The sequence below is a fragment of the Vicia villosa genome, linkage group LG1 (genome assembly GCF_029867415.1).
Source record: "Vicia villosa cultivar HV-30 ecotype Madison, WI linkage group LG1, Vvil1.0, whole genome shotgun sequence".
Lineage (NCBI taxonomy): Eukaryota > Viridiplantae > Streptophyta > Magnoliopsida > Fabales > Fabaceae > Vicia > Vicia villosa.
The window spans coordinates 48,677,875-48,749,963 of record NC_081180.1 but is presented as its reverse complement, the minus strand read 5'-3'; the positions used below and the strand labels follow the sequence as shown (position 1 = coordinate 48,749,963).

The window sequence follows — 72,089 nt, the reverse complement described above, 5'->3', positions numbered from 1 at the left end:
GATATTCATCACACTGCTGCCGCTAATTTATTAAGTGGTGTTAAATTAGTCCTCACCATTTTCTTGTTACATTTGGATTTGCCTAGATTTTCATAGAATCAAAGCACTTATTTCAACTTTTCACTCTTTGCCATATCAAGAAATCATGAAGAGGAAGATATCCCAAACGGAAGCAAATTCAAATTTGGTGGCTGTTTGGAATTCTATATCCTAACAAAATTTTGGATTTTGTCGGGAGAATATGGCAAAATAGAATTCCTAGTAGAAACAACCTAGTTAAGAAGGGCATCTTAGTCGAATCTCAAAATTTATGTCTGTTTGGCTGCGGTATTGAGGAAAATGTCTAGCACATTTTCTTCGAATGTCTTTCGGCTTTGGCTACATGGAGCGAGGTTTTAAGGTGGCTCGATTTGTCCTATGTCATACACAATTCTGCTTTGCAAAATTTTGTTCATTTCACAGGTTTATGCAGGTGCGGTAGAGTTGTCTAGGACATGTTCGTTGTCATTTGGTTTGCGACTTTGTGGACTATTTGGAAAAGAAGGAATGGGAAAATTTTCAGAAATTCGGAAGAGAACAATAGAGCATACATCTTCGACATTCAAGTTTATCGTGGAGATGGCTAAAATCGAAGATAAAAGGATTATGCTATGACCTTAATTTATGGATTTAGAATGCAAAAATGTGCATTGGTTGGAGGGTTTATCTGCCATTGGCCGGCGTCGCGGCTTCTGCATTGTATTCTAAGACAAATCTTTGTATGTGTGAGCAACAGGTCAGGCGCACAAGGATGATTGAAGTTGCGTGTTGCTGTCAGTTTCGAGTGCAGTTTCGTCGAATGCATACATCATAGAGGCAACATTTGTCTTCTGTACAGATGGGCTATGGTGAGCCTTCAACAAATTCCTGCGGATCTGGACTAAGAGTAAGAGTAAGAGTTTGAGAGTCGTCTTTTTGGGGCTATCGGGTACCAGTATTGTCGGTTCATTGGAAATTAGGCTGCGAGTGAATATAGTCAATTGCAGGGTGTGTGTAATATTTGTCCATTTCAGTTTGGTTGCAATTTGGATTAGAGAGCGGATGGCTGTGTTATGGCCGCAGGAAACTGTCAAAGATTTGTAGTGTAACATCCCAATTTTATTAGCTATTTTATTGATTAGCTTATTTGGTGTTTTTATTAATTATTTATTTTATTTAATTATGTGGTCTGATATTTATTTAGCTTGAATTTTGTGCTAATTTGATTAATTGGACTATTAGTAAATATTATGAGATAATATATTATTAAGCCTAAGTGGTAGAAATATAACATTAGGAGAATTGGTGGGTTAAGCCCAATTAACTTGAAAAAGAAAGTAAGGGAACTAGGTTAGTTTTATAACTTTCATTTTGGGGAAAAAGGAATAAAATATAAGAGAGAAAAGAAGAGAATTTGTGAGATTCTTGAAGATAGAACGAGATTAACTTGAGGTAAGGTTAGAATCCAAATCATTATAGGTTTATATAATTGGGTAATATTGTGTGTATGCTTTATGTATAATCTCTTAATCTTTCAATTTCATGGATTTGGGAAATGTTAGGGTTTATGTTAAATTCATGATATTTGTGTTATTAAGCATGTTTTGGTATAAATTGTTGGTAATATGTGCTAAATACTTGTTGTAAGTACTATTACTCATTGTATGAAAGTGGTTTAGAGGGGTAGAGCCACCCATTTGCGGAACTAATTGCTCTGCAATTTTCTGCAAAATTGCGAGTCCGCTAAGCGGGCTCAGGCTGCTAAGCAAAGTCTAGGAGCAAATATAAAAAATCGCGAGTCCGCTAAGCGAAATTGGCCCGCTAAGTGAGATTGCGAAAATGGAACCTTTCTGTTTTACGTCCGGGGAAGCACGCTGGGAGGCTGCTAAGCAAACCCTATTATGCAGAATTTTCTGAAACTTTTAAATGTCATGACCTTTGATCCATAACCCTGTTTTATGTGTCGTTCGAATCGTTAGGAAGCCAATGTAATTATCTATAAGATAGAATAGGATTGGTTGGCACTTATAGAATTATTATGATGTTGTTGTGTGAATAACATGTAACTATGTATATATATATGTTATGAATCGATGAATTATGGATGACAATTGTTGGTATGTATGAGATATGATATCCATGATATGTGTGATTGAATTGCTAAGTGCTAATTAATGCTTTGATGATTGGTTTGAAGTCATGTGGTGTAATGTGATGCAATGTTGGAAATATGTGATTATGTAGTTTAAGAGGTTGAGAATCATCTTATTTGCATAAGTCTTATTTGTTGCACACTTACACTAGCATGAGTCTTTGAAAGAGGCAATATCGGGTAATCTCGTGAATATTTTTTACTAGTCCCAAACCTAACGAGTATGGGGTTTGAAAGCTTAACGAGTATGGGTCTTTGAGGTGGTTTTCTCGTTCATGAGATGGACAATCGGCTTGTCGGAAATGATAACGGATGGATCCACATGCATACTGCATAGAGTTACACTTGAGTCACACGTGTCCTTGTGAATTGTTGTTGCGTGTGATCATATGATATGAATGTGTCGATACGAGTTTTGGTTGATATGTATATATGTGGATTTGGTGAATCATTTGACATGACTTGTTGAAAGCTTTGTGGATGTGATATATGTGATTGAAACATATGTGATTGTAGACGTGAATATTATGTATTAGTGATATATGTATATATGTGGATATTTGTGATTTGATATTGTATACTTGATGGTATTTCATTGTTGGATTACAATTGTTGGTTTTGGTAATTGGATATGATTACTCGAATTGTGGAACTTAGTCGAACGAGTTAAACATGTAAGCCTTTATATATGGTATATGAATGCATGTTTTGAGAAGAGTGATGAATTTGTGAAATGTATTCTTGTTGTGTTTTGCATTTCCCATCATTATGTTTATCTATAATAATTTAAATTCTCACTTTTCTGGTTGAATGATGTTCATCGTGACATCGTGCAGGTTCCGACGAGTAGTGACCTTATCCGAGGATTTAGCTGAGGAGCTTTAGTTTCTCCTTTGATTAGGTAGAGAGTCAAATTCTCTGGTCATTTAACACTTGGGAGGGTTTATTTGAACTCATGTTTTGGTTATTTGGATATTGTTATCTTTTTCGTAGAAGTATGATTATTGATATACCTGCTATGGGTTCTGTGTCTACTTCTTTTGTGTGTTTGAATTGTCCATTGTGTATCTTTGGTAGAGATTTCAGAATTAATATAGTTTGTCTTCTGTTAGAGCAGCTTGATGTGATTTGTTTTTGTCTGCTAAGCAAGTGGATGCATTTGTGCAAGATGGTGCAGAGTTGTTTATGTTGTTGGCAACCTTAGACATTCATGAGAAGAGAACAATTGAAGAATTGCCAATAGTTTGTGATTTTGTGGAGGTATTTCCTGAGGATGTAAGTGATTTACCACCGGAACGTGAAGTTGAGTTTTCGATTAATTTAGTTCTTGGAACTAGTTCTGTATCGATGGCTCCTTATCGTATGTCTACTTCTGAGTTGAAAGAGTTAAGGAGTCAAATTGAAGATTTGCTTGATAAGAAGTTTATTCGTCCGAGTGTGTCACTGTGGGGTGCACCTGTTTTGTTGGTTAAGAAGAAGGAAGGTTCTATGAGGCTTTGTGTTGATTATAGACAATTGAACAAAGTGACGATTAAAAACAAGTATCCTTTTCCGAGGATTGATGATTTAATGGATCAACTGGTGGGTGCTCGTGTGTTCAGTAAGATTGATTTAAGGTCTGGGTATCATCATATATGTGTGAAAGCGAAAGATATTCAGAAGACTACTTTTAGAATGAGGTATGGACATTATGAGTATTCAGTGATGTCGTTTGGTGTGACTAATGCACCTGGTGTATTCATGGAGTATATGAATAAGATTTTTCATGACTATCTGGATAAGTTTGTGGTTGTGTTCATCGATGATATATTGATCTATTCTAAGAGTGAAGATGGTCATGCTGGACATCTATGGATTGTGTTATCGATGTTGAAAGAAAAGTAGTTGTTTGCTAAGCTTTCTAAGTGTGAGTCCTGGTTGAAGGAAGTAAGTTTCTTTGGCCATGTGATTTCCAGTGGAGGTATTTCTATTGATCCTTCGAAGATTGAGGTTGTATCTCAATGGGAAGCTCCTAAGTCTGTTTCTGAGATTAGAAGTTTTCTTGGTTTGGCTGGTTATTACAGAAAGTTCATTGAGGGATTTTCTAAGTTATCTTTTCCGTTGACGCAGTTAACTAGGAATGGTCAAGCTTTTATTTGGACTTTTCAATATGAAGCAAATTTTTAAGAACTTAAGATAAGGTTGACTACTGCTCCTATTTTGATTTTTCCGGATCTGTTGGAACCGTTTGTTGTGTATTGTGATGATTCTTTGATGGGTTTGGGAGGTGTTTTGATGCAAAAAGGGCAAGTGGTAGCTTATGCTTCAAGGTAACTTAAAATTCATGAGAGGAATTATCCGACGCATGATTTAGAGTTGGCCGCCGTTGTATTTGTTTTGAAACTTTGGAGGTATTATTTGTTTGGGTCAAGATTAGATGTGTATAGTTAGAGCTGTCAAAATGGGCCGAAGCCCGTGGGCCGGCGCATTTGGCCCGAAAAATTTTAGGGCATGGGCCTCATTTCTCGAGCCCATTTACATCCGGGCCTTATTTAGCCCGGCCCTAAAAAGCCCTAAAAATATGGGCCGGCCTGTATGGGCCATGGTTAGCCCCGAAAAAATTAAATATTTTTAATATAATTAAAATTTATCCTTTCTTATAATTATTATAAAAATTTATAACATTTTCTTGTTATAATTATCATAAAATTATAATTGACATGAATATTTATAACTTCAAATTTGTTGGAACAAGTTATTTAATTATTTGTGCTACATTATATAATTTGTGATGTATTTTGGATAGTTTAAATTAAATTAATGTGTTGTTTTACATTTTAATTATTAACTTATATGGATTATTTAGAAATTATAATTTTGGATATAAAATTTAATATATATATATATATATATATATATATATATATATATTCTTGCATGCAATTATATGGTTACTTACAAAAATAAGGAGAAAATTTTATTTTTTTATAGAAATGGACCCGTTTAGGACCGAAGCCCATTTAGGGCCCCGGGTAGCCCGCAGCCCAGACAGGGCCGGGCCTGGGTAGTAAAATTAGAGCCTATTTAAAAATGGGTTTTTTGGGCCCGACCCTAAAAAGCCCGAAGCCCATATGGGTCGGGTAGCCCATATTGACAGCTCTATGTATAGTGGTCAAAAGAGTTTAAAGTATTTGTTTGATCAGAAAGAGTTGAATATGAGGCAAAGAAGATGGTTGGAATTCTTGAAGGATTATGATTTTGGCTTGAACTACCATCCTGGAAAAGCAAATGTTGTAGCCATTGCATTGAGTAGGAAATCATTGCATATGTCTATGTTGATGATGCGAGAGATGGAATTGTTGGAACAATTTCGAGATTTGAGTTTGGTTTGTTAAGAGACTACTTCGTATTTTAAGCTTGGTATATTGAGGCTTACTTGTGGTATTCTTGATGAGATCAGAGAAGGTCAAAAATTGGATTTGAAATTGGTTGATGTAATGACATTGATTAACCAAGGAAAAGGTGGTGATTTTCGTATCGATGAGAATGGTGTCATGAAATGTCGTGATAGAGTTTGTATTTCGGATGTTGTAGATTTGAGAAAGAGAATTTTTGATGAAGGGCATCGAAGTGGTTTGAGTATTCATCATGGGGCTACTAAGATGTATTTGAGGAAATTATTTTGGTGGCAAGGTATGAAGAAATATATAGCGGAATTTGTTTATTCGTGTTTGACTTGTCAGAAGTCAAAGATTAAAAATCAAAAACCGTCTGGTTTGATGCAACCGTTATCTATTCCCGAGTGGAAGTGGGATAGCATTTTTATGGATTTTGTTTCGAGTTTATCGAGAACGTCGAGTAATTATGAAGCGATTTGGATCATTGTGGATAGATTGCACATCTCCTTATTTTATTCTGATGAGGATGGATTATCCGATGGAGAGACTTGCGAAGCTATACAGCGAGAGGATTGTTTGTTTGCATAGTATTTCGTCGAGTATTGTTTCGGATAGAGATCCGAGGTTTACTTCAAGATTTTGGGAAGGTTTGCAAAGTGCTTTGGGTACTAAGTTGCGTTTGAGTTCGACGTATCATCAACAAACTTATGGTTAAACGGAAAGAACAATTCAGTCGCTTGAAGATCTTTTGAGGTCTTGTGTTTTGGAACAAGGAGGAGCTTGGGATAGTTTCTTGCATTTGATTGAGTTTGTAACAGCCCGATTTTATTAGATATTTTATTTATTAGCTTATTTGTGTATTTTATTAATTATTTGTTTATTTAATTATTATGTGGAATTACTAATTAATTGAAATATCTAATTATATGCATACTTGTGTTTTATGATATAATTAGGATATAATTAGGATATTAGTAGTATACTATGTATTGGGCCTAATTAATAATGGGATGGGTGGGTAATAATATAACTAAGCCCATTAAGAGAAATATAGTAAGAAGAGGAAAACTAGGGTTTTAGAGATAACACAATTTGGGGAAAAGAAGAGAAGAGAAGAGAGGAGAAAGAACAAGAGAAGAGGAATTGTAGATTTCTTGAAGATGGTGGATTTAAGAGTAGAGGTAAGGGTTTGAATACAAGTTCTTGTAGAATCTATAATTGGGTAATGTTGTGTTGTGTGAATCTCTTCATTCTTTGCTATTTCATGAGAAATGTATGAACCCTAATTTCTATGCTATTTCTATGGATTTACATGATTAAACATGATTTTGATGATATATATTGTTCAATAATGATGAATACTGGTTGTATTTGATGTTTATTGATGTTTGGCAGTGATTTGGAGTGGTGGGTGTGTGATTTCGCAGTTCTGTATGTTGCTGAGTTTTTCTGCATAATCGCACAGCCGCTAAGCGGGGACTCTGGCCGCTGAGCGGACCCTGCTGTAGGCAGAATTTTCCAAACTTTAAAATGTCATAACTTTTGATCCGTAACTCCTTTTTAGGTGCCGTTTGAAGCATATTGAAGCTTAAATAATTGTCCATATGATAGAATAGAATGGATTGAAGCTTGTTTGATTAATTATGATGATAATTGGGAATAATATGTAATTATATGTGTGTGTGTGTGTGTGTTGTGAATGTTGTGTACAATTGGTGGATAATTCATAGAGTTGAATTATTGGGATATGCTAAATATTAAGATGGTAGAGATGATCTTAATTGCATAGGTTTGATTAACATTGTACATACATTCATATCATGGATGCCTTGAAACAAAGGTGGTTTGCTTTGAAACAAAAGCGAGGCTTAGATTCTAAAGTGAATCGGAAGCGGTAAACTATATGTTTACGTTTGGTGGGCTTTGGTCTTGTCCGGATCGGAAGCGTGGCTTGGATTCTAGATATTGAATCGGAAAGCGGTGAAACCTTGGGTTCACAATTTGGTACCACATGCATAGCGTCACATATCTTGCATTGAGTCACACTTGAGTCGCACGTGTCGGTGTGAAATATTGTCGTTGGTGCGATTTATGTGATATGAATTGTGTGGAATGATGTTGGTGGATATGCATATATGTGTATTTGTGATTCATTTGATATGAATAATTGTTATGTTATGAATGTGATATATGTGATTGAAACCTATGTGATGTAGATGTGAATTTATATGTACTAATGATATATGTATATATGTGAGGATATGTGAATCATGTTTGATTAATGATGATACATGGGGTAAGAGAGGTGACTACATATATACTTGTGATATTAATGACATGATTCCAATGATGTAAATATATTCTATAATGTTTTGTAAAATGGGATAGAGATGAATATGTGCATTTGGTAATATACGTTCATACTTGTGATACATCGGTGAATCTTATACATGTCTATATATTTGGAAAAACATGTATATGTGATTATGTGATGATAACTTGTATATTTAGAATATGATTATGTTTGAATACAATTGTTACTTCGTGAATGTTGTCGAAAAGGGATATGTACTTAGAATCTACATGTTGGTGAAACATGATTATATACATTGTTTTAGAAATCATGTTTGATTATGTGTAATTGAATGAGCTAAGTTGTATGACATGAATATGTGAATCTTGATTAATTGCATATGATGCATGTTGATATGAAGAGTGATGAATTCTTAAAATGTATTCTTGTTGTGTTCTACATTTCCCATATTATGTTTTCTATTTAGAAGTTGAATTCTCACCCTTCTGTTTGAATGTTATCCTTTGTTTGTAATGTGCAGGTTTCGTGGATAGTGGTGCTTCGAAGGAGGCTTAGCTTAGAGATTTAGATCTCTAGTAGGGTGTCGTGACTAAGTAGTCTCTTGTGCTCTGGTCATATGTAACACGTGGGGTTGGGTTTATATTTTATAACTCGTTGTTATGAGATAATTGTTTACTCATATTATATTTCGTATTTGAATACGTTATTTTGTTGATGATTGGCCTTGAGCCGAGATGTTGAGACATGGTGGATGATGTATGGGAATCATCCGATTTTACCATTTATTCAACGAGATGATTATCCCGCTGTCGTTTTGCATGTTGTTTTAAATCCCGTGTTATTTGGAGATGACCATTGCATGTTTTAAAGATTAAATGTTGTTCTATTTTGAATGATGTCTAACGCCCTCGTGAGATGCATGCTTCTTTACTCTGATTTATGCAAATGTATACCTTATTTATTTAGTATAGAATTGGGGGTGTTACATAGTGTAGCAACCTGCCTAAAAATTTATAGCTTAGAGAGTCGCCACCTATTCTGAAGGGCGAATAGGAAACCCTACGCAGTATAGAGATCAGGGTAAGATACTATATTCAGGTCGAGGGAAGGTGTTAGGCACCCTCAACCCTTTCCTATGGCTTTGAATCTAAGGTCAACAGTGTTATGGCTAAGAGTATTAAGGTAAGGTTTATGCTTTCGAGGGTTAAATAATTAAGGGGAACGAATCAGGAAGAAATGAGATTTAGAGGGAAGGGGACTCGCCTTGTTGCCAAGTGCCTACGTATCTCCTTAGGGAGAATCAGAGTCAACGTAGTTCGGGGACAGGGTTGTACGCCTTTGAATTGATATAGAGGTGTTTGAAGGCTTTTTGAATGGCCTATCGTAGTTTTGAATTTGATTTGAAAGGCATTTTGAATTGCCTAATTGAAAAGGATGAAAATCCGTAGTTTGGTACTAGTAGTTTGAAAAGGTTTGGGAAGTGTTTTAGGATTTGGGCGTACAACCCTGGTTTTAATTTGTTACCATTAGTCGCGATAATCAATAGGTTTGATTACCATGGCTAACGGATTGAAGGGAGGATTGCTAACCACTATAATTGATAGATTCAATTACCGCGAATAGCAAATGTGCGTATTTTAATTATCGTTACTCCTCATAATCGATAGATTCGATTACAAATAATAACGAATTGATAAAAATTGCTAATCATCGTAACCAATAAGATGGTTAAAACCATTTAGCAAAATAGATGTTATTTTAATTTATATTTAAGGATTAAGTAATTATTTGATTATTACCCACCGCGATCAATTGATTTAATCGAAGCGAATAATAAATTAAATTGTTTGGCTAAAGACCTAAGTCAGTTGGAAAACTCTAATCTAATACTTCGGCCACTGGCCAATGGGATTGAGCGATCCCTAATATCTTAATATATTTTATAGGATTTTTATGATTTTATAATTAAAATAATTAAATAAATTAATCGAGAAAATAGTCGGGAATATAATCGGAAAAATAATAATTATAATCCTAACCCTAATTTAATTCCCTAATCCTAATTATATTCTAATATTAATTAAACAAGTTATTGAATTTAACCTAATTAAAATAACAATTTAATCTAATACTAATAATTAAGTAAATAAATAAATATATAGAAACCTGGACAGAAATCCTATGTGGTGTGCCTGTGAAACTCCACGGTGTGCATGCATCTTTCTGGGCGTTTGATCTTTCTGCCTTGAGATCTGATGGCTGTTGAGGGGCATGCAGGGTGAGCCTTCCGCTGGTGAGCCATACCAGATCTGTAAATAAATAATTTGGTAAAATTATTGTGGCCAAGGAGAATCGAACCTACGCCACTTTGCTTGCTAGCGAGTCTCCTTGCTATCGTTGCTGCGTTGAATTGATGTTAAAAATTTAATTTCAAATTATAATATAAAAACAAACGACTGAAATAAAGATCAGAAAGTGAGACGCGCGTAGTGGTACTGTTCCTGCTTCGTTTTCGCTGAGCTTGCTTCTTCAAATTCTGCAGAATTCAATACTTATATACCATGGCAAATAAACGAAAACAAATCATGTGGTTCGATTGCCAATTGTGTCGTGAACATGATAATGGCTTTAATTTGACCCAATTTTCCTTATTTTGAAGAATCCCAATTTAGAGCTTGGGTAACCTAACAATGGTGAGTTCTTTAATATGCAACCAAAATACAATTAACTTTGCAGAAAGCAGCGCAATATCGTTCTAATCATGAATATATAACCGAATCATATTAAAATTGCAAGCATGTACGAAAACAAAATCGAAACGTATGGTGTTTGAACGTGGCTATGTCGGTACGTCCCAGGCCGCGTGAATAGGCTGGAATTCATCAGCAAGCCATGATGAAGCTCTTGGAGTCCTTTGAGTCAGCTTGAATCGAACAAGACCAGGATCCCATACTTTTAAATGCCACGGTTTTTCTTTGCTGTTACTGGAATTAGGAGAATTAGTAATGAGAGGTGGTAATGGCGATGATGATCCAAGATGGCGAGGGACACCGAGTCTGTATCCTGAAACAAACAATCAACGACAAACCTCGTTTCTTTTACTCTGTATTGACGGCTATGTGCGTGAAAGGTTAGCAAAATTATGTCAAGAAAAGATGGAGAGCCTTGTACGTGTATGTTCAGTGTGGGATTGGCCTCCTCAAAATAGGGTTGTTAGTTGTGTATTTATGATAAAAATTAGGTTAAGAAACGGGCTTGGATCTATTATATTTTTCCTATTTAAAATTTAATAAAACTATAAATCCACAGATAAATAAAACTATAAACTAAAACTAATACTAATATAAGCTTAAAAAATATAAATATTAAGAACTATATTTTTTTGTGATTTTTCTGAATAAATAAATAAACAAAAAGAGGTTAGAAACATTATATAAAAATAAAAGAAGAAAATTTAGAAGTGGGGTTCGAACCCGGGACCTCTCGATCGCGCACTCTTATCCTTAAATTCTTACCGACTGCACCATATCAATTATTCGAAATAAAACGACATAGACAATTATAAGAGGGCAAATTTTAGGGTATGACAGCTGCCCCTGTTCAATCTTCTTAAACCTGAAGAGTCAGATAGGCACGTCTGCCTATCATGATCTAAAGGTAGAAGATGATTGAACACTGAGAATGCCCTGAAATTTGCATTTATTGGGAAGAAGTTCTGCGGGAGATGGGCTTAAAGATGCCATCCAAGGTAAATACCCCTCTTCTCCTTTAGAGTGTGAAGCATATGCTTTCGACAGGAACCACTGTGTTTTGATCATAGCACGGCCTAAAAAGGCAACCTGAATTTTATGCAATGTCATGATGCATGCGATGTATGATGCAGTAAGCTTCTCAAAATAAATGAGAGCGATGTATGTATATGCATTATGTATGAATGAAATATGCAATTGAATGATGAATGATTGTCAGTTATGTTAGTTGAACTATGTTAGTAAGTTGGGAAAAGAAAAATAAAACCTCGTTTGTTGGTGCAGTTTTGAAGAAGATCACTGCCGAGGGACTAACGTGATAAACCCAATTGAAGTATTGTTGAAGAAACAAGGCAAATAAATCCCTATTTACAAGGAGACGTAGCTTCAGAACTCGGTGCCATATCACTGCCAAACGGACTAACGTGATAAGACGTAACGCGATGGTTACGATTTAGGTTTGAAATTGAAGGTGCCATTATCACTGCCAAGGGACTAACGTGATAAGACGTAACGCAATAGGTTACGATTTGGATTGAATTTGAAGGTGCCATTATCACTACCAAGGGACTAACGTGATAAGACGTAACGCAGTAGGTCACGATTTGAAATTGAAATTGAAGGTGCCATTATCACTGTCAAGGGACTAACGTGATAAGACGTAACGCTATGGTTACGATTTGGTTTGAAATTGGAATTGAAATTGAAATGAGTTTTGGCTATTGCCAATGAGCTCGGTGCCATTATCACTGACGTGATAAGACGTAACGCGAGGGTTACGATTTGGTTTGAAATAGGAGGTGCCATTATCACTGCCGTGATAAGACGTAACACGAGGGTTACGATTTGGATTGAAATTGAAATGAGTTTTGGCTATTGCCAAAGAGCTCGGTGTCATATCACTGTCAGGGGGCTAACATGATAAGACGTAACGCGATGGTTACGATTTGGATTGAAATTGAAATTGAAATGGGGTTTGGAATAGGATCTGAAATAGGATTTGAAATAGGATTTGAAAGATGGGAGTTGGGAAACGGTTTGGAATAGGAGTTGGGAAGTGATGTAACAGTCAGACGGGAACTGACTACCAGACGGGAACTGGATTTTGAGGTAACAGTCAGACGGGAACTGGCTACCAAACGAGAATTGGATTTTGATGGTTTTGGATTGCTAATGAAAGTTGGAATTCTATGATATGTAGTATGTGAATGCGCTAGATGCTATGTATATGCGTATGTATATGTTTTATGAAATGTTCAACAGGGTTGCTATCATCGGTAAGGTTACCGGGAATCAGGTGGACAATGTAGCTTAGCACCAGAGTTTTGAATTGAATGTTTTGATGCATGGGATAATGCTTATGCTTATGCATGTGTTGATTGATGTAATGAGTGGAACGAAATAATGTCTTCTATAAGACTACCTAAAAAAGGTTTCTGGAATGGATATGAGAATTTGTCTTAAAGAAGACTACCTTAAAAGGCTCTTGGGATGATAATGAACGTTTGTCTTAAATAAGACTATCCGAAAAGATTTTTTTAGCAACGAATGAAGAATATCTTTAAAGACGACTACCTGAAAAGGCTGAAAGATGTCTTTAAGAAGGACTACCTAAAAAGGTTCTTAGAAAGGACGATTAATGTCTTAGAAAAGACCACCCAGAAAGATTCGTAGAATGTCTTAAAGAGGACCACCTGAAGAGGTTCCTAAAAAGGATGACAAATCACCTTACAGAAGGCTACCTAAAAAGGTACTTAGAAAAGGAATGTCCTGAAGAAGACTACCTAAAAAGGTTCTCGGAAATGACGACGATTTGTCTTAAAGAAGATTACCTAGAAAGGTTCTTAGAATGTCTTAAAGAAGACTACCTGAATAGGTTCTTAGAAAGAGAATGTCTTAAAGAAGACTACCTAAAAAGGTTCCTAGAAAGGATCGTAGGGTTTGTCTTAAAGAAGACTGCCTAAAAAGGTGTGGTGTACTGTATTAGCCAATGTATGTAATGCATGAGTTATATGTATTTGTATGATGCCCCAAGGATAGGTTGTTGATAACCAAGGCGTGTATAGTTTGCTAATATTGTAAGGTTGTGGGATGCTAGCGTGATTTCCCAATACCTGTTTTGTTTGAACTTTGAAGATCGTAGTTAGGAGGAAGATTGATTCGAGGTTGTAAAGTATGAAGACGCCTTTTCCTTTTGTTGTGCATCTTATGGATTTGATATCCATTGCCCCAGTATTTTCATGGAAAAAGATGCTTATGAGGGAAGTGCCCCAAGAAATAGCCTTGTCATATGCTTCGACGTTTAGATTGAAGGGTGTTCCCCTGACCTGCCAGATATGGAGGGTTATCCATGGTTTTCTATCCATTTTGAATTTGTCCCATGCTTGACATGCCCCTGATTGAGATTGCTTCGAGATGTAAATCAAGTCAATTGAACCTTAGGAAGAATGCCCCTAGTTAATAGGATGTTTGTTTGTATGCCCCTGTTTCGGAAAACCCTCTGGACGTGGTTTCCCCATTCAAGAGTCTTTATCAGAAATGATCGCCTTTGTGCTAAGTGTATATTTGTAGATGATGTTGTACCCTTTGAGAAGTAACTCCAATACAATGCGTATGCAAGTTTTGAAATCGAAGGAGTGGATGATTAGAAATGAATGCTTGAAGAAGCGCAGTGGTTAGAAATAGTTTTAACAAACCTAGGAGTCGGTATAACAGAATCCTGCTTAATATGCTTTCGTAGTTAACCTTGCCTCAATTAGGACTTTTGAATGTTGTAACTTGGTTTGGTTCACGGTTTTAAGAAACAACGGATATAAGGCTCGAAAATTTAGTTAACCTACCCATTTCTCCTTGATGTTCTCCAAGTCCTAAAAATTCTCCTAATCCAATGGATGTGCTTTGTTTGTAAGAGAATCGTTTCAGTTCCGATGTTCAGTAGAAGCCTTAGTAGAGATTCAAGCATTAATGAAAAACGTTGTAAAGATCCAAGCGTTTATGAGAAGCTTTGATGATTTGGCAGTCACAAGATTATCCTTTGTATTTCGCCTTTGTTTTTTTTCTATCCCTTATTTTTGCATGAACCAATCCCTTAGAATTTGGTCCATTGGGATGCCCTAAATTTTGCCTGAGTCATTTTTGTTTCCTTTTATGAAATTTTCCATTTTGACTTAGCGGGCGTTTTTCTTTTGAAAGCTCCTTTTGAGATTTGATCCTTGGATATTGAATGTTGTGACTGCCATGTCGATTTTGATTTGTAAGCTTCACCTTTGACACTTCCTCGATCTTGAATGATGTAATGAGGAAGAAGATGTTCTGAATGTTATCTCCATTGCTTCCTCAATCTTGGATGAATGCGAGGAAGAAGATGTGCTTGAACCTTTGCTTTGCTTAATCCTTATGTTTGAACTTTTGCTTGGATTGACTGATTCTCCTTGACAACCAAAATGCACCATTGAATTAATCGAAACCTACCATGCCCCTGGTTAAGATCAAGGTTTATTTGAAAAGTAGAAACAAGCTCCAACTCCTGGCTCGAGGGGGTAACGAGGGATTAACATCCTTATATCTCCACTGTTTGGGAATTGAAACAATGCCTGTACATCGTCGGTTCGGTCTTACCTTGAAAGCATATATTTAGCTGGACTTAGTTATTTGTATTCGTCATTCTCCCTCAAGTTTGTTAATAATTGGAAGTTGAAATTGAAATAGAATAGAAGGGTGCGAGTGGAAAGTCGTAGTAGTGAGCGAATGAAGCGAATGGATTGATTTCAAAACATGCATGATTATTTTATTGAATTACTATTCGAAAGATACAATGTTTTACATCAGATAATACTTTTGTGATCGTAGAGGTTACAACTTGAAATGATAAAACTATTGATCCTAGGGGCAATCTCCTTTGTGGGTTTGTTGACCTTGTTTCACTCCTTAGTTCGTGGACTCGTAGAAGTGAAGGGTAATATGGAATTCTCCTTGGGCACGTCAAACCTGTCGGGAATGAATTGTTAGCGGTGGGTTTTCGTCGTTTCGGAACTTCATGAGTTTCCTTAGACTGAACCTCTTTTGCTTTTCCATCGGATAGTATCACACCATTTGCAACCTTCAGCGCTTGTAAGAAAATCTATGACCCTTTTGCCCCTTGGCGTGGGGTTAACACATGTCGATTTCCCTCCATCGTAGCTATGCATCTTCGTTCAGGGTGCTGCCCCAGTTGGACTAATCCTTGCTCGACGATAGCCTTTGTTGTATTTATAATCTTGTTTAGGAAAAGGCATGAACACGTGATTGGCGTGGTGGAAGACATCCTCTTTTTGTAGTAAGGCCGAGATCGTTCTCAATAATTTATCTTCCTTTCTCCATAGGCGATGATCCTCTTATTTCTTTGTGGGATTCAGGAAACGGCTAGCATGGTAAGTATGGATGCGGGCGAGGATAGAAATGCAAATGTGAATGTAAATGTATGAATGCATGAAAATGCGAATGCACGCGCGTGCAAAGGACTCCTTTATTTTTTGTATATTATGACTCTTTATATGTAATGCAATGTGCGACGTATAATCCTAGGGGTAGCCTTAGAGGAGACATTAGACCCTAGTGAGATCCTTGCAAGAAAGATGTTATGACACGCCAATAGAAATCCCTTAGATCAGGGAGTATGCAGAAGGTAGCGGCTGGGGACCGTTCAAGACAGTCGCCAAATCTCATGGCCATCGAGAGGCCGTTCGACATGTACCAGTGAAGTTGTCCCTCGTGGGAAGGTTCTCTATGCGGAACACAACCTATATAAGGACGATATCGGATGAAGTGAAATCCCTACAGGCTAGGGGTGAAAGATGTATAGATGGGAATCCAAACCCTACAAGTTAGAGGATGCGCGGGAATAAGCACGGGGTGACCGTTCAAGACGGTCACTGAATCGCATGGCCATCGAGAGGCCAATCGACGTATGCTAACGAAGATGTCCTTCGAACGAAGGATGTGATTTTAGAAATGGGGTCCCTACAGGCTAGGGAGTGCCTAAATGCAGGCGCGAGGTGACTGCTCATGACAGTCACTAAGTCTTATGGCTATCGAGAAGCCAATCAACGTGCGTAAATGGAAATGTCCTTCGTGGGAAGGACACGTAGTTACAGAAATTCAAGGATATAAAAGTAAAATCCCTACAAGCTAGGGAATGCATAGGCGGTGATATCCTCCGTGGGAAAGACGTGGTCTTAGAAATTAGAGTCCCTACAGGCTAGGGAATACGTAGGGATACCTGCAAAATTGAAACGCATAGATATTCGAGGTGTATATATTGCAACCATATAATGAGCACAGAAGTACAAAAGTCCTAGGTTCATAGGTTCGACGTAGGGGGCTCTAGGGAGCCAACCTTTTTATGGGGGGTTCTAGAAGGTCTCATGGGGTCGTTCGTAGCCTCCGAGACTTTTTGTCTCTTCGGATTTTAGAACAACTCATTTTATCCATGAGGTTCGAATTTTTGGGGTAGGTTCTCGGAGAGATCAGCCAAGTATCCAGTCCAGCCCTCAACAAAGTCAAGCCTCGTTTTGGACATTTCCGAATACTCAACCCACTCCGAGTGGAGTTATCAATGAGACTCGTAGGCGATTCATACTCCCCTATTGATCTCAAAGTTAACTCCCACACTTAGGGTTTAACACAACATAGAAAATACCAGCAATGCATATAATATATAATCAAACATTTTAAGGCAGACAAATGAACATTTCAGGAAAACAAAAACAAATAAAAATAAACAAATGATTTAAAAAATAATTTAATATTTATTAAAAGATGAACCTCCCCAAACCCTAAAAATGGCAAGTTTGCCAAACCCTAAAAAAAACTTGCCAAACCTAAACCCTGCCAAAACCTATAGGAGCATAGTATTCACCATTATAGTGGTCCCCAGCAGAGTCGCCAGCTGTAGCAACCTGCCTAAAAATTTATAGCTTAGAGAGTCGCCACCTATTCTGAAGGGCGAATAGGAAACCCTACGCAGTATAGAGATCAGGGTAAGATACTATATTCAGGTCGAGGGAAGGTGTTAGGCACCCTCAACCCTTTCCTATGGCTTTGAATCTAAGGTCAACAGTGTTATGGCTAAGAGTATTAAGGTAAGGTTTATGCTTTCGAGGGTTAAATAATTAAGGGGAACGAATCAGGAAGAAATGAGATTTAGAGGGAAGGGGACTCGCCTTGTTGCCAAGTGCCTACGTATCTCCTTAGGGAGAATCAGAGTCAACGTAGTTCGGGGACAGGGTTGTACGCCTTTGAATTGATATAGAGGTGTTTGAAGGCTTTTTGAATGGCCTATCGTAGTTTTGAATTTGATTTGAAAGGCATTTTGAATTGCCTAATTGAAAAGGATGAAAATCCGTAGTTTGGTACTAGTAGTTTGAAAAGGTTTGGGAAGTGTTTTAGGATTTGAGCGTACAACCCTGGTTTTAATTTGTTACCATTAGTCGCGATAATCAATAGGTTTGATTACCATGCCTAACGGATTGAAGGGAGGATTGCTAACCACTATAATTGATAGATTCAATTACCGCGAATAGCAAATGCGTATTTTAATTATCGTTACTCCTCATAATCGATAGATTCGATTACAAATAATAACGAATTGATAAAAATTGCTAATCATCGTAACCAATAAGATGGTTAAAACCATTTAGCAAAATAGATGTTATTTTAATTTATATTTAAGGATTAAGTAATTATTTGATTATTACCCACCGCGATCAATTGATTTAATCGAAGTGAATAATAAATTAAACTGTTTGGCTAAAGACCTAAGTCGGTTGGAAAACTCTAATCTAATACTTCGGCCACTGGCCAATGGGATTGAGCGAACCCTAATATCTTAATATATTTTATAGGATTTTTATGATTTTATAATTAAAATAATTAAATAAATTAATCGAGAAAATAGTCGGGAATATAATCGGAAAAATAATAATTATAATCCTAACCCTAATTTAATTCCCTAATCCTAATTATATTCTAATATTAATTAAACAAGTTATTGAATTTAACCTAATTAAAATAACAATTTAATCTAATACTAATAATTAAGTAAATAAATAAATATATAGAAACCTGGACAGAAATCCTATGTGGTGTGCCTGTGAAACTCCACGGTGTGCATGCATCTTTCTGGGCGTTTGATCTTTCTGCCTTGAGATCTGATGGCTGTTAAGGGGCATGCAGGGTGAGCCTTCCGCTGGTGAGCCATACCAGATCTGTAAATAAATAATTTGGTAAAATTATTGTGGCCAAGGAGAATCGAACCTACGCCACTTTGCTTGCTAGCGAGTCTCCTTGCTATCGTTGCTGCATTGAATTGATGTTAAAAATTTAATTTCAAATTATAATATAAAAACAAACGACTGAAATAAAGATCAGAAAGTGAGACGCGCGTAGTGGTACTGTTCCTGCTTCGTTTTCGCTGAGCTTGCTTCTTCAAATTCTGCAGAATTCAATACTTATATACCATGGCAAATAAACGAAAATAAATCATGTGGTTCGATTGCCAATTGTGTCGTGAACATGATAATGGCTTTAATTTGACCCAATTTTCCTTATTTTGAAGAATCCCAATTTAGAGCATGGGTAACCTAACAATGGTGAGTTCTTTAATATGCAACCAAAATACAATTAACTTTGCAGAAAGCAGCGCAATATCGTTCTAATCATGAATATATAACCGAATCATATTAAAATTGCAAGCATGTACGAAAACAAAATCGAAACGTATGGTGTTTGAACGTGGCTATGTCGGTACGTCCCAGGCCGCGTGAATAGGCTGGAATTCATCAGCAAGCCATGATGAAGCTCTTGGAGTCCTTTGAGTCAGCTTGAATCGAACAAGACCAGGATCCCATACTTTTAAATGCCACGGTTTTTCTTTGCTGTTACTGGAATTAGGAGAATTAGTAATGAGAGGTGGTAATGGCGATGATGATCCAAGATGGCGAGGGACACCGAGTCTGTATCCTGAAACAAACAATCAACGACAAACCTCGTTTTTTTTTTTACTCTGTATTGACGGCTATGTGCGTGAAAGGTTAGCAAAATTATGTCAAGAAAAGATGGAGAGCCTTGTACGTGTATGTTCAGTGTGGGATTGGCCTCCTCAAAATAGGGTTGTTAGTTGTGTATTTATGATAAAAATTAGGTTAAGAAACGGGCTTGGATCTAGGGATGTCAATGGGGCGGGGCGGGGACGGGGGATACATTCCCATCACAATCCCCGCCCTCGAATTTATTCCCCATCCCCGCTTCGGGTCCCCGCTACGGGGGAATTTTCTCCCCCATCCCCGTCCTCGCGGATCCCCGCGGGTCCCCACGGATCCCCAAGGTTCATGGGGAGATCCATAAACATGATTTTTATTTATTATTTTAAATCAAATTAATAGTAAAAGCTTTAAAAACTAACCACAAAAAATTTAAAAATTATTCCTTTATGATAAATATATTGCTTTAACAATATTTAATCTATAATATTGAGTGTCATGACCACAAAAATTTCAAACTAAAAAAATATTGAAATAATAATTTAGATCCCACTCTTTTACTAACAATACATATATATATATATATATATATATATATATATATATATATATATATATATATATATATATATATATATATATATATATATATATATATATATATATATATATATATATATATATATTTTAAATTTGTGTATAAGATTAATTATATGAAATGAAAAATAAACTTACATAATAATTTAAAATTATACATAAATTAAGGACATTATGCTATTTTAGGCGGGGCGGGGACTCCACGGGGCGGGGGATATTTACGCCACCCCCGTCTCCGAAGTGCCTTCGGGGAGACTTTGTTCCCCATCCCCGTCCCCGTGGGGAGAAAATTCCCCGTCTTTGGGGCCCCAAACGGGGAATCCCTACGGGGATCCCCAATAACGGATGCAAGTTGACATCCCTACTTGGATCTATTATATTTTTCCTATTTAAAATTTAATAAAACTATAAATCCACAGATAAATAAAACTATAAACTAAAACTAATACTAATATAAGCTTAAAAAATATAAATATTAAGAACTATATTTTTTTTGTGATTTTTCTGAATAAATAAATAAACAAAAAGAGGTTAGAAACATTATATAAAAATAAAAGAAGAAAAGTTAGAAGTGGGGTTCGAACCCGGGACCTCTCGATCGCGCACTCTTATCCTTAAATTCTTACCGACTACACCATATCAATTATTCGAAATAAAACGACATAGATAATTATAAGAGGGCAAATTTTAGGGTATGACACATAGTGGTATCAGAGCACGGTTGGTCAGTTGGCCAGGTCATTTATGTCTTTTATCCTGTTGTATTTGATTCGTGTATCTGACACGACCGATACTGTTTTGTCTGATTGTTTGGTTGTTTAGGACGATGGTTAGAGGAAGGAATGTTGACATTAATGTTGAGGCAATGATGAGGTGGACTGGTGCGATTGGACAAGCGCCGCAAGAGAATTCCGGTTATGGAGGAAAGGATGAGTTCTGTGCTTTTGGAGACTTCCTAAGGTGCAATCCGCCGACTTTTGAAGGAAAGTATGGACCGGACAAAGCACATGCATGGATGAGAGAAATGGAAAAGATTTTTCAAATCATGATTTGTACGGATGTACAGAAGGTGCAGTTGGGTACTCATATGCTGACAAAAGAAGCTGACGTTTGGTGGAGTAATACTGTGCGGAGATTTGAAATAGAAGGTATTGAAGTTACTTGGACTCTTTTCAGTGATGCATTTTTGGGAAACTATTTTCCAGAAGATGTGCGTGGAAAGAAAGAAGTGAGGTTTCTACAATCTAGTCTTGGCAAGAAACCAAGTGGGGGAGGAGCTTCTACTCCGATTAAGGGCTATAGGTGTGGCGAGACGGGTCACAAAACTGTTGATCGTGGATTTGGTTCGAGTAGGATTTGCTACAGTTGTGGTGAGCAAGGACACAATTGTGCCATGTGCGATAAGCAAAAGAAGGATCAAGCGAAAGGAAAAGTGTTTGCGTTGTCTGGTACTGAGACTACTTCTAAGGATAATTAATCTGAGGTACGTGCTTTATTATTGATAATGGTGCAACGCATTATTTTATTCTTTGGATTGTGCTATAAGACTGGATCATGTTTTATCTGTTATGCATGGAAGTGTGGTTATTAATACAACTGCTGTGACTTTGTTTCTACTTCTTTTACGTGTTTGAATTATCCGCTGAGCATCTTTGGTAGATATTTTGAGAATTCATTTAGGTTGTTTTCTGTTAGACCAAGTTGATGAATGTTGGTATAAATTGTTTGGAGTTGAAGCAAGTAATAGTAGTCTTAAGAGGAATTTTGGATCTTGGCGTTTTGAGTAATTTTGAGTGCGAGTTCTGAAGGGACACTATTATGGTTTAGTAACGATGGTTTACGTTTCATTATGATTGTCGACTGTCTATTGACAAACTGAGGACTTGATCACCCTTAATCTATTGTTGATAGAAGACGAGATCGTATTGGACGAGATAAACTTCTCTTACTAACTTGGTACTGTGTAAAACGACTAAGGAGAAGTTGAAGATGTCGAATTGAGGAGTTGTTGAGAAGCGTTTCAATTATCTAAGTGTATGGTCATAGAGTTACACTTGTTTTGTCGAGTAAGAAGAAAGAATGTCCTATGAGGTAATGTTTTGAAGATGTTTTGATTCTAAGAGTGACGATGAACATACTGAACATTAAGGATTGTGTAATGGATGTTGAAAGAGAATAAGTTTGTGGGAAGCCTTCTGAATGTGAGTTTTGGTTGGAATATGTGAATTTTCTTGGATATGAGATTCGAGATGAGGTGAGTTGATGCAGATATCGACAAGTGGTAGTTTATACTTCAAGGTAATGTTAAGTTCATGAGAAGAATTATTCGATGTATGCATTGGAGTTGTTTGTCGATGTGTTTCTTTTGGAACATAAGAGGCATTATTGTTTGGATCGAGAATTGAGGTGCGTAGTGACTACAAGAGTTGAGAATGAGGTAAAGAAGATGGTTAGATTCTTGAGAGATTAGGATTTTGGTTTGAATTACCATCTTGTAAAAGCGAATGATGTAGCCGATGCATTGAGTAGGAAATCATTGCGTAGGTCTATGTTGATGATTCAAGAATTGGAATTGTTGGAACAATCTAGAGAGTTGAGTTTGATTATGAAACGACGTCTTCTTGCATTAAGCTTGGTATGATGAAGTCTATGTTTGGTGTTCTTAACGAGATTAGAGAGAGTCAGAAATTGGATTGCAATTGGTTGACGAGATGACATTGATTAACCAAGGAAAAGGTGGTGATTTTCGGATTGACGAGAATGGTGTTATGAGATGTCGTGATCGAGTTTGTATTCCGGATGTTATGGATTTGAGAAAGAGAATTCTTGAGGAAGGGCATAGAAGTGGTTTGAGTATTCATCCCGGAGCTACTAAGATGTAACAAGATTTGAGGAAAATGTTTAGTGGTAAAGTATGAAGAGGGATATAACGGAATTGTGTATTTGAGTTGGACTTGTCAGAAACAGTATAGTTTGTACAACAGTTATCTATTCCCAAGTGGAAGGGGGATCATATTTCTATGGATTTTGTTTCGGGTTTGCCGAGAACGTCGAGTAATTGTGAAACGATTTGGATTATTATGGATAGACGGACAAATGTGTTCATTTTATTCCGAGAAGGATGAAATATTTGATGGAAAGACTGGCTAAGTTGTACATCGAGAGGATTGTGAGTTGTATGGTATTATGTCGAGTATTATTTTGGGTCGAGATTCGAAGTTTTCTTCTAGGGTTTGAGGAGGTTTGCAGAGTGATTTGAGATTAGAAGAGAAGATACTTAAAGGTTGAATGAAAGATTTGTACTTGGGGTTAGTGCTTTAAGAGAATTTTCGAGGACGAAAATCTTTTAAGTGGGGGAGAGTTGTAACAGCCCGATTTTATTAGATATTTTATTTATTAGCTTATTTGTGTATTTTATTAATTATTTGTTTATTTAATTATTATGTGGAATTACTAATTAATTGAAATATCTAATTATATGCATACTTGTGTTTTATGATATAATTAGGATATAATTAGGATATTAGTAGTATACTATGTATTGGGCCTAATTAATAATGGGATGGGTGGGTAATAACATAACTAAGCCCATTAAGAGAAATATAGTAAGAAGAGGAAAACTAGGGTTTTAGAGATAACACAATTTGGGGAAAAGAAGAGAAGAGAAGAGAGGAGAAAGAACAAGAGAAGAGGAATTGTAGATTTCTTGAAGAGGGTGGATTTAAGAGTAGAGGTAAGGGTTTGAATACAAGTTCTTGTAGAATCTATAATTGGGTAATGTTGTGTTGTGTGAATCTCTTCATTCTTTGCTATTTCATGAGAAATGTATGAACCCTAATTTCTATGCTATTTCTATGGATTTACATGATTAAACATGATTTTGATGATATATGTTGTTCAATAATGATGAATACTGGTTGTATTTGATGTTTATTGATGTTTGGGAGTGATTTGGAATGGTGGGTGTGTGATTTCGCAGTTCTGTATGTTGCTGAGTTTTTCTGCATAATCGCACAGCCGCTAAGCGGGGACTCTGGCCGCTGAGCGGACCCTGCTGTAGGCAGAATTTTCCAAACTTTAAAATGTCATAACTTTTGATCCGTAACTCCTTTTTAGGTGTCGTTTGAAGCATATTGAAGCTTAAATAATTGTCCATATGATAGAATAGAATGGATTGAAGCTTGTTTGATTAATTATGATGATAATTGGGAATAATATGTAATTATGTGTGTGTGTGTGTGTGTGTGTGTGTGTTGTGAATGTTGTGTACAATTGGTGGATAATTCATAGAGTTGAATTATTGGGATATGCTAAATATTAAGATGGTAGAGATGATCTTAATTGCATAGGTTTGATTAACATTGTACATACATTCATATCATGGATGCCTTGAAACAAAGGTGGCTTGCTTTGAAACAAAAGCGAGGCTTAGATTCTAAAGTGAATCGGAAGCGGTAAACTATATGTTTACGTTTGGTGGGCTTTGGTCTTGTCTGGATCGGAAGCGTGGCTTGGATTCTAGATATTGAATCGGAAAGCGGTGAAACCTTGGGTTCACAATTTGGTACCACATGCATAGCGTCACATATCTTGCATTGAGTCACACTTGAGTCGCACGTGTCGGTGTGAAATATTGTCGTTGGTGCGATTTATGTGATATGAATTGTGTGGAATGGTGTTGGTGGATATGCATATATGTGTATTTGTGATTCATTTGATATGAATAATTGTTATGTTATGAATGTGATATATGTGATTGAAACCTATGTGATGTAGATGTGAATTTATATGTACTAATGATATATGTATATATGTGAGGATATGTGAATCATGTTTGATTAATGATGATACATGGGGTAAGAGAGGTGACTACATATATACTTGTGATATTAATGACATGATTCCAATGATGTAAATATATTCTATAATGTTTTGTAAAATGGGATAGAGATGAATATGTGCATTTGGTAATATACGTTCATACTTGTGATACATCGGTGAATCTTATACATGTCTATATATTTGGAAAAACATGTATATGTGATTATGTGATGATAACTTGTATATTTAGAATATGATTATGTTTGAATACAATTGTTACTTCGTGAATGTTGTCGAAAAGGGATATGTACTTAGAATCTACATGTTGGTGAAACATGATTATATACATTGTTTTAGAAATCATGTTTGATTATGTGGAATTGAATGAGCTAAGTTGTACGACATGAATATGTGAATCTTGATTAACTGCATATGATGCATGTTGATGTGAAGAGTGATGAATTCTTAAAATGTATTCTTGTTGTGTTCTACATTTCCCATATTATGTTTTCTATTTAGAAGTTGAATTCTCACCCTTCTGTTTGAATGTTATCCTTTGTTGGTAACGTGCAGGTTTCGTGGATAGTGGTGCTTCGAAGGAGGCTTAGCTTAGAGATTTAGATCTCTAGTAGGGTGTCGTGACTAAGTAGTCTCTTGTGCTCTGGTCATATGTAACACGTGGGGTTGGGTTTATATTTTATAACTCGTTGTTATGAGATAATTGTTTACTCATATTGTATTTCGTATTTGAATACGTTATTTTGTTGATGATTGGCCTTGAGCCGAGATGTTGAGACATGGTGGATGATGTATGGGAATCATCCGATTTTACCATTTATTCAATGAGATGATTATTCCGCTGTCGTTTTGCATGTTGTTTTAAATCCCGTGTTATTTGGAGATGACCATTGCATGTTTTAAAGATTAAATGTTGTTCTATTTTGAATTATGTGTAACGCCCTCGTGAGATGCATGCTTCTTTACTTTGATTTATGCAAATGTATACCTTATTTATTTAGTATAGAATTGGGGGTGTTATAGAGTTTACTTATAACAACAGTTTCCATTCGAGTATTGGAATGACACCTTTTGAAACTTTGTATGGTAGAAGGTGTAGAACTCCTTTGTGTTGGTATGAATATGGAGAAAGTGTTGTGGTTGGACCCGGGTTAATTCAACAGACTACATATAAGATTAAGATGATTTGAGAGAAGACGAAGGCTTCTTAAAGTCGTCAAAATAGTTACCATGATAAAGGAGGAAATCACTTGAGTTTGAGAACGATGAACATGTATTTCTTCGAGTTACGCCGGTAACGGGTGTTGGTAGGGCTTTGAAATCGCGTAAGTTGACGCCGCATTTTATTGGTTCTTATCAATTTTCCGAGAGAGTAGGTGAAGTGGCTTATCGGATTGCATGGGCCACCGTCGTTTTATAATCTTCATGATGTGTTCCATGTGTCTCAATTGAGGAGGTACATTGTGGATCCATTGCATGTTGTTCAATCAGATGATGTTAAAGTAAGGGATAACTTGACGGTTGATACATCACCTACGCGAATTGAAAATCGAGAGGTGAAAAAGTTTTGTGGCAAGGAAATTGCTTTGGTGAGAGTAATTTGGGGGTGAGTGGCCGATGGAAACATTACTTGGGAACCCGAGGATAAGATGAAGAAATCATATCCTGAGTTGTTTGTTTGAGGTGATTTTTTAGGACAATTTTTTTTAAGTGGGGAGAGTTGTAACATCCCAATTTTATTAGCTATTTTATTAATTAGCATACTTGGTGTTTTTATTAATTGTTTATTTAATTTAATTATGTGGTATGATATTTATTTGACTTGAGTTTTGTGCTAATTTGATTAATTGGACTATTAGTAAATATCATGAGATAATATGTTATTGGGCCTAAGTGGTACAAATATAACATTAGGAGAATTGGTGGGTTAAGCCCAATAAACTTGAGAAAGATAGTAAGGGAACTAGGCTAGTTTCATAACTTTTATTTTGGGGAAAGAGGAAGAAAATATAAGAGAGAAGAGAAAAGGATTTGTGAGATTATTGAATATAGAAGGAGATTAACTTGAGGCAAGGGTTAGAATCCAAATCATTATAGGTTTATATAATTGGGTAATATTGTGTGTATGCTTTGTGTATAATCTCTTAATATTTCAATTTCATGGATTTGGAAAATGTTAGGGTTTATGTTAAATTCATGAGATTTGTGCTATTAAACATATTTTGGTATAAATTATTGGTGGTTGTGCTAAATAATGGTTGTAAGTACTATTACTCATTGTATGAAAGTGATTTAGAGGGGTAGAGGTACCCATTTGCGGAACTGATTGCTCTGCAGTTTTCTGCAAAATCGCGAGTCCGCTAAGCGAGTTCAGGCCGCTAAGCAAAGTCTGAGAGCAAATTTAATAAATCGCGAGACCGCTAAGAAAACTTAGCCCGCTAAGCGATATTGGGAAAATGGAATCTTTCTGTTTTACGTTTGGGGAAGCGCGCTGGAGGCCGCTATGCGAACCCTGTTATGCAAAATTTTCTAAAAGTTCTAAATGTCATAACTTTTGATCTGTAACTCCATTTTATGCGTCGTTCGAAGCGTTAGGAAACCAATGTAATTATCTATATGATAAGATAGTATTGTTTGGAACTTATAAAATTAATTATGATGTTGTTATGTGAATAACATGTAATTATGTATATGTGAGTTATGAATCGATAAATTGTGGATGACATTTGTTGGTATGTATGAGATATGATATCCATGATATGTGTGATTGAATTGCTAAGTGCTAATTAATGCTTTGATGATTGGTTTTAAGTCATGTGGTGTAATGTGATGCAATGTTGGAAAGATGTGATTATGTAGTTTAAGAGGTTGAGAATCATCTTATTTGCATAAGTCTTATTTGTTGCACACTTACACTAGCATGAGTCTTTGAAAGAGGCAATATCGGGTAATCTCATGAAGATTATTTACTTATCCCAAACCTAACAAGTATGGGGTTTGAAAGCTTAACGAGTATGGGGCTTTGAGGTGGTTTTCTCGTTCGTGAGATGGATAATCGGCTTGCGGAAATGATAACGAAGGGATCCACATGCATATTGCATAGAGTCACACTTGAGTCACACGTGTCCTTGTGAATTGTTGTTGTGTGTGATCATATGATATGAATGTGTGGATACGAGTTTTGGTTGATATGTATATATATGTATTTGGTGAATCATTTGACATGACTTGTTGAAAGCTTTGTGGATGTGATATATGTGATTGAAACATATGTGATTGTAGACGTGTGTATATATATATATATATATATATATATATATATATATATATATATATATATATATATATATATATATATATATATATATATATATATATATATATGTATTAGTGATATATGTATATATGTGGATTTTGTGATTTGATATTCTATACTTGATAGTATTTCATTGTCGGATTACAATTGTTGGTTTTAGTAATTGGATATGATTACTCGAATTATGGAACTTAGTCGAATGAGCTAAACATGTTAACCTTAATATACAGTATATGAATGCATGTTTTGAGGCGAGTGATGAATTTGTGAAATGTATTCTTGTTGTATTTTGCATTTCCCATTATTATGTTTATCTATAATAATTTGAATTCTCACCCATCTGTTTGAATAATGTTCATCGTGACATTGTGCAGGTTCTGACGAGTAGTGAGCTTATCTGAGGATTTAGCCGGGGAGCTTTGATTTATCCTTTGATTAGGTAGAGAGTCAAATGCTCTGGTCATGTAACACGGGAGAGTTTATTTGAACTCATGTTTTGGTTATTTGGATATTGTTATCTTTTTCGTATTTGACATGATATTTGGATATGTTGTTAAAGGCTATGTTGCCTAGATCTTGAATATGTTCTAAGTCTAATATTATTTGTTTAATTTTTTTTAATATTTTAATATTATTTTACCTATTTTTAATTATATAAGTTGTTTTATTGAGTTAGATGAATCATCAAGATCAGAGAATTGTTATTAACAAATGGTTTAATTTGCGTCGAAGAGCTATAGTTCAACTAATGTGTGCGGTTATTTAGTGTTATGTTTGAATGTCTTGTAAGAGAAAATTATGTTATAGTATGAGCTCTGAGAGAGAAAGGGTTCGTGAAGAAATAATGTATCAAATTAGTAACAATGAAACTAGTAGAAATATATTAAGAGTGAGTCCTCAAACTTTTATGACCTTATGTCGTATGTTAGAAAGAGAGGGGGCATTACAAGCTACCTGATGGCCAAGGATGGAAAAGCAAGTTGCAAAATAAATTTACATATTAACACATAATGCTAAAAATCGTGAAGTCAACTTTTGGTTTTGTCGTTCCGACGAGACTATTAGTCGTTATCTTCATCAAGTTTTGAGAGCTATTCTTGAATTGGAAGAAAAATTTCCTGTCCAACCCGATGGCTCAACGGTCCCTCATGAAACTTCTAATAGTTATAGATTCTACCCGTATTTTAAGGTAAAGTTTGTTATAATAAATTATATTCTATACACAAAATACTAAAATTTATAGTATTCATAGATTTTATTGATACAAAAATATTATATTGTATTAGGATTGTGTTGGTGCAATAAATGGAACACATATACGTGTCAAAGTATCTGCAAAAGATGCTCCTAGATATCAATGGTAGGAAAGACTACCTGAATCAAAATATTTTAGCAGCATGTAATTTTGATTTAAAGTTTTTTTATGTGCTCGTGAGATGTGAAGGGTCTGCCTCTGACTCGAGATTAATAAAGAATGCATTAACATGTGAAGATAGACTTAAAATTCCTCAAGGTAATACAAGAATAACCTAGACTTATAGTTATGTATATTATATTTAAACTATCATTTATTATTTACCTTTAATATAGGAAAATGTTATCTTGTTGATGTTAAATTCATGTTGACAAGTGGATTAATTACACCTTATAGAGGCGTTCGGTATCACCTGAAAGAATATTCAACTAGAAATTCACCCCAAAATTCTAAGGAGTTGTTTAATCTTTGACATTCGTTTTTACGCAATGCAATTGAAAGAGCCTTTGGTGTATTGAAAAAAAGATTTGAGATTTTATCTAATTAAGCATTGTCAAATTATGGAGTAAAAGCTAAAAAATTAATGATTTTTGCATGTTGCATTCTTTACAATTATCTAATGAGTGTAGATCCGGATGAAGATCTTATAGCAGAAGTAGATGCTGAACTTGCAAATCAAAATGTATCTCATGACAATCATCAAGGTTCAAGAAGTGACAAAGATGAACTTGCTATGGACATGGTTATAAAAGATAGTGTATTACATCAAATGTGGTTAAATTATCAAAATAATAATTTAGATTAAAGAGACTGACTTGTATATTATATTGTTACTTTTTATGTCTATTGTTCTTTGATGAAGTATACCAAATTTATTTTGATATTTATTATGATATTGCGACTTTTTGTTAATTATATTTATTAACTTTGTTGTGTTGCAATTGCCCATTCTCATAGTTTATGACATCGAATAAGCAAATACCAATTAACAATGGTAATTATAGAACTTTGACTTGAAATAGAGTCGTAGATGATACTCTTGTTGATGCTTTTATGCATGAATATGAAAAGGGGAACAAGGTCAACGGTACATTCACTACATCGACATATGAAAATATTGCAGTTGAACTCCATCCATTGTTTGGAAACAAAGTTGACAAGGTGAAGATTAAAAATCGTTGGAAAACTTTAAAAAAAAAATCATTGAATAATATGACACTTTTAAAGGTTTTATGAGCGGCTTTTCTTGAAATTCAACTACACGGTTATGAGATGCCGAGTCAGAAGTATGAGATGCTCTAATTGAGGTAAATTTTAATGAACTGTTTGTATTTTAAAATATTTTATTAATAAATAATTGTATAAATTTTATTATTCTTATATCTTTTATTTATCATACTTTTCAGTCAAAATCCAAAGCGTCAAATTTGAGAAATGTACCACCTCCAAATTATGAGAAGATGTTGATACTTTATGGACCTAACCAATCGGATGGGGAGGAATATGGAACTTTAAAAGAGAAAATAAAACAAAAGTCATCGGTCACCAATGAAGACTTTGCTGAAACTATTTAAGATATTGATGACCATGTTGCTCAAAATGAGGTGAATTTAGGAAAACTTTGATGATACTTACGATTTTCCTGTACCTGAAACACCATCACCTGATCCTTAAAGTGGTAGTAAAAGGAAGAAAATAAAAGTGGTTAAAAACAAAGAAACAAACAACGATATTACTGAACTCCAAGAATCAACTATCTTGGTTGCAAATGCACTAACAGAAGGAAATGCGGCATTACGAGAATGAAATGAAATAATGAGAGAGTGTCAGACATATGAGTTGCCTTCAATTTCAGGGGAAGAAACATGGAATTTAATAAAAGAGTGTGAATGTGATACAAAGTCATTATCTCAGATATATTGCACTGTCATGAAAGATTCTAACAAACTTAGGATGATTATCCAGTGTTCACTTGAAGCACGCAAAGCAGTAATAATACAAATGGTCTTTGACTCATTTGATTGATAATCTTATAATAGCCTTACGACTTTTAGGAATTTTTATTCATGATTTAATATGTTTCTGAATAATTTCGTTACAATCTAATATGTTTTTAGATATTTTGTTTAATTTTGCGTGGTTTATGAATGAACAAGTTTTTATTTGGTGAAATTTACTCAAAACTATTTTTATTTAGAATTATTTTTACTAAGTACAAATGACAATATTTATAAGGATAAAAATATAATTTAATTTTAAAATCCTTTCCCTCCCCCTTTGAACCAAACATATATGTTGTTAAAAATCTCTCTCCTCCTCTTATTTGAACCAAACATATATTTAGTTGAATTTTATTTCCTTCCTTCCCCTCCCCATTAAATTCTCCCCCATATCGTCTCCTCGTTGAACCATACAGATTCTAAAACAAAACAAAAAAGTATTAAAAGCAACACAAGCTTCACAGTTCCCATCAAGTAGGGGTGAAAATAGACTGGCCCGCGCTAGGGTGTGCCAAGCCTAAATGTGGCCTGTCAAAAAAACCGAAGGCTGAGCCTGACATGTAGCCTATCATAGACTTATTTTTAGGATTGAGTCTGACCTTTTTGAAGGTCTGGTTAGTCTGTTAGCATACATAAAAGTCTATTTATTTTAGACATATGTAAATAAGTAATTAAATAATGTTTAAATAGACTAACTAACTAACTAGAAGACCAAGAGACTAAAAATTTATTTGCATTGACTTATTTTAACTTACCTATTAACATAAGTTCTGCGAGACTATTTGTTTAAAAAAACTTATTAAAACAATATTCATTAGGTGTTTTTATCTTATTTTAATAAGTTCTTCAAGATAACTAAGTTTTATTTATGTATTTTAAATAGGTTTAAAAAGTTATTTTTGGGGTCAGAGGTCTAGTCTTTTTAACTAAATAGACTTATAAAAAAGCATAAGTCTTTTCTATTTAAAAAAATTGTGATCTGACCCGAATCTGTGTAAATTAGCCTATAAGCCTATGTTACAGAACAAACCTATTTCCACCCCTACCATCAAACAACAACATTTTTTTTCTTCAAATTAATATCACCTCTGATCCTTAATATAATTTTTTTTTTACTTTTTAAATTCATTGAAGACTTAATGAATCTACATTACATATAATTCAAATAAATTAATTCTTCAATGAATTAAAAAATAAATTTCTTCTTTTATTAAATTACTTAAACTATTGTTGATTTCTTACCCTGTGTTTGGTACCGGTGAAAATGAGAGGAAAGATCAATGAAGGCAAGACAGTTTTTGGGAAATTGGACCTTCCCCTGTTTGGATTTTCTGTAAAAGGCAAGGAAAGATTGTTTTTTGTGTGGTCCATACTTAAAATGCCTTCCGCCCAATTTTGGAAAGAAAATGGTCTACTGCTAGTGCTTATGATTAAAATTCCATAAACACCCCCTTAATAATATATATATATATATATATATATATATATATATATATATATATATATATATATATATATATATATATATATATATATATATATATATATATATATTTGCATGATCCCCTTAATAATATTCTAACATCAATAATTTAATGATTTTTTATTTACTATAATAAATGATGTTATATAGTGTATTAAAAGTTTTAAGGAAATATACAAAATAAATTAATTTTATCATACACAATTATTAAATAAATAAAATTAATTTTCCCTAATTTATATTAAGTAATAAAATAAATTTTGTTTAATAATAATAAAAATAAATTTACACTAAGATTATTTAGATATTTTAATTCAATTTTAGAAAAAGGTTATTTTAGTCATTTTAGAGTAGTATATCATTCTTTCCTTTCACTTTCTCTTATAACAAACAACTAAAAAATCATTCCACTTTCCTCCGACTTTCTCATCACTTTCATTCCTTCAATATCCTTTCCTCTTACTTTCTTTCCTTTTATTTTGTTTTCTCATCCAAACAAAGCATTAATATTATTAACTTGTTAACATAAATAAATTGAACTCCCTCTCAAGTTTCCCGCGCGTTATCTAAATACCCTCACATTCCCGCTTCCTCTCTCTCTCACATTTAATCTGACAATTTGGTCTAGAAGCACCGACGCATCTTTGTTTACCGTTGAATTCACCTTCCACAAATCCACCATACAAGTTCAGCTCTTTTGCCCCAAATTTCAAACTCCATGAACTCTCGAGAACTTTCTCTAGTGGCCACAGCATCTCTAGTTGGCGCTTTCGCCTCCGCAATCGCTCTCCGATTCTTCCCCGGCTCCCAAACCCACCAATCCAAAACCAATCCCTCGCAAAACGGCACCGTCTCTTCTTCTACAGACCCTTTCGACCCCTCCAAACGCAAAGGGTAATTAAGTTCTAACTTTTTTTTTAAAATCAGTTTCAGCTCCAACGGGTATTTATTGTCTTCATTTGATTTCAACTGATTTGAATTTATGCAGATACTTGTCGTGGGATGATTATTTTATGGCAATTGCGTTTTTGTCTGCTGAAAGATCTAAAGACCCTAACAGGCAGGTCATATTTCACACCACACCAAAATGCTCTTAATTATTTTTAGAAATTAATTTCTATGTATTAACCTAACATGCAACTTTTTATGCTTGAATTTTATCAAATCACATTGTTTTAATGTTGCTTTAATATGTTAGTTCATGAAGAATTTTTACAATTTCTAATTGGAGGGATATGATTCAATGCATCCTTTGAAAAAATAACCATAATGTTGAGTATTTAAATATTGTTCCTAATTTTAAATGTTGGTTTTAAAGGTTATGCTTATTGGTGTGTTGTTGATATTTGATAATGTAGGTTGGTGCTTGCTTAGTGAGTCAAGATGGTATAATTCTAGGTATGTTGATTCTCTTCTCTTACTTGCACATTCTATTTCTTTCAAGAAACACGTGTGTTTGATGGAAGTAGTGAGTGAATGAATCTCCATATTCATGAGGTTGGAGTATTTATTGAGGATTCATCGGGCCGGATTAGAAGGAGAGAAACTGTTTTCCCTAGCTTCTTGACGAAGACACGAGAATATAGGAAGACCAATTCTTCCTCAAATTATTGAGGGGCCATTTTCCCTTTGACTCCCATTTCCCAAATCGTCATTTCTTGGACACCTCATAGGCCACATGTGAATAAGGGGAGGAGCATGAATTTTGGTTCAGGTTGCCGACCTATCAGACGACCTGAGCGCGCCCGCCCAATATTGTTGTACTTGGTTTGTCATGAGCTGTCCCTTTCCAGGCCCAATAAAACTATCCCAGTCTATCATGTTTCATACCTTGTTTATTTTTCTTCTTTCTATGGCAGGGATTGGTTATAATGGATTTCCAAGAGGTTGTTCTGATGACAAGTTACCATGGGCCAAGGTTGGTGAATAAGGGAGGATTTGAGTTTATTTTGGGCTATCGTTTAAATATTCTGATTGATATTTTTATTTATATTTCAGAAATCAAAGACTGGGAATCCTTTGGATACTAAGTACCCGTGAGTGTTTTTTTAGATCATCTTTTACTCTTGTTGTAACATTAATATGTTCTTGCTAGAATCTTACTTTTCATTAACCATCATTTCTTTGATAATGTTATTTATTTATTTTCTGTGTCCATTTTTAGTTATGTTTGTCATGCTGAAGTAAATGCTATTCTTAACACAAACCACGCCTCTGCTGCCGGACAAGTGAGTTCTTCTGCACTCTCTAATGAACTTATGTTTAACTGTTTTATTTCATTGAAAACATTGCAGTTTGCTTCTGGCTAGTTTTATCACTTATACGTTATTTATCACGTTGTTTTTGCAACTTTCAACTGGACTATGCCATTAGCACACATATAGTATGTACTGCTTATGCTTATACCAGTTAGCACCTAAAAGAAATTTCTTATTTTCTGTTTTTTGATCAATGCAGCGGCTATATGTGACTATGTTTCCTTGCAATGAGTGTGCCAAGATCATAATCCAGGTTGGTGGTCTAGTTCAATTTGATGCATAATATGTTTGAAGGAACAATTGTGCAGATCAGTTCTGAACCTCTTATTTAATTTTTTCCCCCTAAGCATAAGTTGTTTACGAGAATGTAGAGACAGTGCTATGCCTGAAATACAAAAAATCACTTCAGCTGGTTTCATTTACAACTGCTACATTTTATCATATCTTAATACTACTGCTCTTACATGGAAGGGAAGCATAATAAAGTTAGATAGTGTGATTAATTTTTCAAGTGGTTTTGGCGATGAGTTAATAGAAATTGCAATAACTTATGAGTGTGATAATCATGTTTTGATTGATATGAAGTTGGAAAGTCTTTGGCAGTTGGCACCACCGCTACAATGAAGCACAAATATACTAAAATCTTTGTTGAATTGCACCTGATATGCTGTAATACACTGCTGATACTAATTGAAGGAGTGTCTGATTTTATTTAATTAAAAAAACATTCTGATACATCGTGATAGGGCGGGAACACGCTGCGATAGGCCGTTGTCACATCTCTAACATGCTATGGATACAAGCAATTTATCTCATGATTGTTATTTTTCAATGATTGACATTTTGCTGTATCGGATTCAGATACATATCTTATACGATACCCCGTATCTTGTTGGTGCTTCATTGTACTACGATTTGCACATGCATGTGATGCATCTTTAACTTCATATTATTATTCATTCTTTTGATTAGAAGAGGTGCATCATATATTTAACTTCCTTCTTGCAGTCAGGAGTTTCTGAAGTCATTTATTTCGTGGAGAAAAGATTAGAAAATTCAGATGTTATATACACTGCCTCTCACAAGCTTCTTTCATTGGCTGGTGTGAAGGTAACATTCCTTCCATAGTTTTCTGTATATGTATTTTCACTTGATTCAGTTGGCTTAGGTATACCAAATACTTACTGATACCAATTCAATACTCTAAACTTCTCAATTTGTTTGTTCCTTATATTATACTTGCGTTGCATGTCTCTAGCCAATCTGTAGATCTTTAACATAACTTATATAAATTTGTTCCTTGGTTATGCAGGTCAGGAAACACCAACCAGTGAGGAGTGAAATTCATCTGAAGTATGATGAGCTCTAGCTTTTGAAGCTTGGCATGACATGAATTCTGTGTTTGTAGTAACTATCTTCTGAAATCAGAATTACCGTAGACGATGGCTGTGATGTGACGTGATGATTCTAATTACTTCAAATATATTTCAATTTCCCCTCAAACCAGATAATCTACAAAGATAGTCATGACACATTTTGACCCTTCATTATGTGCTTTGTGCAATCAAACCACAAATATGTATTAAACCCCATCCAGTCTTCTGACTTCAAACGTGATAGCAGGAGAATATAATACCTAGTTTTCCTAAGTTTAACAGTAAAGAAAACTTTCAAAACTATATAAATCTTAGAATTTACAACTCTCATGTGAAAAGGAACTTTGATTTATAATGGCAGAGTAGAAACAATCCTCCCATTTTCAATCTATCTATTTAATTATGTCATTTCTTTAGAGTCCAGGCACAAATTTTATGTTATTTCAACACTCTTGTTTGCCTGTGACTTGACAATAGATCGATTATGCTAAGCAGTAATAAACCTTGCAAGAATTGTCCATGTTATGCAAAGTTTATTTTGGATTTTATGGTTACGCTATTTTTAATCTCATCTAGAGACTATATTCGTATTAAAATAAATTATAATGATATATAATTTCTATCAGTATCATTTTTTTGTTATCATTTGTCTTTCTTGTTTTGTGACATAGTAATTCTGTATTCTAGTGTTCAAATCTTCTCACTCACCGTGTGTTTGATAGCCCGTTTGAGGAGAGAAAAAGTTGTTTTTGCAAGATGTTTGTGATGCTGGAATGAAAATCAACTTTACCTCCCATGCTTAAATTTTAAAGTTTAATGACGTGTGACATGTATATCTTCTTTTATCTTCCTATATTACCCTTAACTCAGTAGTAACTTATATTCTATTTTTTCAATGTCGCTGCTTAGAGTTACACGGCCAAGATAGTGCAAGATTAAAGAAAGACAATTTCTTTATCCACCCCTGGGGTGAGAATCTTGCTAAAAACTCCATAATATCCTTGATTTTAGAGGTGTATTTCGGAAGTCACTTTTACTTCTTATTTTTTCAGAATTCGGAGATGCATATTTGAAAACACCAATTTTTTGGAGTTTTCGAAAATGCATCTCCAAAAGCACTTATTTTTCAATTTAAACGTTGAATTTAAATTGTCAGGTATTTTTTTTTGAGATGCATCTCCGAAAACACCCTTCATATGTTTTTTCCCTTCACTATTTCATTCATTTTCCTCCAAACAAAAACTTAAACCCTCTCCAAAACCTCAATCATTTTCAATCCATTTTTCTTCTCCAAATTAAGTTTCAAGTGGTTGATCATACCAAAGAGAGCATACAAAGTTACAATTTGAGGTAAATATTCTTCATTTCATCTCTTATTCCACTACATTGTTGCTGATTGTTGGTGAAGAAAATTGCGTCAGTTCCGAAATGCACTTCTGAAATACACCACCTAATAATTTTCGGAAGTGCACTTCCGAAATAAACTCTGATGCAGAATTTTAAAAAACTGTTTTAACAACATTGATGTATTTTGCATATGTTAGGTATGGTGCATCCGGAAAACATTGTCATCGATGAGTTAGTATTTCTGGATGAAGTCAACGTAGATGCTAAGCCTGATGAGCCGGTTAACCATTACCGTTGCGGTGGATGTTCGACCACAATTTACAAATGATACTTTCGCTTGTCGTGAACATTTGCTAGATTGGGTCCGAAATGAAGCTAGTAAACTTGCATTTGGCATTGTGATATTAAGGTCCGACAATGGAAGTAGTAGAAGGAAAGCTTTTGTTGTGTTGAATTGCGAGAGGGGCGGGAAGTATGTACGAACAAACCGAGTGTTAAAACACGATGACACGAGATCGATAAAGTGTGCGTGTCCGTTTAAGTTGCGCGTAACTCGTAGGATTGATGGATTGCGGCGTTTTAGCGTCATATGTAGAGTTCATAATCATGCACTGGAAACTAATCTACACGGGCATCCAAGTGCGTGTCGGTTGTCTCACGAAGAGAAGGATGTTATTTCAGAATTATCGACAATCAAAGTTACGTCGAGAAACATACTTGCGGATTTGAAGCGATAAAAACCAAATAGTGTTTCAAATATCAACCAAGTATACAATGAACGGTACAATCTTAAAGTCATGAAAATGGGCCCGAGGTCGGAAATGCAACACCTTTTGAAACTTTTGGGTGATAACCAATACGTTTCAAGCTTCAGAACTTGTGAGGACAAAGTTACAGTGCGTGACATATTTTGGACTCATCCCGAAAGTATCAAGTTGTTCAACACATTTCCAACTGTTATTATAATTGATTCGACGTACAAGATCAACAAGTATAGACTTCCACTTATAGAAATTGTTGGTGTGACCTCCACGGACAAGACATATTCTGTTGGATTTGCTTTTTGGGAATGTGAGAAAGAAGATAACTTTACATGGGCTTTGGGAATATGTAATACTTTGTTGGTTGATCAAAAGAATATGCCTAGTGTCATCGTTACCGACCGAGATAATGCTCTGATGAATGCGGTCTTCCCGATATCAACTGCATTACTTTGTCGGTATCACATAACATGTAATGAGAGAACTAAGCTCAAACTCGCGGTTGACACAAAAGAAAGAAAGGATGACAACGGAAACATCATCAAAGCCGGTGTTGTGGTGGACAAGAAAATGGCCGCATGGAGGGAGATTTTAGATGCACGTTCCGAAGAAATGTATACCATGAAAGTGGTACAATTCCGGACATTGTGTGTTTCTTTGAATACTTTTTTTCATTACGTCGAAAGTACTATCCTTGAAAAATTAAAAGAAAAAGTTGTTTGTGCTTGGACGGACCGAGTTAGATATCTTGGTTGCACTACAACTAACCGAGTTGAATCCGCACACGCGGCGTTGAAGAAATGGTTGGGTGATAGCAAGGGGGATTTGTGTAGGGGATGAGACACAGTGAACCAAATGCTCCAAAATCAACATAATGAAATTCAAACAACGTTTGGTCGGAGCAAGACAATTGTGGAACACCGGTTTAAGGGAAAAAATCAATACTCGCAATTGATTTACAACATATCCCGAGTGGGATTGAATTTTATTTTTCATGAAGCAAAGCGGGCGGAGACAACCAGTCCGAATAGTTCAAAATGTGGGTGCACAATTAGAAAAACCTACGGGCTTCCATGTACTTGTATACTTTTTAAAAAGATGAAGTTGAATTCCCCGATACGCATGGATGAAGTGATCGATCATTGGAAAAAGCTCTGTTTTGATGATTTCGAACTGACAAAAAAGGGTGAATCCAAAATTACCATCTCCGACGAGTTGGAAGAGATAATGGATAAGTTTTCTAAAGCATATGACACCATGAAATTGCACATAAAGGAACAATTGCGAAAAATTGGGTTTCCAAAAACCACCGATTTTAAACGTCCATCTCAACTACTTGTATACTTTTTAAAAAGATGAAGTTGAATTCCCCGATACACATGGATGAAGTGATCGATCATTGGAAAAAGCTCTGTTTTGATGATTTCGAACTGACAAAAAAGGGTGAATCCAAAATTACCATCTCTGACGAGTTGGAAGAGATAATGGGTAAGTTTTCTAAAGCAGATGACACCATGAAATTGTACATAAAAGAACAATTGCGAAAAATTGCGTTTCCAGAAACCACCGATTTGAAACCTCCATCTCAACTGGTTAAAACCAAAGGTGCGCCTAAAAAACCGAAAAGCACCCAACATGACATATCAACTAAACGAGATCCTTCTTATTGTGAATATGCTGATGCATTGATTCCGAATTCACCCACACCAAAGTACAGGTGTAGTGATAACAAAGGAGCACGTATTTTGAAGCTGCCTCGCACACCTTCGATTAAAAAACCTCTGATGATCTACATTGAAGAGATGCTGCTATTTACGCACAAATATATTGATAATATAGTTGATGTGGGTACCGATGGTAATTGTGGATATCGGGCCGTTGCCGGTTTACTCGAAAAAGGAGAAGAAAATCTCACTCTTATTCGACGGACACTTATTTCGGAGTTGACTTTGCATAGGGACATCTATGGCTGAGTTTATGAGAAACAAGAAAACTTTGATAAAATTCATGATTCCCTTGTCCCATCACTAACTGATCACGCACCGGTTTTAAAATGGATGTCATTCCCCGTTATGGGCCATCTTATAGCAAGTGCGTACGACCGGGTGTGTGTCGATTTGACGAGATTTGGATTTTCGGAGACATTTTTTCCGCTTCATAGTCGCCCAAATTTGGACGCGTCCGGACACATCATTTCTATCGGGTATCTAAGATCGCGCCACTTTGTGCAAGTTTTTTTTGAAATCGGGGTGTCCTATTCCGGCCACTTCTTATCAGTGGACGACACATCATATAAAAGAGGCAGACGCTTGGCCGAATCCTTTTTTTGAAAGAATGGCGGAGTTCGAAAAAATGATGAAGCAAGAGCGGGAGGAAAATAGAGAGAGGTCGAAGAACTTACCGATTTTAGATTTAAGCGCCAACGGATCATTTGGAGCATTTTAGATTAGACCAGATCTTTTTTGTTTGTAATGACCGGGTGTGTGTCATTTTTTGTATGTATTATCGTCTAGAATGTAAAATCAAACCGATTCAATACATATATAATATACCTATATTTAATGTTGTCAATGTTTATGTCATTCTCATTTACTTGTTGTCATTTGGTTCAATTTGTGGAATTTGACAAAACAGGTTGCACATAACAAAATGCTTTTTTCTGTTCTGTCTCTACTTAATTCGGAAGTGCACTTCTGAAAATTTAATGCTTCAGGGCTTATTTCAAAAATGCATTTCCGAAACATCCACTGATTGCAAGATAAGGTTTGTCGGGTCATTATTACTCCAAGAAGTCTATAAATAATGCACCTATACATTTTCATAAACATCAAGCCACAAACAACAATGACACAAACCTACCCCCATCTTGCTTTTGTATACTTCAGCAGTGGTTACCCGATGTCGTTCCAATTTAAGTTCTCGCGCGACACGCCATTCGCAGAATTGATATCGTCGCTTAACTCTCTCTTGTAATACCCGAAAAATCGGAAGGTTGTCAAGCTTGAGTACCACTCGCCTTCACTTGACGAGAGGGAGATGTCCAGTTCATCCCATTTGAAGTCAAGAACGACGAAGATTTAACGGTTATGTGGACAACTTTCGACCGATTTTCTTCGAAGGGTCTGATCGAGTTGGATGCGAAACTTCAAAGATCGGGAGCCGACGTTATCAAAATGTTGACCCATCCTTAACTACTTGTGTTTAACAATATGTAACTTTAATTTCATGTTGATCTATCTTTGTAATTTCTATTATTTATGATAAATCGGAGCTTTGTTCATTTGTTTTTTGTTTTCTGCATCAGACAATATTTCAGAAATGCATCTCCGAAATAGGTGTCTTTGGAGATGCATTTTTTAAAACACCTTCTTTTTTTTTTTTCTGAAAAAAAGGTGATTTCGGAGATGCATTTCTGAAAGCACTTTTTTTTTCCTGAAAAAAGGTGATTTCGGAGGTGCATTTTCGAAAACACCTTTTTTTAGGTATTTTCAAAAGTGCACATCCGAAATCACCTCTTTTTCAGAAAAAGGTGCATTCAGAGATACTATTCCGAAATATAGGGGCATTTTTTGAAATCGCCGCGGATTCCTAAGAAGGTAGGGGTGGATAAAGAAATTATCTTAAAGAAAACAGTCATCCGGACTCTTTATTGGGCTTAACTCTTGGCCTATTTTTAGGGAATTGCTTCTCCCACACTAAATCATGGGAAACAACCTATGAAAATTCTAAAATACCTTTGAGAATTAGAAAGTGCATTTTTAGACATACAATTTTCACATCAAAAGACATTTGACAAATTGCCACCTTTGTATGTTAGTGACAATTCTGGAAGTGTATTCCATAATTGTCAAATAGGAAATTTAATAAAACGAGATCTTGCATGTTCTTCTTCTTCATGATCATATACCATTTTTCTTCCAAAACCCTTCAAAAACATTTCATTGTCAATCAACTTTTGCACTCCAAAACATTATTCTTGTGTTTTATTACATCAAAAAGAATAAGAACAAAAGTATAGTTTAAGGTAAAGTTCATTTATTTCCTTCCACATTGCTTACATTAATCTGAGTCTAAAACTTGTATATATATAAGTCTCTCATCACATATTTTTAACAAAATCACATCAAACCAGAATGAACATATATTGACATGTTGCATTTTTCTAATTCAACGACGCGAATGCCTCACTTGAATTTAGGATCACATAGTACACCTCTCTTGTAGATTTGAAATCCATATTGGAGAATCTCTTACAATACTCAGACAATCGAAGAGTTGTGAAACTCGAGTACCATTCACCCTCGATTGACAACTAAGGAAAGATTCAGTTTAACAAGTTTGAGCCGAAGACAAATGAATATTTGATGGTTATGTGGAGTATATTTCACTGTTACAAAACAAAAGGTTCGATTGAACTGGAAGCAAAGATTGCGAGATTTACCAAAGATATTCTGAAGATGTTGAAACATCCTATTTGATGATGAAATTTATTGTTCGATTTATGTTAACGATTATCTATGTAATTTTTTTGTTTTTTATGTATGTAATAATAATTATCAAGGTTCATTTATCTCTATTTCTGCACCTGTTTTGTTTCTTCATTTCTTCTTGGTTCAATGGATTCTAGAAATATACCTTTGTAAGGTATATAGAGATGCATTTCTTGATTATATTTTGTCATAGAATTAGGGTCCGTGTTTATTCAAGACATGTTTCGTAGTAGGCATGGTTCATAGTATAAGTTATTATGTATGTCCAAAACACATAAAGACGAGACATGTAAATATGAAATGTTTAGCAATATTAAGTGGTCCACAAGTCTCCAAAGCACGAGGCATGTAAGAGTGGGGTGTTTGAGACCAGCTTCTTGTGTGGTGAGGATTCAACACACTACTTCTTTGAGCTTAAAAGTGACAAGCTTAAACCTTGCTGAACACAACATCTTTTTTGGAGTTATAGGGTAATTCAATTAATTTTTATCTTGTTTCGTTTTGTTTTCCTATTAGTCAAGGGAATTAACATGGAAAACTCCATTTAAAAAAATACTCCCACCATTCTCTTTTATAAGCAAATTTTGACACTTTAAATTCATTGAATAAATGATGTATTTGGACTTTATATAGACTAGATACATCAATTATTCAATAAATCTACAAAGTTAAAATTTGCTTATAAAAGAAAATGGAGGGAGTATTAGTTATGAATCCACATTTTGAGCGGCATTAAGGCACACTAACAATGCTTGGTATTCTCATGCCTCTGTGAGACATGTGTTACCTAGGTTATGTTATTTAGATCATAGATCTTCATGTATGAAGAGGTATCTTCTTGCGATTATTAGGTTTCCTAATGGATTAGCGACGACACCATTTAAAAACCATTCATATTTGAACTCCGTAATTGATTATTTGATTTGCATAATCAATTATGAGCATTAAAAATTCCATGGATGCTTTCCACTTTTGAGCCACATTTTGTCATATAAATAGAAAGTTCTTTTCTCATTTCATTCACACTAGAAGACATATTTTTAATACTTCTTCTTCTTCTCTCTCTCTCTCTCTCTCTCTCTCTCTCTCTCTCTCTCATTTCTTCACTATTTCCTTAGTGCTTTGGGAGTAAATTTTTTACTAGTGAGGTGTTTTGGTTCTGCCGTGGGGTATTGTTGCAACATCTCTCTTGTGAGAAGGTTGTTTTGGTTCTGATTTAAGCCAATCAAAAAGCTCTTGTTTGGTTGGTGAAGTAATCCTGGTAAAACCTCTGTTTGTTTTTTGATACCAACCTATTAAAATCCCGTGAGTGGTTTGTAAGCTTAGTCATGTGTTAAAACTCTTTTTTTGTTAGAGATTGTCTTGGTGTTAGAATCTCATGTTTTATTGGGAGGTATTTGTAGTTAAAAATCCTATTTTTTGGAGAATATCTATTGTAAATCTTCGGTCTCTTTGTAAGTAGGTTTGTGGGCTAAATCTGGAAAAATCTCACATTATAGTGGAAACTCTCAAGAAAAAATCTTGGGGAGAGAAGTGGCCAAATGATTAGACCGAACCTCTATAAATCTTCGATGTATCCTTATCTTCCCTTATCTCTTTACATTCCAGCCATTTATTTACTCCCGCTGTATTTATTTCTTTCTACTATGTTTTTCCTTATTACACCGTTGATTTCTTGTTTGTTTTACAAACTTATTTTAAACTCTCATTTTATCAAAGATCTTTTATTTGAACAACATTTTTCAAATCCAAATGATTCACCTCCTTCTTAGGTTTGGGGTCACTTGTCCAACAATATGAAGGGTGACATATCATAAGACTTGTACACGCTCACTAGAGAATCAAACTAGTGATCCCTTAAAAGGCTGAAGGATAGTGTCGCTCATCTTCAATCCTTCAAAAGCATCATAGCAGAGCTCATCGATCAAACTTCAGAGATCATCGATACTCTTTTGACGTTCCATTCACGAATCTAGAGGTTAATTACCACAAGACCATCCTCATGGGGGACGACCCCCTTTGCATCCCTGCTAGAGAAATTGATTTTTGGTGTCAGAGTGGCTCTTTTCAGTGGTGGCACATTACTATTTTGCATCACTTGTCTGTCACACTTCTTTCAGGATGAGCTGGACTCTCCCCCCTACAAAACCTCCAACAATTGTGTTTAACGTGCGGGCTCATGCCCGTCCTAGACACTTCGACTCCTTCCGGGATAGGGAGTTCTTCTCCAGGTTTCTCTTTATGGCGAGACCCTCCTTTCTACTTTTTGAGAATTTCCTTGAACATATCTTTGTAGTTTACCTTCTTGAATTAACTTTTCGATTTTTCATTTGAAATTGTGATAGTCATCAGTGTGATAAGCCCGTATACTACGGTACTTACACCTCGGATAACTTCCCATGGAATCTCCCCGGGAAGCGTGAGGCTCTGGAATGATTTTAGCATTGTAAACATCTTTCAAAATTCATTCCCTCCCTATATTGAGTGTCGTGAAGCGCTCAAGGGGCTTTAGAGCGGGTTTGAAAATAAATTTTCACGAATCTATATTGTATTCTTATTTTTCCTGTGCCTAAATGTTTCCGGTTTACCACCTCGCTCATTCGCTTCTCTGGTCATTTTTTTGCTATTACTCTCTTCTCTATTGACGTAGCATTCAAACATAGCCATGATTTCTTCCATCGAAGATATCGACTTCTGTGTTAGAGACTCATTAATGTGTCCCACCTTCAATCCATTTTGGAACGCCCTTACAAATATCTCTTGGTTTGGATGAACAACCTGGATAGTTTACTCGTTGAAGCACGCCAAGTATTCTTCTAGAGTCTCAGAATAACCTTGGAGAATGTTGGAAAGGCTCATGGTTGAGACTTTCATGTGTTTTCTAGCCGATAAGTGTTGATAAAGAACCTCGGGAGACTCATGTACTTCCGGAGGCTCACTTTCTTCAGTTTTCCCGCTATCAGTTTACATTTTAGGAAATAATATGCTCCGTTGATGGCCATTTGCGTGTTGATTTCAATAATGTGCCATCGAGGGTCACTTTTATTGTCGAGCATCATTAGAGAAGGTGATTTGAAGTTGTTTCGGGACCTGTGCGTCCCAAATCTCCGCTGATTAAGAGATCCCTTGGGTTTTCTTGATTGTCAATTATATGTTACATTTGTTGTGGTTATAGATCACACACATTTTCTTGAAATGTTATGTTTTGGCGATGCAATTCTTCCTTAAAGGTAAGCATAATCGCTATGGAAGCTCCATCATTATTGTTGTTATGGTTACTATTGGTTGCAACCCTTGTCATCATGAAATAAGGTCAAACTGTTGTTGGAATGAGGGAGAGTTACCCATGTCAGTTTTACCAAGTCACATAGTGGGCGCCAAATATACGTAAAGTACATTAGTTTGTTAAATTTACCGGTGCTAAGCCAATAAATGTCATAATGTTTCTCTGAGTTAGAAGAGTATGAAAAATGTGTGTCTTGTGCTTAATGATTGGTGGTTTTTCTAAAACCTTCTATGCCATGAGTTTTATGTAGATTTAACTGTCATTAAGGCATATGTCTCCTGACCTAGCTGAAAGCAATAAATAGAGTTAAGTCTCATGTTTCCCGAGGTAGGATTTTAAAGATTTTAAGCGCTCTATCTATACATATAATCGATAATCATCAAGAGCGAGTTGTATTCAGTCTCAGACCGACCTTCTCAACTGATCCATTAAGAGTGATTCAGGCTAACCCTTTCCCGTGAATAAGTTAAGTCAAGACAAGTTACTCTCTATTTTGGTATAAACCTAACCCATAGAAACCAAAATGTATATTATCTCTCAAGCATTATACCAAAGAGACTAAATGCTTTAAAGAAAGAGAGAATCTAAAATGTACGCTGTCCCTTAGACATAAGACCGTTTAGGGAAAAGACCAGAATATACATCAACATATTTGTGTATTTTATTTTATTTTATTTTCTATTTAATTTAATTTATATTTATAATTATATATAAGAGACATTAGAAGAATGTTGTCAAAATTAAAAAGAAAAAGAAACTGGAAATTTCAAAGACAAAAAAAAAACCAAATCCTCCTCTCCCAAATACATCCACACATTCGATTGCCATTATCTTATCCGTCAGATAAGAGGTGATCGTGCTCCTCTCACCTCAATCCTATCAGTATCTCACCCTTCTTCTCCACCAATCACAACACAAACAAAACACCCTCATTTCATTTCACTAACCACAGTCACACTACTTTCTTCTTCTTCTTCTTCTTTCCTTCTTTCCACTCCAACAATGGCGTCTCTACAACACACCACCGCTTCACTCCGCTCCAAACACATCCCCAAAACCACAAACACCCTCACCCGAAAACCCATCCTCAACCTCTCCCTTCCCACCTTCATCTCCCCCAAACTCAAACTCTCCCTCACCAAAACCCGCCGCTCCACCGGCGGAGTCCTCGGAGTCAGAATGTCCTCCCCCGTCGCCGCCAGCTACGCAGCCGCCTTAGCCGACTTAGCAAAATCCAACAACAGCCTCGACGCCACAACCGCAGACATCGAGAAAATCGAAGAACTTTTCTCTGACCCCAAGGTGCTCGACTATTTCTCCAGCCCAATAGTCGAAGACTCCACCAAAACCAAACTCTTAACAGAGTTCGCCACCACATCAGGCCTCTCACCACACACACAAAACTTCCTTAACATCCTGATCGAATCCAAGAGGATCGACATCGTCCTCGACATTGCTAAGGAATTTGAACTTGTGTTCAATACTCTAACTGATACCGTGCCTGTGGTTGTGACTTCCGTTGTGAAGCTGGAGTCGGAGCATTTGGCTCAGATTGCAAAACAGATTCAGAAGCTTACTGGGGCTAAGAAAGTGAGGACTAAAACCGTTCTTGATCCAAGTTTGGTGGCTGGTTTTACTGTCAGTTATGGGAATTCTGGCTCTAAGTTTATTGATATGAGTGTTAAGAAGAAACTTGAGGAAATTGCTGCTCAACTTGATTTGGGTGATATCAAACTTGCTGCATGAGCATTCTTTGTGCTTCCTGTCAATTTGGTTTACTCAAATTGTAATTTTTTTTGGGTTATAACTATATTTATGTATCTATGTATGAATCCTCAAGTGTGTACAACTTTCTTACAAAAATAATATTAATCTGCCTTCATTTTTCTTATATAAAGGGTAGCTGTAGCTTTGAAACTCAGACATAAATACTCAGAAGTGGAGAGTTACGGATTCAAATCCTAGCTCAAAGATGTCAACTTTCTCAAAATTCTTTTAGCTAGAGTTCTAAACAGAAAATTATCATTCTAGTTAGGGGTGATCGTATCCGAACCAATCCAAAAGGAAAACCGCAAACCGAACCAATCCAAACCGAAAACCGCAAAAACCGCGTTTGGTTTGGATGATTTTTGGGCCTAACCGCACGGTTCGGTTCGGTTTGCGGTTTTCATTTCACAAAACCGAACCAAACCGAACCGAACCGCATATTTAACTAAACTTTTTAATTTCTATAATTAATTTATTATATTTCTAATCCAATTGCAATACTGTACACTCACGTCACGTGACTCACTATTCCTTCATTCTTCCTTCTTATTCAACATTTCAACTTCATTCTCTGATTTCTCTCTCACTCATTCTAGAGAAGCATTTGGTGTATATGTAGTACTGATAATATTTAGTCATGAAGTTGTAATGTTGTATTAATATTTAGAACTGAAGTTATCTGATACTTGTATATGTAATATGTAGTTTATTAGTTAGTATGTAGTTTATTAGTATGAAAAACTGTATATAGTATGTAGTATGTAGTATGAATAACTGAAGTTATATTAGTAATTTAGTATGTAGTATATGTAAAATACATAGTATGATACTGTAAAATGCATGATACACTTATATGGTAGTAATTTTGGTGTAAAATACATGTATGGAGGAATGAATTGTTTTGGTGTAATTAGTATGAAAAATTTCTTTTTAATGGTACTCTAATATATGTATGTAAGAATGAATTATTTTTTTTTATTTCATTAAATTTTTATTTTATGGTGTAAACCGCAGCCCACCGAACCGATCCTAACCGCATTGGTTTGGTTTAGATGACTTTTTAAAAATTAACCGAACCAAACCGAACCGCATGCATTTTTATCTCGCGGTTAGGATGACTTTTATGCTCAAAACCGAACAAAACCGCACCGCGAACACCCCTAATTCTAGTCTCTAAATGAACAATTTTTATTTGTGATCGTAAGGGGAGCCATCCTCAAATTTAAGCAATATTTTAGGATTCTAGTCACTTAAGTTATAGAAACGGGTTAATTTAGTCAGTTTTCGAAATTTAACACTTGGGGTATGTTTGGATTGATGGAATATGATGGAATGGAATGGAGTGAAGTGGTATTTAATCAGATTCCATTGTTTGGATATATAAATAATGGATGGAGTGGAATGGAATATGATGGAATCCATTCCATCCTATTCCATCATATTCTTCAATTTTCATTCCACCCAATTTGGGGTGTAAGCAATGGAAAGAACTAAACTATTCTATTCCGCTCCGTCAAACTATAAAATATAGACAAACAATGAAATGGAATCTCAATACCATTCCGCTCCGCTCCACTCCATTCCATTATATTCCATTCCGCTCCGTTCTAGTCCATCAATCCAAACATAGCCTTGGGTTTTAGAAAGTTTTAACATCTTTTTTTGTCATTGCGATTGGATTTTATTTTGATTTTTTAACTTTAAAAAAATTTCTTGAGTCCCTTAACTATATTAAATTGAAAACGGAAAGATTAATCTTTTACGTTCATTGTGATAGTTAAATTCAATCAATAAGATTATGCAGCATTGGCGTGGAATGTCACATTATTTAAACCAATTTTGTGATTGATTTAACGACAAAAATTGACTTTGTTGCTCACATTTAAATGAAAATGATTAATGTGATGCATTTTGAAAAATTAAAGGGATCAAATGATTTTTATTTAAAGTTATAACACTAAAATTAATCCAGAATACAAGATAAGATACGAGATGAAAATGAATATTGAACTTTTAAAAATACTAATAGTATGAGCAATTTATTTAAATTGTTTATATATGTATTTGTTAAAAAGTACATATGTGTGTGGTATTTTTATGTGGGCAGTGGATATACTTAGATGCCTTAGTAAATGATGGTGATTAGAGCTTTCCCGCGACAACGAGACGTTCAGTTTGGTGATGTTTAAGCGTTATGTTTAGGGTGTAATGATATGTCTCTTTTCCGTTTAGGGAAGAAATACTTATAGAAGTTCTTGAGCGTATGATTTCTTTGAGAATAATAACCACCCACTTAATTAATGGGGGGCTATTGAATCCCTACTTCTTAGGAGAACGTGAATTAGTTATTGACTCTGACTTCTCCCTAATCAAAAAATATCTTTTCCCACATTTTTCATACCTGAGCTAGTGAGAGGCACTTAGGGCTAGGCGATTCCTAACAAAGGACGATGTCATCGCCCCTCTTGGGACTACAATCCTTCTGCCTTTACTAGATCCTTTACAAATAAATACATATATATACAAATAAATACATCACTATGATGTACAAAAAATGAACTTGATTGATCAAGTTGAGGATCTGCAGAATTAGAAGTTCCCGCAATGATGGAATTTCGTGGAACCATGAATGCAAAAATGAATTACTCTCAAATCGAGAGACTCATGATACCATATTGAAAAATTGAAAATAAGAGAAAATTTGAAATAATTAGCTCAACATTTATTAAGGAAGAAGTTACAAATTAGAATATAGTTTTATACTAGTTCTAAGCGTAGTACATCATAAGCTTTCTAAGCCTAATTACATACAATCATAACTAAGTGCTATAAGTATGAAGCTCTGACCCGACAATTAGAATACGCATTCCTGCACCAGACACTTATCAGACTCCGACACGCATATGACACGTATTAGACACATTTTTGAAGTGTCTAACGAAAAAAATAAATTGAAACGCAACGGACACAGATATGACACATTATTTCATATAACGCACACACCAACCCCTCAAATTCTCAGAATTAAAAAAAAAGTTTTTTTTACCTTTCATATTTCACTTTTCCACTATAAAAACAACTCGTATTCCTTGTTTTTTCTCATCTTCTCTTTTTGTTTGTTTTCATATTCGCCGCATGCCAGTATTCCATCGTCACCACCACCGCTATTCCATTCTTTTCCGATACTCATTCATTTTCTTTCTTTATTATTTGTCTCTGTTTCTGTCTCCTGTTGTTAATTACATATGCCAGCGACAGAGCTTCACTCATGTTATTATTTGTAAACTGTCTCTTTTCTTTGTTTATGTTTCATGTTAATTACAGAAATATTATATGTTAATTAGATTTGTTATATATTATTTGTCTATATTTCACTCATGTTATATGTTAATTACATAATAACATATAACATATAACTTATCTTTGGATGAGGCAGACTTAGAAGTCGATTTTTTTAATGTGGAGTGACTATGATATGATTTGTATCATTTTATTTTAGATAATTTTTCTTAATTGAAAGTACTCAATTTAAGTTTTTTTATTGAAAGTACTAAGTTTAAAATAAACACAACTTTTGGTTCTCATTTTAGACTCTTCATAAATTATGCTCATAAATTACATTATTTTATTAATATATAAAATATATATAACTGTGTCTGTGTCCTATGTCTTTTACATTAGTGGTGTCCTCGTATTCGTGTCCTGTGTCCGAGTCTGTCCGAGTCTGAGCTTCATAGGCTGTTACTGATTTTTAATAGTTGTTACAAGCTTTTACAATTGATTTCTTAAGCTTTGGCTGAGATTGCTTGTGATGCAAGCTATTTGAGATCATCATGCTCCTTTTTCATATGATGTACTAACTTGTCTTTTAAGTCTTGATCCCTATTTTCTTTGTAATTCAACAATTAGAAATTAGTTACTAGTTAATTAAATTAGTTACTAGTTAATTAAATTAGTCAATAACAACTAACTACTAGTTCATTATGATTGTTGATAAAAGTTAGTACATTAGATCTTGTAGTTCCTTTATTTTTGTGTTGATAAATTCAAGCCTTTGTATTATACTTTTGTTAGTCAATCAGTAAATAATTCTTGTATTTTTATATACATGAATTCATTTCCTCTACATTACCTTATTCGATTCATTCCACTCGTCATAAAACAACACTGATATATTATTTTCATAACCATTGAAGTGCTAGTACAATACACAACATGTTCATTTTTTGGTAGAAAAATGCAACATCAACCTAAACCTCACTAGTGTGGATACTTTATTGTAATAGGAGTCCCAACACTATGTTTTCCATCAGTCCAAATCAACTTCCCAAAGACATAATCAGAGGTATACTTACTTTGTGGCTTTAAGGTGAATGTAACCTTGAACTCTATTTTTTCACCCTTATTCTTAAAGTTTAACACACTAGGCTCAACTCTGATTAGAAATTCCGGGGGTGCCTCGATCGTCACTGTATACTTACTTGGAAACCCAACATTGGTTACCGTACGAGTAACACTCAAAGACTGTCCGATTTTAAAGTCAGAAATTGTGATCGATGGATAATTGAAATCTGCTAAACTGAAAGATTTTGGGCAAGTGTAAGGTTTTCCGTAGAATGTTTTAAGTTGAGAACTATTGTATCCACGGCCACATAAATAGTTCAAATAATCAGTAATATTCAGGTCATATACAAGTCCAGGGTCCACTGCATGATTAGGTTGAATGAGCCCTGAACCATATGCAAAAGAAGTTGCATTGTCTAGTGATGAATCCAATATAGGCCCTCCTATGTTGTTTTTTGTTGTTGCTGAAATATATATATAAGTTTATAAGTAAAAAAGCATAACAAAATGAACTCGACGATCTTATATATAATTTGATTACCTGTGGTCATGATTGCTGACTTGATAGCAGCTGGACTCCAATCAGGATGAACAGATTTAACTAGTCCAACAAGTCCGGCAACATGAGGACATGACATTGAAGTGCCTGACATAGTTAGAAATACACCGCCGGTATAAGCAGCAATTATGTTGACGGCTGGTGCAATGATGTCAGGCTGAAATATAAAACAAAATTTACAATTTTAGTGATTTTAAGAAAATCTTAAGAAAGAGTGATTGGTAGTTATCTCAAGTAAGAATAACCAAAAACCTTAAGGATTGAAGGGTCAAGGTTGTTTGGGCCTCTTGATGAAAAAGTAGCTACATAAGGAGCTGACTTTATACCCAACTGTGTTTTAGCTTTAGTTATGTAAGCCATAGGAAACCTACACAGTATATGTAAGAAATGTAAAATTCTATATGTGTGAGTATTCAGTAATACAAAGTTTAATCAAAACCATAATTAGAATACTTACTTTGTCTGATTGATGTAATTAAGAATGTTAGAGCCATCTTCTAAGTTAACATTTGAAGATGGAATCACTTGAGCATCAGCTAAAAGATCATTGGTTGAAAAACCAGCATTATTAACCAAAATGACTCCGATAGCACCTACACTAGAAGCTACTCCATCTTTGTTAACTCTATCTTTTCCACTTCGGCGACAGACCAATATTTTTCCTTTCGCCTTTTTCGGATCCAGAGTTCCATTTTCGCAAAGTTGACTACAAAATAGACATAGACATATATATTATAAAAGATCAATCACAATCACATGCACTGTGCAAGAGTTATTTGAGAAGGTTAACACATTCTTACGCATCTATGCCGGATACACCAAGACTTGCATCTGCACCAGTTATCAAAGGATATAATTTGTTAGGTGGTAATTCAGACGGCGAAAGGCTAGCTCCCTTGTATATTTTCTTGTCACCAAGAATAACAGAATTTGCGAACTCTCTATCAATCGTGCTTCCAGCAACGGTAAGAATCCATGGTTCGACGTTGGTTACAGACCCGAAATTAGGTCCTTCATTTCCTCCTGAAGCAACAACAACGATGTTGTTGGCTATTGCGTGGAACGAACCTATGGAAATACCACTTTCAAAAAACTCTTGTGGATAAGTTCCTCCCAAGGACACGGAAAGCAAATCAACACCGTCACTTATGGCAGCTTCAAAACCAGCCAAAATATCAGCATCGAAACATCCATCCCAACAGACCTTATAGGCTGCAACTCTTGCTTTTGGTGATCCACCGCTCGCCGTTCCATTTCCATGCCCAAATACATTAACTCCGGAAACAAAATTACCTCCCGCAGTTGATAAAGTATGCGTGCCATGACCTTCAGTGTCGCGCGCACTATGAAAGGTTACATTTGCCGCTGCACCGAAACGTGCCTGATAGCCTTTGTAAAAATATTTTGCTCCAATAAGTTTCCTACAAATATATCAAATCTTGTATCTTCAGTTGAGTTAGATCATGAAATACAATAAAATGGTAGTACTAGAAATTATTGAGAGTAAAAGACCTGTTGCAATAAAATTGATCATGATTTCCTTTAGAAACTTGACAAATTCCTTTCCACTTTTTTGGAATTGGCCCATACCCTTCATCACTAAAACTCTTGGATTCCGGCCAAACACCTATCATAAGTCACAATATTAATAAAAGTTATTTTGAGGCACAGCAGATTAAAAATTCAACAAGTAATATTATTATTATTAAAAAATACAATTAATTCATATTTTATTACCATGATCCAAATTTCCAATAATAATGTCTTCACCCAATGATTTTTTCCACACTGAATCGTTAGTAAATCCACCGTCCCTCTCTAACCCAAGGAAATTCCAGGATCGTGTCGTGTGTAGTTCATATCTTTTATTTAAAAATATTGATACAACATTTGGATTCTCTACATTCATAAAAAAAAAATAATACATAGCACCAATTAGAAAATTAGAGTAAAACAACATTTTGTTTTATGCAAGATAAGTCCATGAATTAACATATAACTACATACTTGCAACTTTAGCTGCTTCATCTTCATCAAGTATTGCAGCAAAGCCATTAATATATCTATTGTAAGAGTAAAATATTGCTTCTTTGGCCTTGTTAATACTGTGTATGAAAAAAAAAAAACTATCATCGTTTCATAATTAACCATACTAATTTATTTGCTTAATTTTAAGGTTGAATAAATGCATACCTTCCGACGTAAGATCCAAGTAAATCATAGTGAGAATTTGTGACAAATTGAGAATCAAATGAAGAAGGATTTGAACCGTAAGAATGTGATCCTAAGTATACAATATAGGACTGTGACGAAAAAACACGAATAATCGATTATTAGACCATACTGTTAAACATTCAAATATGAAAATCAGATTAGTTAAGTGAACATGTTATCATGAGAAAGAGATTTTGTAAGCAGAAAACAAAAAGACAATTTAATGAATAATGAAAAATTGAGACAAATCTTGCCTGTTTTATTGCAAGGGTATGTTGCTGTAGAAAAACAAAAAGAAAAAGCGACATTAACATGAGACAAATGGATGATGTCATTTTTCTCTAAAGAATGGTATTTGTTTTGCAAAATAAATACTATCAGTGATATGTATATGTCTGATTTCCTAACTTTTATAATGTAGTTCTGTGTTTGTTTTCAACTCAATCTCATTCGAGAAACCACTGTGAGTTTGTAATGAAGTCAACTATTATGGTATTATTTATTCTATCCATTTATGTTAAATAAATAAATAAAATAAAATTGATTTTTTTTAAGGTAAGAAATATGTAAAAGTAAAACAAAGTCTATTTACAAATAATGTGCTACCCCTCTTTTTATTACAAGTTATTTTGATATTATAGATAGTAAGAAATATATTTAATTTGTATAAAAAATAAATTATAATTAATTTTATATAATTTTTTTAAATTATTGAATTATAAAAATTAACAATTTATCTATATTAATATATAAATATAAATAAATGTTGTGGTCATAGATTGAACTTTAGACTAGCTAAGCTATCTCATCAACCGCTATTTTTTTTTTTAAATTAATGATATTGTAGCGGCGTAAAAATTGGACTAAGTCATTGATTGACTTAATTTATATTTTAGTGAAAGTCGCTTCTGCGCTTTATTGTTTTCAAAGAAAATGGGAAAAAATGCGAAATAAAATCCAAAGAAATTTTTAAAACAAAACTAATAAAACAAACAGAGTTCTAGATACGGGGATTGATTATGAGAAGGGAAGATATTAGCACCATAAACATCTACGGTACTCCCACAGGTAAGTATATTACTTGTGCTTTTTGAGTTCTTGGTACGGAGTTACGGGGGATTTGAATAGTTTTTATTCAAGTTTAATTTTAACCGATATGTGTAGAGCGATGGAGGGATATGTTGCAATCAAACGTGGTATTTCTCAAAAGTAAGTATATTACTTGTGTTTTTTAAGATTATATTATATGTGTTAATAGTGATATGAATATATGAAAATTATTTGTATTGGTGAAAACAACCCGACAACTATTATTGTGAATACTATGTTATAAAATATATGCTTCATATTGTCTCCGGAGGTATTACACAAGGATGGATGAAGAATAAAGTATTAACTTAATATATATATATATATATATATATATATATATATATATATATATATATATATATATATATATATATATATATATGATGCTTAATATTGATTTTAAATCGTATAGTTGTTATTAAAAGTTCTCAGTTCTCATAATAACCAAAGTTCTCATTTGATACGTACCCTATATATATATATATATATATATATATATATATATATATATATATATATATATATATATATATATATATATATATATATATATATTAAGTTAATACTTTATTCTTCATCCATCCTTTTTATTATATATTAAGTTAATACTTTATCCTTTTTATTTATATGTTTCTAATAAATTAATAGGCTTTTTTTACCTTTTAATTAAACTTTTCACTTATTTTTTAAAACATTTTTTTATAAAAGCAACTTTTTAACAAATTTACTTAAAAAAATATTACATATATTTATAAATAAATGTATAAAATAAACCATCAAGAATTGCAATTACTAGAATTAACTAAAAAAAGAGTGAGTTTTGGAGGAGGGACGGACTTTGGCGGACAACGGGGTTTGGCGGGCGGATATGGCGAGGGTCGGGTTTTGGTGAGGCGAACTTTGACGAACAGCGGATTTAAAATTCCAACCCAACCCACCATTTTTTGGCGGGTGCACAGGCCGGCCCGACGGACCACAAGCCGTTTTGCCACCTCATCTTTTATGGGGCGAAATTGCACCAATACTTTTCTATGTTAAGTTTATGTGAGTATGTTATTATGTTTATGAAAACTTTAAGCAATTTTAATTTATGTTAGCTATAAATTTATTTTATAATAAATTGTTAAGTCTAAAAAACTTTATGCTATGTTAAGATAATATTAAAAGTTAGTTAGCTTTGAAATGAGTTATGGCTAATTAATAAACCAAAAATAAAATTATTGATAATTTTAAAAAATGATTCCACCCCTACCCATATAGGTTATTTTGCAATGTTTGATGGGATTCTTAATATTATGTCGGAGTTTTAAAAATTGTAAGTCTATATAGGGTCTATTTGGTGTATTATATTAAGCGAATATAATATATTTTTTCTTTAAAATAAATCATAATTTTTATACCAATTTTTTCTTAGTATTAAAATTATTTTTCATCAAATAATGTTTACTAATAATTTTAAACAAATCAAAATTTTTATAATAATATAAAATCATATTCTATTCACTTATTATTATTATTATTATTATTAATGTTTCTTAAAAATTTATAATTTTTAATATTTATTAATATACAAACTTATTTTTATTTTTTTAACATTAAACACATTTTTCTATTTATTATGTAAATAAATTTATATTTTATTTACTTAAAATAAGAAAAGGTTTTTTTTACTAAGAATCTTGATTTTTTAAGAAATATTTAGAATCACGTTTTTTATATAATTGAAGTTTGATTTAATTGTTACAAGATTAGGAGAGATTTTATTAATTTTATGAGAAAAAGAATAAATTATAATTTGATAAAATTAAAATTATTAATTACAGAAAATAGAATAAAACTACTTTAAGTAAAAATCATGAGTCACTAATGAAACATTTTTAACCATTGGATTAAAATAAAATCAAAGGTTATTAATGAGTGTAACTATACATATTGGTGTAATTTGATCCCTCCTCATATATATATATATATATATATATATATATATATATATATATATATATATATATATATATATATATATATATATATATATATATATATATATATATATATATATATATATATATATATATATATATATATATATATATATATGGGGACGACTCAAGTGAGAACACTTGGTTATTATGAGAAATGAGAACAATAAATCACGACAATTAAATTTTGATTTTGTTGATTTTAATAACAACTTGCCACTACACCACTTAACAACTATTGTTATATTTTCTATTTAAACATATATACATATAGTTTTTTATAAATATATTATATTTCAAACAATAAAAATATGAAAATTTTAGTAAAAATTTAAATTTAAAAGAGAATTAAAATCTTTAAAAAAATTTGAAAGGAAATAGTAAAATAATAGAGGATTAAAAATAAAAAAAGAAAACAAAAAATATTAGTGACCGAAATTTCGGTCTCTAATTTATATATATAAATTAAATTGAATATAAAAATATTTTTTGTGACCGATTTAGTGACCACTTAAAATTGGCTCATGAATATTAAATTTTGGTGGCTAATTCGGTCACTATAGGGACCAAAATTTCGGTCACAAAATATTGGTCTCTAAATCGGTGGCTGATTTAATTTAGTGACCGATTTAGTGACTTCTTAAAATTTGCTCATGAATATAAAATTTTGGTGGCTAATTCGGTCACTACAGTGACCAAAATTTTTCGGTCACTAAATCGGTCACTAAAAGCGAATTTTTTAGTAGTGTATATATATATATATATATATATATATATATATATATATATATATATATATATATATATATATATATATATATATATATATATATATATATATATATATATATATATATATATATATTATATATATATATATATATATATATGAGGAGGGATATATTTACTCCAAAAGTAAGTTATTATAACTTATTCTTGGAGTCAATATAACCCTCCTCTATATATATATATATATATATATATATATATATATATATATATATATATATATATATATATATATATATATATATATATATATATATATATAAAAGATCAAATTACACCAATTAATTATACAAAGTAAAAGTATTGCACTTATTTACGACCTTTGATTCATTCAAAATATAATGGCTAATAAAACACCAACTTAATAAAATATTTCCTTTTTTATATGTCCAATCATCCCTTATATATCTATCTAATCAATTCATGTGTTAATAAAATATTATTTTTCTCTCACATGTTAATCAATTCCATATATATTTACATGTACTTTCATATAAAAATAACAAATAACACATAAGTCAACTCTTACAAAAATTAATTTAATTATTTTTTAATTAAAATAGCACTACTAAACTCTTTTCAATTAACGGTTCTATTTATATTATTACACTAGAAATTTGTTATCAAATTGATGTTAATGGATTTTTTTTTATTCTTAAACTAATATCTTATTATTTTCTTCAATTTTATTTAAATTAAATTTTAATCCTATTCACTTAAATTAAAGGATAAATTAATAAATATTAAAATTCATGTTTTTATATATTAATAAGAGTCACGTTTTTTATTTATCAGGAGGAAAATTTAGTCTTCTCCGACTTTTGATGAATTTAGCTTAATTTATTTCATTATAATACAACACACTTTATAGAAAATAAAAAATTATTTTTATTTAAGAATTGGAAGAATTTTTTTTTATTTTCTTTAAATTCTATTACATTATATTAGTTTAATTAAAATAATAAAATTAAAATTATTTAAAAGTGGGAGAAGACAAATTTTTCTATTTTAAATTTTAGTGAAAAAAATTATATTTTATTCACTTAAAATACACTATGAAATTTATTAGTTTTTAAATATAGAGTGAAAACTCATTTTGGTCCCTCACAAAAATTACTTAACCCAAATTAGTCCCTAAAAAAAAGGACACGATATAATCCCTTACAAAATTTAACCTGACCATATTAGTCCTTCTGTTAATATTTTTTCCAAATCGGTTTTTTTCATACTTTTAAACCGTAACTAGACTGCCATGTTGGCTTTTAATTTTTATTTTTCATTTTTTATATACAAAATTATTTTTTGATTATAATTTTATTTTTAAACAATTCTAATTTAATAATATCCAAAAAGTCAAGATTATTTCTTATAAGAAATCGAACCCAAGACTTTTAAACAATATATTAAATCTTTACTACTAGGCCAGATGCATTCATGACAAATAATTTTCAAGATTTTTAATAATATTAAATAATTTTAAATTTAAAACAAAAATTACAAAATTTGTACAAATGAGTCTCGAACCTAAATCCTATAAATGATAATCACTTTACAACTAGACAAATCAATTTTTATTATAAATATTTTTAATGATAAATACTTAACTTAATAATTAGAACAAATATTTACTTATTTTAAATAACACACAAATAAATATTTACTTCTCTCTGGTCGTGGCCGGGCGCGAAGTTTGGCGGTTACGACTCCTCTGGCGAGCGTTCGTGTGTTCTCAACCTCGTCGCATACTCAATCAACTGACACAGTCAACCAGAGAGAGAACTCGATCCCAATTAGCAAGCAAAACCCTAACTCTACTACACCATTGGCTACAATAGTGGAGGAGAAAATTGAGGAAGTGGTTGTGGAGAAGAAAGTTCGACCTTGGGTGGAAGCCATTAAAGGTAATCGGCTACCCTCAACTCGTAAGAATATTGAATACACCCCCTAGGGTTGTGAATGGGGAAATTGAGGTTAGCATATAAGAGAGTGATGTTGTATCTGAAATCCAATTCTGGGAAAATGCTGTTGTTATGTATGTCATAGGAGCCAACCTGTCTATGAATGCTATCAAATCGTTCATTAGTAATGTCTAGAACTGTCTCGATGCCGCAAATTTATTACAATGAGGAGGGGTATTTCATCATTAGATTCCAAAGCCATGAGGACAAGGAGATGGTGCTATGCCGAGGACCGTATACGATCCATCGAAAGCTGATGTTCATCCATGAATGGTCTGCAGATTTCACTATGAAGGAGGATATGATACGAATTGTGCTAATTTGGGTAACATTCCCACAATTACCTCTGGCGTATTGGGGGGAGAAAGGCCTAGGCAAAGTGGCAAGCGCTATTGGGAAGCCTTTGATGCCGAATGAATGCACTGATAAGAAACTCAGGATATCTTATGCTAGAATGCTTATTGAAGTGGACATCACAAAGGAACTTAAGGAATGCATTAGGATTCGTGGCCCAACAGGAGCTAGTATTACACAAAGGGTGAAGTATGAGTGGAAGCCCTTCTGTAAGCAGTGCAATGTAGTTGGACACAAATGTAAGGAGAAACAGGCTGTGGTGAAGAAGGTTTTGACTGCCAAAGTGGATCATATCCCACAGGCTACAGAATCTATCCCAAAACCTATAATACAGGAAGCACCATGGACTGTGGTGAGGAAAAGTATGAAGGGCAAGGAGATTCTCATAGAAGGAACTAGTGCCACTCAAGAGGAGATTAACATAAACTGCCAAAATGGATTTGATGTGTTATAGGTTGAGGATGGGGGTGATCAGACCTACCCCGTTCCATGATCCTAGCCTGGAATGTTAGGGGCTTGAATAAACGGGCTAGGCATATGGAGATTAAAGCCCATCTCCAACAGTTCCAGTTGCCTTGCATAGCTCTACTAGAAACATGAGTGAATGAGAATAATACTACCAAAATAAGGGATGTGTTTGGGAATCATTGGTCTTGGGTGGACAATTATGCTTATCATCCTAATGGGAGGATTTGGATAATGTGGCTTGCTTCAAGACTGCAGCTCTCTTTAGAAGTTTGTACTGATAAACTTATCCATTGTAGGATCCAAAGACCTAATGGTGACATAATATGGCTGACAACCATTTATGCACATAATCAACTTAAAAAAAGACTTGCTATATGGAATGACCTAAGAAGACTGGCTCAGAATATGCAGAACCCTTGGCTGGTGATTGGTGACTTCAATAATGTGCTCACCATAAATGACAGAATTGGAGGTAATAGAGTCAAGGATTCTGAATTTAAAGACATGGAGGATATGGTGGCAGAGAGTGGCTTACATGTTCATGATACTAGTGGCAGTCATTTCACATGGTCAAATGGTGTGGTTTATTCCAGGATTGACCATGCCTTGTGTAATATTAGCTGGTTCCTGAAGTTCCCTGAGAGTGAGGTGAAGATTCTTAATGCTCATATTTCAGATCATCACCCTATGAAAATGGATTTGAAGGATCAACAAACTTTGACAAGGCCTCAAGCCCATTTCAAATTTATGAAACACAGTACCACTAACCCTTTGTTTTTGCACTGTGTAACAGAAAACTGGAATGTTATGGTTGAAGGTACTCCTATGTACAAAGTGTGGTGGAAACTTAAAAGATTACAGCCTCATATGAGACATCTTGCCAAAAATATGTCTGAAGGAATGAAAGACTTGGAGAATAATAGAGAGAAGCTCAAACAAGCTGAAATCCTTTTAGCCTCTAATCTCACCAACAAGCAGTATGTAACAGAGGTGAAGAGATAGAAGGGGGAGATCCTTAATGCCATGGAGACTGAGGAGAAGATTCTTAGTCAAAGGGCCAAGGTGAATTGGTTGAATCTAGGGGATGGAAATAACTCCTATTTCCATGCCATTATTAGAGGGAAGAACAAAGCTACTGGTATTCATTCTCTGGAAGATCATGAAGGGAGAATTATGACTGAAGCTAAAGACATAGAGGCTGAAGTGTTGAGATTCTACACAGAGCTTGTTGGCACTAACAACAATTCACTCATGCTTACTGACATATATGCTATGAGAAAGGGAGCCCAACTGCAACATCATCATGCTGAGTCTCTAACTGCTCCTGTTTCAGACCTTGAGATCCTCAGTGCCTTGAAGAGTATTGGGGAGAACAAAGATCCAGGTATAGATGGCTACACCTCTAAGTATTTTAAAACTTCTTGGCCTGTTATTGGTAGTGATATTAGAGCTGCTGTTAATGAGTTCTTTAATTGCAATAGAATGTATAAAGCTATAAACTGTGCTTTAGTCACTCTCATTCTCAAATCCCCTGATGCAAAAAATATGAAAGACATTAGGCCTATTGCTTGCTGCACCACCTTGTACAAATTGATTTCAAAAATTCTGACCAATAGGCTTAGTAAAGTGATAGATAATGTGGTAGACTACAACCAATTTGCATTCATTACTGGTAAAGTGATACAGGATAACATTATCATTGCCCAAGAGATAATTAGAGGCTATACTAGAAAAAATATCTCCCCTAGGTGCACTATCCAACTAGATATTCAGAAAGCATATGATACTTTGGAATGGCAGGCCCCTGAGGATATCATGAGAGAAATGAGTTTTCCCCAAAAATTCATAAATTGGATTATGATCTGTGTCAAGACTGTATCTTATAGATACAATATTAATGGACACTATAGTGATTACCTTCCATTAAAGACGGGCCTTAGACAAGGTGACCCAATCTCTCCCATGTTGTTTGTGATAGCCATGGAATATCTCCATAGGTGCTTAAGAAAGCTGCAGCAAAACCCTGCTTTTAAGTTTCACCCTAAATGTGACAAACTAGGCATTGTCAATATTTGCTTTGCCGATGATTTAATGCTATTTACAAGAGGTGATGAAGTTTCCGTTACCCTGTTGATGAGAATTTTCACGGATTTCTCTGCAGCAACTGGTTTAAAAGCTTGCCCTACTAAATGCAAAGTGTATTTTGGGGGTGTGACTGATGAAGTTCAACAGAAAATTCTGGATGCCACTAGTTTTGCAGTTGGAACCCTGCCTTTCAAATACTTAGGGGTTCCTCTAGTGAGTAGGAAACTAACTGTCTCTCTGTGCAGGCCTTTAATTGATAGGATTGTGTCTAAAATTAATCACTGGACAACTCGGTTATTGAGCTATGCAGGTAAGCAACAATTGGAAAGAATTGTTCTTTTTGCCATCACTAACTATTGGCTGCAGGTTTTTCCTATGCCTAAGTGTGTTATAAAACACATTGAGGCGGTGTGTAGAAGTTTCATTTGGAGTGGTGGGGCTGAGATCACTAGAAAAGCACCTGTTGCTTGGGACAAGATGTGTGAACCCAAGAATTCCGGAGGTTTGAACATGACTTCTCTTAGTGAATGGAATATGGCTACTTTGGGCAAGCTGACATGGAATATCCAAGCAAAGGCTGACAAGTTATGGGTGAAATGGGTCAACATATACTATCTCAAAAACCAAGATGGTTTGGCAAGCTAGAGTTGGAGACTCAAGCTTGATTAAGAGTCTATGCACATGCAGGGATCTGATTTCACACACCAGTCATTGGGCAGAAGCTGTGCAGAATGGGGGCTACAATACCACTAAGATGTACCACTGCCTTAGGGGTGAGAAAGCAATTGTCCCATGGAGGAAAATCATGTATAAGAATTTGGCAAGGCCAAGATCTAAATTCCACTTGTGGCTGGCTATGATGGGCAGGGTTAGCACCAAAATTCGAATTCAAAAATTTGGTATTATTACTGACCTTTTATGTGCTTTCTGTACAGAACAAGAAACTCTTGACCACTTGTATTTTGGCTGCAAATGGACAAGCAATATTTGGACTAGCATTTTACAGTGGGTGGGATACCATAGGAGTCTTGAACCGTGGCATCAGGAACAACTCTGGCTAATCTCAGAAGCATCAAAGAAAGGATGGAGAAGACACATTTTGAAAATTGCTGTAGCAGAATGCCTATATGCTATTTGGTATAATAGGAATTCTGTTATTTTTAGAAAGGAAAAACTTGATGATCAGATTGTAGAAAAAGTTAAGTTTATTGTCTATACTAGGTGCTCTAGCAATAGAATACTTAGTGCACATTTTGATGCCCACACTCTTTGCATATAGTGATTTGTGTTTGTTGTTTTCCTGGATCCTAGGATCGGATGTATTACACTGTTTTTGGAAATAATAAAGTTCATATTTGTTCCAAAAAAAATATTTACTAAATTTAAATAATACACCAATTTAAAAATAAAATTTATAAAATATAAATCCTCAATATATTTAATCGATTAGAAATAAATTAAATTATATGTAATTGAAATTAAAGGGCTTGGATTCAATTTCATATAAAAAATAATTTTGGCTTTTTTGATATTATTAATTCAAAATTACCAACTTGACAGTCGAGTCACGGTTTAAAAAGTATGAAAAAAAGCAGTTTAAAAAAAATATTTACAAAAGGACTAATATGGTCCGGTTAAACTTTATAAGAGATTAAATTGGGCCATTTTTTTTTGTGAGGGACTAATTTAGGTTGTGTGATTTTTGTGAAGGACCAAAATGGATCTTCACTCTTGAATATATTAAAAAATATTAAATAAAAAAAAAAATCAGATAATGAGTTATGTGTACATAATAATAATAAGGGTTAATGAACTTTTTGGTCCCTCTAAATATTGTAGATTTCGTTTTTAGTCCCTCCAAAATTTTCCTTTAAGAAATCGTCCCTTCAAAAATTTTTGTCTAAACTATTGGTCCCTAACGTCAAATTTGCTAGAGAATAGCTACGACTTTAGCCACCGATTAGCTACGAAATTTGACATTAGGGACTAATAATTCGGAAGAAAAATTTTGAAGGGACGATTTCTTGAAGGAAAATTTTGGAGGGACTAAAAACGAAATTTAAAATATTTAAAGGGACGAAAAAGTTCATTAACCCTAATAATAATAATAATAATAATAATAATAATAATAATAATAATAATAATAATAATAATAATAATAATAATAATAATAATAATAACCACAATAATAATGTTGTAAATCGGAAAAATATATATAAAGTGGTCATTTTATATTTTATATCTATTTTAATCAAAGCTAAATTGTTATGTACTCTTTACTCATATATTATTTAATTTTCTTTGGTATACATATTTTGAACATTATTTTGTACTAATATTTCAAAAGTATTGACTTCATTATTTATTTTAAGTTATTATAATACAACTTGATTTAAAATAAATTGAAAATTGTTTAAAAATAAAAAAATACTATTTTTTTATTAAGGGTGTATTTTTTCATGGATAAAAAAATTATTCCCAGGTGTAATACGGTGGGAGAACTGACTTTTTGAAATGTTGCGGATAGCAAGAGTCGTCGCCGACTTTTATTTTATCCAATTGGAAAGGCAAAAAGAACAGGAAAGACCTTTGAAAGATTTTGAGTTCGGGGGTAGGTTATACAAAGGGAAGGTGTAAGCACCCTTTATATCCATGGTTATCCATGGGCTCTTAATTGCTTAGCTCACTTGTTCGTTTGAATTGTTTGAAAAGTGTAGTGTTGATAAGTGCAAAAATGTAGTTATTTTGTATATATGTTTTGTTGCACTTATCGATACTTTTTGTTAATACCGTTCGAATAATACCCCGTTTTGTGTATAAATACGTATACTTTGTGAGTAGATGTATTTTCATATACTTTTATACTTTTTGATAGTTTTCTATTCATTTTGTAGGTATTGAGGTGTATTTGGAGCATGAGCAATAACGTTGCGAAGACACGGCTTCAAACGCGCGATTTTGAGCGGCGGAATCAATTCATTCGGCGAATAAAGCTCAAAACCAAAGAATAATAAATCACCAATTTGGTTGATATGTTGTCATTGTTAGATGGGAAATTGAATAAGCTTTCCAACGCTTCGAACCGGGCGCAAATCGGAGTTACGGTTCTCAAGTTACGCTATTTTTACTAAATGCTAATTTTTCATGACGGCAGTCAGCGCGCGATGCGAGCTCCTGCGTGCGACGCGCGCTGTACCAGAACCAAAAATTGCATAAATAGGTGAAAAACAGATTTTTTAGGTTATGGTTTTGGGGTATTTGTTCCCAAAGTCATCACCTTCATTTTTTGTACATTAGAGCTTAGAAAACAACATTTATGGCTTACTCATGGATGATCCGGAGTCGGGAGCTTAGTGGATCGTGTTTGACACCGCGAGAAATTGGGTTTTCTTCTCTTCCTCTTCTCTTTGTAACCATTTATGTTGGGGTTTTGTTGTAAGTATGCTTTGTCTATATGTATATTTATTGCTCATGGTGTTGTTTAATGCTTTCATTACAAATCTTCATTAGTGATTGCTTCCTCTATGTGGGTTTGGATTGTTTCAGACATGGATGATTTGAATCCGGGTTTAGGAAGAACATTTATTGGGTTTTAACTCTAGATTTAGATTAGAACTCGGTATTCACTTTAGTGTCGGTTCTTAATGCTTCCGTGTTGCTCGTATTATGCTGAGAGATCGTCGACGCGAGTAATACGGTCGTTGTCTCACTTTGCGTTAGACATAACCTCCGTGTGAGCGATACGTGATGATGTTGATTTGTAGTTTAGGTTGATTTCAACTGAGTAGTAAGTTTAAGTATTTAACGGGTATATGAGTTTCAAATCTCGAGAGTCTCTATTGTCCGACTAATGAAATTATTTTGTGTTCATAAGTTAAATTTCCGCATTTACCGTCTAAACCCATTTTAACCCGAACTCAAGAACTAAGAATCCGTCGAACGGCAGTGTAGTAGCACTAATCTCTGTGGACACGATAAATTCCCGGATAAATACTTCCAAAACTTTTGTTGCTTGCCGCTTTATCGCTCCAACAAAATGGCGCCGTTGCCGGGGATTGGTGTTTCTATTGAATTCGCATTGCGATAGTTTCTTTGTTTTTGAGTTTTATGAATATCGTATATTTTGTGCATATTCTCATACTTGTATATTTTTGTATATTGATACAAGTTTATATTTTCATACTTATACATGTTTGTGTGTTTGATTTTGTTCCTCTTCACTTTTGCCATTTAGCAAGGTGAAGTTGGCTAAACAAATTGAACTCGGATAGTTCGTAAATTCTAAATCTTCACTTTTCAATTTGTTTAGCCAATTAAGGATTTTGTAAATATTGCATTTTATGTATATTTGTGTTTTTACACATACTTGTGTATACTTTTGCTTTTGATTCGTTTGTCAAGTGTTTGGGCAGGTCACTTTCTTTAGGTTGTGTTTGAGGCGAAAGCATTGGCGTACCGCGGGGAAGTTACTTACCATTCGCGAAACAATAAAGGCGTCGAGCTAACGACGTTAAACGAGCGCTTGTTGGGAGGCACCCCAATGGTTTTATTTTTCTGTTTTAGTTTTCTGTAAATGAGTAGTGTAGGTGTTAAGTGGTGGCACACTGAAATTCTGTTTTCCTGAGTTGATTATGTTTTTCTGGTGTAGCGCGCGTCGCGCGCTCATCCGCACGTCGTGCGACCTGGGAGATGAAGAGCTTGGTTAGGCAGAACTGCGCCCGCGTCGCGCGGTCTTAAGGGCGCGTCGCACGGTCTTAAGGGCGCGTCGCGCGCTGTGTTGCTTTTGGCTAGTGAATTCTTTTTAATTGTTCGCTAGGCCCGCCTTTTTCCCACTTACCTTAAGGCTTTATAGTATAGTATTTTATAGTTTTATTTTTTAATTCTTTTGTTGTTGTTTAGACTCAAATTTTGGCCCGATCGCTTGGAGTCTCATTTGGTAATTCTCCGATTTTGATTGGTTCAACATGCCGGTTGTGCGGTAATGATTGATCGAATTCGTACATAGAAAGGTACTCGTTTATCGCTTTCTATAGCATAGCATGTTTAGGAGACTTTTCATTTGTACAATTTTCATATTACTCATTCTTTTTGCATAACTTGCTCATGACTTGAATCACAATTAGTTCCCCTTTTTACCATAAATGTGAGGTAGCTTTCCATTGTATATATATGCGAGAGACCGACAATTCTTGTTTTAACTGGATATTATTATGTTTAATCTTTCGTTTGTATTGATTTTGTGAATGCACGAAAGTGATCAAGGCACTTGTTTGATTTTGAGCACAACTACCATAGCCAAATATCAATTCACCTTGTGAGTGTGTGACCATTAGTAACCCCGTTGAGCCTTTTTGTCAATCTCCATATTGTTTTTGCTTAATGCTTGTCTATGAGTGTTTGGTTTTCATTTGTGTATGGATGTTTGATTCTTTGTTTTCTTGAACCCGCGCCTATGATGTTTAGTTGGATTTTTACCTTGCCTTAGAAAGTATGGAGTATTCAATTGATATTGTGGTTGGATTCAAGTTGGGGAGAGTATGTTTGCTTACTTATATTGTGTTTGGTATGTGGATGTGAAGAGAGGAAGAAAAGAAAAAGAAGAAAAAAATGTGAAAAAGAAAGAAAAGAAAAAGAAAGACAAAAGAGAAAAAGTTTGAAAAAGAAAAGAACAAAAAGAGTTTGGAATAAGAGTGTGCTAATAAGTATTGTGTTTGGTGTGAAACTTGTGATGAAGAGAAAATTTGAATTGAAATTCCTTTGTTTGAAACTTTGTGGAAGTAATTACTCCCTTAGGTTTAGGCAAGTTTTTGTTTCGATTAGCTTTAGGACTTATCACTTGTTTGTTAACCGAGCCACATTACAACCTTGAAAGCCCTTGTGATTCGTGTTGTTGCATTTTCAATACTATTTTTGGATGAGTGCATAATTTTGTCTATTGTTTGCAAGTTTGTCGGGTGAGTGTTCAAAGTCCTCACCTTTCGGTGTTTTTCATCTACCGATGAGTTTTTGCTAGGCGTGATTCATTATTGAGCTTGTTTTGTTTTAGAATGTTTTGTATGATTTTTGTACTTAGGATTCATTTCATTTTCATGTTCGTTGTAGGATTGTGGTAAGTGTTTACTTTGTTTGTGCGTTTTTCTTTGAACCGTACAATTGTTTCGTTTTTCCAAATGTTGTTGATTCTTGATTCTTTGGATTTTTACTTTTGATTCTTTAAGTGTTTGGCCTTGTTTGAGGACAAACAAATTCAAGTTGGGGAGAGTTTGATAAGTGCAAAAATGTAGTTATTTTGTATATATGTTTTGTTGCACTTATCGATACTTTTTGTTAATACCGTTCGAATAATACCCCGTTTTGTGTATAAATACGTATATTTTGTGAGTAGATGTATTTTCATATACTTTTATACTTTTTGATAGTTTTCTATTCATTTTGTAGGTATTGAGGTGTATTTGGAGCATGAGCAATAACGTGGCGAAGACACGGCTTCAAACGCGCGATTTTGAGCGGCGGAATCAATTCATTCGGCGAATAAGGCTCAAAACCAAAGAATAATAAATCACCAATTTGGTTGATATGTTGTCATTGTTAGATGGGAAATTGAATAAGCTTTCCAACGCTTCGAACCGGGCGCAAATCGGAGTTACGGTTCTCAAGTTACGCTATTTTTACTAAATGCTGATTTTTCATGCGCGCGATGCGAGCTCCTGCGCGCGACGCGCGCTGTACCAGAACCAAAAATTGCATAAATAGGTGAAAAACAGATTTTTTAGGTTATGGTTTTGGGGTATTTGTTCCCAAAGTCATCACCTTCATTTTTTGTACATTAGAGCTTAGAAAACAACATTTATGGCTTGCTCATGGATGATCCGGAGTCGGGAGCTTAGTGGATCGTGTTTGACACCGCGAGAAGTTGGGTTTTCTTCACTTCCTCTTCTCTTTGTAACCATTTATGTTGGGGTTTTGTTGTAAGTATGCTTTGTCTATATGTATATTTATTGCTCATGGTGTTGTTTAATGCTTTCATTACAAATCTTCATTAGTGATTGCTTCCTCTATGTGGGTTTGGATTGTTTCAGACATGGATGATTTGAATCCGGGTTTAGGAAGAACATTTATTGGGTTTTAACTCTAGATATAGATTAGAACTCGGTATTCACTTTAGTGTCGGTTCTTAATGCTTCCGTGTTGCTCGTATTGTGCTGAGAGATCGTCGACGCGAGTAATACGGTCGTTGTCTCACTTTGCATTAGACATAACCTCCGTGTGAGCGATACGTGATGATGTTGATTTGTAGTTTAGGTTGATTTCAACTGAGTAGTAAGTTTAAGTATTTAACGGGTATATGAGTTTCAAATCTCGAGAGTCTCTATTGTCCGACTAATGAAATTATTTTGTGTTCATAAGTTAAATTTCCGCATTTACCGTCTAAACCCATTTTAACCCGAACTCAAGAACTAAGAATCCGTCGAACGGCAGTTTAGTAGCACTAATCTCTGTGGACACGATAAATTCCCGGATAAATACTTCCAAAACTTTTGTTGCTTGCCGCTTTACCGCTCCAACAAAATGGCGCCGTTGCCGGGGATTGGTGTTTCTATTGAATTCGCATTGCGATAGTTTCTTTGTTTTTGAGTTTTATGAATATCGTATATTTTGTGCATATTCTCATACTTGTATATTTTTGTATATTGATACATGTTTATATTTTCATACTTATAGATGTTTGTGTGTTTGATTTTGTTCCTCTTCACTTTTGCTATTTAGCAAGGTGAAGTTGGCTAAACAAATTGAACTCGGATAGTTCGTAAATTCTAAATCTTCACTTTTCAATTTGTTTAGCC

The 72,089-nt window shown here is 34.4% G+C and overlaps 4 protein-coding genes across 4 annotated transcripts; 3 read left to right on the top strand and 1 right to left on the bottom strand.

Moving 5' to 3' along the window:
* Window positions 1-33,714: 33,714 nt before the first annotated feature.
* On the top strand, window positions 33,715-37,193 carry LOC131605699 (uncharacterized). The gene is made up of 9 exons (XM_058878027.1): window positions 33,715-34,012; window positions 34,107-34,182; window positions 34,477-34,516; window positions 34,978-35,036; window positions 35,117-35,154; window positions 35,283-35,346; window positions 35,576-35,629; window positions 36,385-36,486; window positions 36,689-37,193. Exons 1-9 carry the CDS (start codon window positions 33,837-33,839, stop codon window positions 36,743-36,745), a joined length of 666 nt encoding a protein of 221 aa, XP_058734010.1. The 5' UTR covers window positions 33,715-33,836; the 3' UTR covers window positions 36,746-37,193.
* Window positions 37,194-38,359: 1,166 nt separating this feature from the next.
* Window positions 38,360-38,836, top strand: LOC131630786 (uncharacterized). Its single transcript, XM_058901559.1, has one exon. The coding sequence runs from the start codon at window positions 38,360-38,362 to the stop codon at window positions 38,834-38,836; it is 477 nt and encodes a 158-aa protein (XP_058757542.1).
* An 8,591-nt stretch (window positions 38,837-47,427) lies between these two features.
* LOC131637041 (ATP synthase delta chain, chloroplastic) lies at window positions 47,428-48,533 on the top strand. Its single transcript, XM_058907609.1, has one exon. It carries the CDS (start codon window positions 47,639-47,641, stop codon window positions 48,380-48,382), a length of 744 nt encoding a protein of 247 aa, XP_058763592.1. The 5' UTR covers window positions 47,428-47,638; the 3' UTR covers window positions 48,383-48,533.
* Window positions 48,534-52,606: 4,073 nt separating this feature from the next.
* On the bottom strand, window positions 52,607-55,861 carry LOC131605692 (subtilisin-like protease SBT5.3). Its single transcript, XM_058878023.1, has 10 exons — window positions 55,775-55,861; window positions 55,500-55,609; window positions 55,314-55,411; window positions 55,044-55,205; window positions 54,819-54,933; window positions 54,107-54,727; window positions 53,764-54,012; window positions 53,559-53,673; window positions 53,289-53,463; window positions 52,607-53,211 (listed from the first exon to the last, which is right to left on the bottom strand). Exons 1-10 carry the CDS (start codon window positions 55,853-55,855, stop codon window positions 52,664-52,666), a joined length of 2,274 nt encoding a protein of 757 aa, XP_058734006.1. The 5' UTR covers window positions 55,856-55,861; the 3' UTR covers window positions 52,607-52,663.
* Window positions 55,862-72,089: the final 16,228 nt, after the last annotated feature.

Excerpts from the sequence above, each read along its gene's own strand:
- LOC131605699 (XM_058878027.1), top strand. The coding sequence starts at position 33,837 with ATGAACTCTCGAGAACTTTCTCTAGTGGCCACAGCATCTCTAGTTGGC. Across the intron at positions 34,183-34,476 it reads CTAAAGACCCTAACAGGCAG|GTTGGTGCTTGCTTAGTGAG; the intron begins GTCATATTTCAC and ends TTGATAATGTAG. Across the intron at positions 35,037-35,116 it reads ACAAGTTACCATGGGCCAAG|AAATCAAAGACTGGGAATCC; the intron begins GTTGGTGAATAA and ends TTTATATTTCAG.
- LOC131630786 (XM_058901559.1), top strand. The coding sequence starts at position 38,360 with ATGCTAAGCCTGATGAGCCGGTTAACCATTACCGTTGCGGTGGATGTT.
- LOC131637041 (XM_058907609.1), top strand. The coding sequence starts at position 47,639 with ATGGCGTCTCTACAACACACCACCGCTTCACTCCGCTCCAAACACATC.
- LOC131605692 (XM_058878023.1), bottom strand. The coding sequence starts at position 55,855 with ATGACATCATCCATTTGTCTCATGTTAATGTCGCTTTTTCTTTTTGTT. Across the intron at positions 54,728-54,818 it reads GATCAATTTTATTGCAACAG|GAAACTTATTGGAGCAAAAT; the intron begins GTCTTTTACTCT and ends ATATATTTGTAG. Across the intron at positions 54,013-54,106 it reads GGTGTATCCGGCATAGATGC|TCAACTTTGCGAAAATGGAA; the intron begins GTAAGAATGTGT and ends TCTATTTTGTAG.